The 72089-nt window shown below is 40.4% G+C and overlaps 1 protein-coding gene across 2 annotated transcripts; it reads left to right on the forward strand.

Moving 5' to 3' along the window:
* Positions 1-24047: 24047 nt before the first annotated feature.
* LOC104329172 (desmocollin-1) lies at positions 24048-51621 on the forward strand. 2 transcript variants are annotated; one of them, XM_075416258.1, is made up of 17 exons: positions 24048-24315; positions 26714-26798; positions 29412-29614; positions 30088-30213; positions 31506-31661; positions 32601-32745; positions 33900-34066; positions 35721-35855; positions 37168-37353; positions 38776-39035; positions 39830-39972; positions 41682-41897; positions 43500-43733; positions 45769-45890; positions 47664-47900; positions 48526-48571; positions 48656-48679. In XM_075416258.1, exons 1-16 carry the CDS (start codon positions 24277-24279, stop codon positions 48559-48561), a joined length of 2490 nt encoding a protein of 829 aa, XP_075272373.1. In that variant the 5' UTR covers positions 24048-24276; the 3' UTR covers positions 48562-48571; positions 48656-48679. The 2 variants fall into 2 exon arrangements, with proteins under 2 accessions (XP_075272373.1, XP_075272372.1); XM_075416257.1 differs by lacking the exon at positions 48526-48571 and having other exon boundaries at positions 48656-51621.
* The last annotated feature ends 20468 nt before the right edge of the window (positions 51622-72089 follow it).

Below are 72089 nucleotides of genomic sequence, written 5' to 3' on the forward strand. Positions count from 1 at the left end.
TTCAAGCCCTAGGGAGAGGATTGGGAGGAGAGAAAATGACGAAGGAGGCTGACTTGAACACTCTGTTGTCCTACAGGAAAAAAAATGCTACCTTTGCAAAGTCCGTAAACAGAGTTTGACTGACTCACTGTACTCCACACTGAGTAGGAACCTCTTTTCCTAGGATAATGAGAACCTCGGAGGGATGGTGGTTCCCTGAAGAATGAAAACATGAAAGAGGACTTCCCCAAAGCCATTGGGTGGAGCACAAAGGATGTGGAAAGACTGGAGGGCTGGAGAGTAAAGATGATGATAGATAAAGGCAAGGAATTCAAGCACTATGAATATCAACAATTGAATAAGATGACACCATAAACATTTTGGCTTCCATTGACCATCAGCCGGTGAGGCTGGTGGAGTCCACTGTTTTGTTTCTGCGAGTCTGAATAAGTCCAATGCTATGAATTTTATAATGAATGCCAGTTTCAAGGTATTTAATGACATTTTAAATTATTTGTTAATTAATTAAAGTGAGAGGTTAGAAAGAATTTCTACTCTTTTTAAAGGTACTGAAAATGAGATTTCAATTTCAGTATAGGTGCCTCAGCAGATTTTATTGAGGCTATTCTCATACAGAGTACATAAATCACTATCCAATAGCCAATCAAAACGTGTGTATTAGGAACACAGTTCATGTAAGCTCAACTGGAAAAAGGACTTTTTTATTTTTAAAGGTTTAACTGTTACAGGTGGATAAGTGATGAAATGTATTTCCTATACACTGTATAAAATACCTTAGTAATGCTGGCAAGTCGCTCAGGGATCTGTACTTGTATGTTTAAACACCACCATCTATGCCAATAATGTCTGACTTTTGCATTCATCAGTTTTCTTTCTTTTTCCCTTTTCTAATGCCAGTTGTTTGGGTGGTTTAATAAATCCAACTGGGTATTATTGATTACTCACCCATACTTTCTTTCTCTTCTTCCTCTCTGTGTTCTGACTAGCATATTTTCATTGCAGCTCCCTACAATGGAAAATTATGAAAAATGTGTCCCCCTGTAAGCCACTTTCTCATTTTATCATGAGAAAGAAACGTGTGACAGGATTGTACTCTTCTGCAACTGTCCTCATCTTTGTGTTTTTAGTTTTCTGAAAAGTGAGCACAAAGTCATAAAACAAGATCAAAGTCTAATTTGCATTTGCTTTGCAAAGATTTAAGTTTCTATAAAAAGCTCCAAGAGGCAGAGCTAGGCCCATAAGCAGGACTGTCACGACCATTTTTCTGGTTCTGAGTTGTACCAAAACTGATGTTTTATGATATAGCTTGAAATCTGAAGGACTAACCCTTTGTTCTAATGTATAGTTTAATTCTTCACACAAGAACTCAAGGTCAAGTTTCAAGGTGGTGGAAAACCCAGGAAGGTTTGTCCTGTCATGGATAGCTCATGCTGTCCATACGGTTGTGCACCCTCATAATGCAGGTCTCTGTCTGCTGGATTTGCATATGCCAATGAGAGATATATATGCTGGTAATATTATATACAGTATAAGATATTCTGATATAACGTAAAATCAGGTCTGCTTAATCTTTACATAACTAGCTAAAGCTCTGTTTTATGTGTTAGTCAATAATGCAATGATGTACCAAAGATAAAATCTTCTTAATGACATTTGCTCATAGCAACAAAATGAAGAAGAAAATTAAAATTTCTTACTTTTTAAGTAAGATGTTCATTCTTTTGAAAGTAGAGATCAAATAAGAGAGAGAAAAGAAAAGATACATAAACCAAACTGATTACAAGAAAGGGTATAAATTAAGTAGACTGAAAAGTATTTTGGTTTTGCAGCCATCTTCCTTTACAATCTCAAAAAACATCTAAACTAATAAATGTTAAACGTGTGCCGAAACTAACGTACGTGTATCAACTTGTCTATGCTTACAAATGGAATAATTTAAACAGAACATGGCAAGGGAATTAGAAAAATAAAGAAACAGCCACACCTCTCCTTGTAAAGCATGTAAAACTGAATAACATGAAAGAGCATGAGTGAGTGAAAGAAAATTGTATGTGCGTGTATATAAGCTACTTAAGGTGGTGATATTAAATGAATGCATCACTAACGCAGGGTGGATGAGGTGGACCTGGTCAGCTTCCTGTTCCCATGACAGAATAATATCTGGTCAACGCAACAATTAAACAAGCATTTCACCTATTAATTGCTCTGTTATTGTCAGAGTTTTAACTTGTGAATGCAAGTCATAATGCTGAGATTTTACAGGAAAAATCCTTATGGCATTAAACTGCTAAAATGACAAGATTTTAATGCGTGGTGCAGTGAGGACAAAGACATTCTAAATGAATAGTTCCAGGATTATAATTTTATCCAAAATGTACTCCATACATTGTCATAATCACAAAGAGTCATCTTTTGTGGATTTTGTAGCCACCAGACCAGAACATCATAACAAAATTCTATGGAACTTGAAACTGATCTCAGCAGGAACAGTGAGTCTTCATCAATGTAAAAACATCAGTTAGGAACTGAGATACCTAGCTACAAATTCAAAGTTTTACCCTAGTAGTGCAAGGCAATCTTCAATATTTTTTCAAGCTGTGCACATATTTGCAGATTTTTTTTGAGCATTAGAAAATAAATGAAAAAAAAACGACCAAATGTAAGCAATCTGGAAGCCATATGCAAAGTGAAGCACATGAGATTATTTAAAATATCCTTTTACTCTCTATCAATAAGTAAATACTTATTTTGTAATTTAAAACCAGCTTTTGCTAGTACAACAATTCTATATATATTCTAGCACATATAGTGAGACTTGGGAGTGCTCCAACATCAAGCAGACAACCCCAACCACGTGCAGATGGAAATCAAAATCATCTCACCTTCCTACCACCTCTTCTCCTCTGTGCCCTGATTTCCACTGGATGGGAACTTCTGCATATGGATAGCCCTTTGTATGTCAATATGCTACTAGGTATTCCTCTGTTTGGGTGAGCGCAGGACCAAGACTGCAGGAAGCACTGCAGACACCCAAGCTCACCAGTTAAATGCAGCCGTAAGAGTTATTGATGCCTGCAGAACTGCACGAGGAGTTGTACTCAACAACACCGAGAATGTGCTGTTGTATATTACTGAAATTATGCCAGGCATAAAAATGTTTCTTCTTTCTTCAACTACCATTAAAAATTTTGGTTGGGGTTAGTTTCTTTTCTGTCATATGGTATACAGAAAGTAACAGTCAAACTCCATTCAATATTCAGAGAACTTCAACAGAAAGAACTGTTACAGTATCTGATCTTTTGACTTTTTACATCATAGGCCAACTCCTCTACCAGTAGACCTGGTAATATGTGCTTGATTAACACTTAACATCCTTTTGGCCTTAACTGGTCTTGGTTTAAGATTTTCAGGAGCATGAGTCTCCAGCTGCCCACCTTTTTTGCTGAGCTTTAAAAATCTCTCATAGTGTAGAGTATCTACCAATTTTCATATAATGATTGCGGCTTTTTATTGGTTGCCTTGAAATTCTTTACCATAAGAATCAAGTACTTTATTCTAGTACTGTTCTCACCAGACTGGATACAGAAGTAAATCCTCTGTTTTTTTCCCAAATCTCTGTGTATCAGAGCGTCATATTAATCCTGCTTTTTTGACTCCTTGCATTGGAAACTTGTGTTTACTTGTTGCTTCTGGTATAATTCCTCCACTAGGACATGAAAAAGGCCAAGGTACTCAACATCTTCTTTGCTATTGTCTTTACTGATAAGACCTGTGTTCAGCAATCCCACATCCCTGAGATCAGAGAGAAAATCTGGAGACAGGAGGGCTTACCCTCAGTGGTGAAGTAGCAGGTCAGGGAACATTCAAACACACTGAACATACACAGATCTGTGGGACCAAGTGCTGAGGGAGCTAGCTGATGACATTTCAAAGTCACTCGATTATCTTTGAAAAGTTGTGGCTATTGCGGGAAGTTCCTGAGGCCTGGAAGAAAGCAAATGTCACTCTTATCTTCAAGAAAGCCAAGAAGGAGGATCCAGGGAACTACAGGCCGGTCAGACTCACCTCAGTCCCAGGAGAGATGATTGACCATGTAATCCTGGAGGCCATTTCCAAACGTACTAAGGATAAGAAGGTGATGGGGAGTAGTCAGCATAGATTTATGAAAGAGACATCCTGCCTGACCAACCTGATAGTCTTCTACGATGAAGTGACTAGCTCGCTGTTCAAGGAAAAAAAACAGTGGATGTTGTTGACTTTATTAAGGCTTTTGACACTGTTTCCTGTAACATCCTCTGACAAAATATTGAAGTATGGGTTAGATAAGTGGACAGTGAGGTGGACTGAAAACTCGCTCAGCTGCTGGGCGCAGAGGGTTGTAACCAGCTGCACAAAGTCCAGCTAGAGGCCAGGCACTACCAGAGTACCTCAGGGGTCAGCACTGAGTCTGATACTGTTAAACATCTTCATTACTGACACGGATGACAAGACAGAGTGAGTACCTGCAGAAAGTTTGTAGATGACACAAAACTGGGAGGAGCAGCCAATATACAACAGGGTCATGCCACTATCCAGAGGAACCTTGACAGGCTGGAGAAATGGGTCAAGGGGCAAAGAGTCCAGCAAAGGGCCACAAAGATGGCTGGGAGTATCTGTCATGAAATCAGGGTCTGAGAGCTGTGACTGTTGAGCCTGGAGAAGTCTCAGGTGGGATCTTATCAATGTGTGTAGATACCCGATGGCAGGAAGAAAGAAAGTGGAGCCAGGCTGTTCTCAAGGGGCAATGACAAACTGAAATATAGGAAATTTCATTTAAATGAAAGAAAAATCTTTTCTACTGTGAGAGTAGTTAAGCACTGGCACAGGTTGCCCAGAGAATTTGTGAAGTGTCCATCTTCAGAGACATTCAAAGTCCAACTGGACAGAGTCCTGAGCAACCTGCTCCAGCTGACCCTCCTCTGAGTAGAGAGGTTGGATAAGATGATCTCCAGAAGTTCCTTTCAAATTCATTTGTTCTGTGACTTTGTTGTTCTGCAAATCATCACTTGACAGGATATAGTATTACATAGCTAGGTGGAGCTTAGGCATGTTCTTTCAACAAATGGGCATTTTTTATTTTAATGTAATTTATTTTCTTATAATCAAGATATGGTACAAGTTGAAGAAAACTTTAAAAGCCTCCAGAAGTCACTTCCCTAGCCTTTATTAATTGTCAATTTCCTTCAGATGTCACAACCAATTTTATAATGGTATTCCAGCCCTGGAAGAAACTGCCACAGAAATGCACAAAGCAGTGCAAAAAGATCATATTAGGGCCACAACAAATAATAGGACAGAACTAAAGACAGAATTAGAAGCTTGAAAGAGCTTTAAAGCTGGGTACAAGAGGCTTCCATGTAAAGTAAGGGAAGGTAAGAGTGATAAGTTACTAAAAAGCAAAAATAGAAATCAAAATATCATTTTATGTACTGTTTTTTTTCCCCAAAATATGCAAAGACAGAATGGCCTGGTTTTATACCATCTAATATAGGACAATATGCCGAGACCCCCAGGCAAGGCCAGTAGTGACTGGGAGCAGAAAGGAGTATCTCCCAAAGGTGAATCCCTTCACCGCCAAATCTTTTTGCAGGGGACCCATCTCACCCTACAGAATAGTCACGGAACTTGGGAGGCTGTGTTCATGACTTAATGTGACTTTAGTATCTCAAGTGCAGAAGAAAGACTCTTGGCCAGTCTTTCAAACCATCATGCATCAGAGTTAAAATCTTCCAGTAACTTCAGGTGACTGGGAACAAAATGAATGATTCATAGTTCTACGAATGCTGTTTTGAGATAATGATTTATCTGAGTTATGGTAGGATAAAGACTAGGTATTAACATGTTTCAGGGCATGTATATCTCAAAACTAATCTCAGAACTGGCTTGAGGCACCCCAACAATGTAGGCAAAACTAGGTGGTGGCAAAGGGCATTTCAGATGTGAGCGGGTTAGGATAGGGGAAACTGGGAGTTTGGTCAGACACTGGAGATCTGGCAGGGTAGGCAGGCTCAGAGGGCTTCCAGAGACACCTGTGTGTGACGAGGTAGGGTTGAGATACATGGCTTACTCTGGGAGCTGCGTTGGAGGGAACAGGAAAAGCCTGTGTGGCTTTTGGGGTCTGGATGAGCTCAGCAACTTCCCAGGCTATCAAGCTGGAGAGAGGTCTGGGACAGGATGTAGAGGTGTCAGGAGGCTGCAGAAAGTGTCAGAGAGGTCCAGAAACTTCATTTTCTCTTCCCACTGTTGTCCTCAAAAAAATCTCTCTTTTACCAGCTGGTTGGATTCAAAAGTCTGGAACACCTGCCTCACAGAGAGTGGCCAACTCAACCTCCTGTATGGATTTACATTGGAGGGTTATACGTGTAATTCTCCCATACTGGGTGCTGCGATATTTGCAGGACGAGGCTGCTTCTGCCGTGGGAAAGAGGAAAGGGTGTAGCTGGGCTGGCAGAACTGGGCTGCTGACCTTTGAGCAAAGCCGAAGAGATGAGTGGAGCAAGACGCAACTGCTGTTACAAGAAGGAATCAACCCCAGCTGCTGACCACTGATGGCCTGGTTCTTTGCAGGCAACTGTGCAGCCATCAAGTTCAGTGTGAATACAGTCATCCGTTTCCTCGGCCTCTTACAAAGGCTGTTTTACACTGTCCCAGAAGTTTATGAGCCTATCTACCTGCTTATTTCGCTCTTTCCTAAAGCCAGCTGTGCAATGAGTATTAGTAAAACTTTGAAATAGAAGAAATTTAAAAAGAAAATCAGTTGAATAAGAAATATCCTACATCTCTTCCTGTGTGTAGTAAAATTTGGTAGGAGATCAATACGCCCTAAACACCAGTGAAGTCACCCATACAATTGCATGTATGTCAGGATATTACATGGCCTTCAATGTAAGATACACAACACAATACATCTTTACACACAACTCTAAGAATGTGTGCAGGTTTTAAGACTCCATTTGATCGACTCTGAATACCTACACCAGCAATGGTGTAGCTTCTGAATTATTTCTACATTTCCTTACATAATGTTTCAGAGACATGCAAGAGAACAAAGAATTTCAGATTTCAATAAAATTCAGCAGCTTTCATTTCCCCTGTCTTCCTGTGGGATGATTCTTTCATGGTCTTGATCAAGGTAATAGCTGGCCTTGCAGAATGGATGGTAAATAGATGGACTCCATCTTTTAGTTTCAGACTGCACCTGTTTTTGGAATAGCGTTGATCACATATATATGACTAGTATCAATTTGGGCAAACTCTACTTCTAACGCTGAAGCCAACTAAAGAGCCAGTTAAACATACAGAGAAATAATCTTCATGACTTGTCCTAGTTCCAAAAGTACAGATTTTATTGGCTACAACCAACATCAAACCGTTCAGGTCAAGATTAAGAACCCCAAACTGATATATTATCTCCTTGCTTTTCTTAAATTAACAATGCAAACAGCCTCTTTTCTTTGAAATGAAGTAATCTCTCTAAGTATTTTAATTGCTTTTATTCTTTACCAGCCACAGAAAGCTGAGAAGAATCCAAATGTAAACAAAGTAGGAAGTTTTCATTTAGAAACATCAGCTGATCAGGTATACAATTCTTGTGTATGTTGTGGATAGTGTCCTAGCCCTAGTGAGATCACAGAGAAAAGACTTTCTCTTAAAATGTTCATTTCAGAACACAGAATGAAACTCTACATAGTATAGATTAAAGAAAGTATTTTTTTTAACTTAATGAAATTAAATCTAGAAGGTATAAAAATAAGAACTCTCTGAAACACTTTCCTCTAAAACTTGTCACACTGATACATAAGAGTTTATTTGACCATGAATGTATACTTTTGAGCAGAAATGTTTTGAACTGAGATGAGAATGCTCATCTCAGTTAATATCTAATCAATACTCTAAGAAAGCCCTATTAATTTCATGCCATATTTACTGAAACAGTGGCTCTTTTGCAAACTTTTTCCATATTTTTTGGTAGCATTTCTAGATGTATACAGAATAGTCATAGTAAGACAGCCAAAGTACTGGCAGTATTTCAAGCTGCCACCTTTATTGGTACCATTTTGTCATTTAATTGTACTCATAAGAAGCCCCAGTTGCCACTTGATTAAAACAAACTGGCCAATGGCATTTCACCTACATTCTTACTTACACTAACTGAATTGGCCTAATAACATTAACACTAACACATTTACCGAAGTTCATATGAGCTAAAAGAAAAAATGGTTAGAAAGCAAGGAACATTTTGTAATATCTCAAAACTGTATTTGTGAAAGTTTTGCCTACGACTTTATTTTGGATTTGGCCTTCAAAATTTTCTTTTCCCTCCTTTTTCTTCTCCTCGAGCTCAATAGTTATCTGTTTCCTTACTCACCACAAATACTACTGCTCTTTCACAATTCCCAACCCTTTGCACACAGACCTTTCCAAATGTTGCACGTCTCAGAAATCCTTTGTATCTGCGTATGCTACTACTCCTTAGGGAAAAAAAGAGAAGTAAACCCTTGGGTTTTTTCCTCCCATTTTCCAATAGGAGGGCCTATTCAAGGACACTTTGGAGACACATCCTAGGAAACTGTTTTAAATGCAAATATTTATGTGAGAAGAAAATGAATAAGTATGTTAGAGTTGTACATATTTCCAAGTACCAACCAAGAGAAGCCATAGGAACCTTGGGACTTACTTCTTTTCTTCTAACAGAAGATTAAATGCTGTAAAACAATTCACTGCCAAAATCTTCATTTGCTACCTTCACTTACAGATGAGAAAGCAAGACTCAGCAATGAATGAGATAGAACTAAAATAGAATGAAAATTATGCACAGCTGCCAAAAGAAAGGCCGTTTTTGGTTACCAATGCAAATGACTATTTTTAGATTCTCAAAGCTAGCTTAATGCATGTCATTCGTTAGCTGAAGCATTACACTTCTGTAACACATTTTTCATTTTCTTCATACTATTTGCATACCTCTTTCTAAAACACCTATAGATACCTTTCTCTAGGAGATTTGTATCCAGTAGAGCAAGGAAACAGACTAGACATAGCAGTACAAGATGCAGTAATAGAATTACAAAACAATATAGCTACAAAACTAGTACCAGACGTAGTAATATTTTCAAAACCTGTTTAGCCATTCTACTTTCTTCCTTGTGTCTGTAATATTATTTCACTTTTCTGACATGCCACAGTATATCAACGCTGCCAAGTGACAATTTTCTCTACAGTATTAAATAGTTTTTCTTCTTGATTATAAGAAAAATAAGGTTTGAAGACACATTGCATTTGTTAAACTAACTCTGTGTTTTTGTTTAAATACTCAGATGACCTAAATAACCAATTTAAAGAGAAAAAGATAGAAGAGAAAAACATTCTTGGGAAGTTCTGTGTTTGCACATAGAATCCCAAATGGTTGTGACCCATTTTCGTTCTGGATTTTGTTCTCATTGGCAACTGCCGAATTTTTCATGATATTATTATGTATATAAAACACTGAAATTTCTCTTAGAGAGTTCTCCTTACAGGAAGATTCAGCTTCCAGAAAAGTTTTCAGCTGATGCTGTAGGAAAGAGAACAGGGTAACATGTCTACTGTTCAATGATATGCACATAGATTATAGCTGTCTCCCACAGAAACCAGTATGAAAGATAGACTAATGCACTAGGAACTTAGCCAAATCTTTTATCAGAAAAATACTAACATGCAACTTTGAACTAGAGTCCCTCATTTGCCTGAACAAATTGTGTTTGATTCATTAATTGTAGTTAAACAATTGTTGTTCTGGCAAGATTTCAATGTCGGACTGACACTTTTGCATTTTGCTGTGTTCCACCAAGGTTCTTTCATTACTTTTATAATAGCTGTCTCACATCTTCTGATCAGAGCTCTGTATCATTCAAATAGAAGTTTAGACTTAGTCCTTGATGTTAAATCCTCTTACCCTTTGTTCTACCCTGCCTACATCACAATATTGCTATTTTATTATCTACCTTTTATCGCTACTGCATCAGCTACTACATTGCTACATAGAGTATAATCAAAGCAAAAGCATTATAAAAAAAGTTTGTTAGTGAATCAATATTTCCTGTTTAAAATGATGCCCTTATATTTACTGCTATGCTTCAAGTGGAAATTATTATATGGTAACCCATATTCTAACACCATCCTTATTAACACACTGGTAATTACATATTCTGTGTCTAAATATTTGCCCAATATTTGCTGAGCTTAAAGGAAAATTTTAGTCTTCATATGCAGGTGTGCATGTAGATTACCTCCTAAAAAGTATTCTCAACTTTCTTTTTACAGAGCAGAGAATTAAAGAAAACTAATATCAGATTCTCTTCTTAAATGTCCTGAGTTTTCACCAGTGCAAAAATTAAGGTCTAGGAAACAACAGAAAGTCCAGGCTAAATGACAGAAGAATACAGCCCTTATTTTTCATATTGGGTAATTTAATGAAGTTTTAAGCAAAGTCCACAATACATTTAGTGCCACGAATGCAAGACAAATAAAAAATCATAGCTTATTGGTGAGCTGAGAGGATACACTGCCTGATTTGGTACCATCAGCACATCAACAAGAGTAAGAAGGCAAAAGGGAACAGCAGGGAGTCAGAGGGAAAGAGAGAACAGAAGGCAGGGGTAAGACTTCCTATAGAATATTTGTTGAGGACAATCAGCAGTTTCATTTCACAGAATAGCATAGCAATACTTCTATCACAGTGGTAGTATTACATTCACACTGTTACAGTCCCCTGTTTCAGTTATCTTCTAAACCTGTCCTGTTAGAGCTTGACTTTCTGTGGCTTTAGGAGCTAAGGAAACTCTGAGTTACTCCATCATATCACTGTGCTTTACCAAACAAATGCTACACTTAAAGTCCGGGAGTTAAATCCTGGGATTTTTGCCAACGACTTCCTCAGGGACAGGTTTTCATACCTGAAGCTATGCAGAGTCCTAACCACCGAGGCTTGCACCGCTGGACCTCAAAGTGCAGAGAGCTTAGGAAGCCATCCCTTCACATTGTGTCATTGGGCGCTACTGAAAAAAGCCTGTCTCTGTCTTCTTTGCACCTTCCCTTTAGGCATTTATATACATTGATGAGGGCCCCCCTTGAGCCTTCTCTTCTCCAGACTGAGCGGTCCCAGGTCTCTCAGCCTTGCCTCGTATGTGAAGTGTTCCAGTCCCTAAATCATCCTTGAGGACCTCTGTTGGACTCTATCCAGTATGTCCATGTCTCTCTTCTACTGTGGTGCCCAGCACTGGACACAGTGCTTCAGGTGTGGCCTCACCAGTTCTGAGTAGAAGGGAAGGATGACCTGCCTTGACCTGCTGGCAACATTCCTCCTAAGGCAGCCCAGGATGCCATTCACTTTTTTTGCAGCAATGGCACATTGCTGGCCCATGTTCAACCTGGTGTTCACCAAGACCCCCAGGTCCTTTTCTGTCAAGCTGCTTTCCAGCTGGGTGGTCCTCAGAATATATGAGTGCATGTTCTTTCCCAAGTGCAGGACTTTGCACTCCTTGTTGAACTTCATGAGGTTCCTGCCAGCCCATTTCTTCAGCCTGTCAAGATTCCGATCCTCTGGCATATCAGCCACTCCTCTGTGTGGGTGATGACATTTCCAAGACCCTGAAACTTCAACAATAAATAGAAACAGCTATCTACATATTACAGTGGAAAAATATAAATATCAGATGTATATGGATAAAATATTGTTACAATCATCTAACATACATAATACATACTTGTTCAACTCAACATGAAAGTAATCAAAATTATGCAAATTATCCCTTTGGTGTCCAAAGCCAAGCAGTATATTCTTCAAAGTTGTTTTGTTTTCTGTGTGTAACCCTTCAGACATTATTCACTTGCTTCTTCACAACTGAGAGAAGCAGCTGGTATCAGTGAAGACCTTTATTTTAATAGCAAGGTGGATTTCCTTGCTATCACTGTTCTCACTTGCTCAAAAATTTCAGTAACAGAAACCAGCAAGGTCAACATTTGCTGTTTGGTGGTTTTTTCTCTGCCCAGATGTGTTGTTTCCTTCCTCAATTGACCTTGTTTGAAAATTGCAGTACATTTATTTTGGTCTTTGTTCAGTTACCAAAGAGGAAATCAGGGGTTTCTTTTTATTGTGAATGAAAATGTAATTACATGTTCTTAGACACTGCCACAGCAAAAATTGCTTAGCAAGTACCTGGGCATTCCAAAATTACTTCTGCTAAAATTAACAGGACCTTTAAAAACAGTTTTCATGAGGAGGTTTGCAGTATAGCATTGCAGAGACTCATTTGTGTTGTAAAAGCTAGCTAGCTCTGCAGCATCACAGTGAACTGTATTACAGTTTGTAATCAATGTTAATTTGAGAAGAATCCATTAGAAACTGTAATTCATATACTCTTCCTTGCACATCCACTGGAGGACATCATAGACACTTCCTGACATTTGTTATAAACAGTTTAGCTTTTAAGTAAAAAGCTGTATCTCAGGGCATGTTCTCTCTACCTGGAGAGAGAAGAAATGTTGCTTCGGCCTCTGATACAAGAATGATTCAGAGAATGGAATATTCTTAAATTATCCAATCCAAAGAAATAAAATATCAGCCATTCTAGAATAATATGCAAAAATAAAGGAGGAATTCCAAAACAGGGGCTTATGATACTGGGATCTGAGGAGATCACGATACTAGCTCTGTGAATAGGGACCTGGCAGTGCTGGTGGATGACAGGTTAACCATGAGCCAGCAGTGGGCCCTTGCTTCCAAGAAGGCCAACGGTATCCTGGGGTGCATTAGGAGGAGTGTGGCCAGCAGGCTGAGGGAGGTTCTCCTCCCCCTCTGCCCTAGTGAGGCCCCATCTGGAGTACTCTGTCCAGTTCTGGGCTCCCCAATTCAAGAAAGATGAGGAACTACTGGAGAGAGTACAGCAGAGGGCTACGAGGATGATGAGGGGACTGGAGCATCTCTCCTACAAGGAAAGGCTGAGGGGGCTGGGCTTATTCAGCCTGGAGAAGAGAAGGCTGAGAGGGGACCTTATAAATGCCTAGAAATATCTTAAGCGTGGGTGACAGGAGGATGGGGCCAGACTGTTTTCAGTGGTGTCCAGCAACAAGACAAGGGTCGATGGTCACAAACTGAAGCATGGGAAGTTCCATCTGAACACAAGGAAGAACTGCTTCACTTTGAGGGTGCGAGAGCACTGGAACAGGCTGCCCAAAGGTGTTGTGGATTCTCCTTCTCTGGAGATATTCAAAAGCTGCCTGGACAAGGTCTTGCGCAGCCTGCTCTAGGTTACCCTGCTTCGGCAGGAGGGTTGGACTAGATGATCCCCAGAGGTCCCTTCCAACCCCGACCGTTCTGTGATTCTGTGTGATTCTTCAAAAACTACTTTCTGATCCTAAGTCTAACGACCGATGATATCTTATCCTTGACTGTTGCCAGTCTTTGATACCTTTCAAACTTCGAAGTAAGAGAAAAAAAATTCCCCTGGAACCTAAGCTGTGCGTCAAACCTTGTAAAAAATCCTTCCTGTCTCATGTACAAATTAAGTAAATCTGTGATCCATGGGATAAACTGAATTCAGTAAAAGACACTGCAACAAATATTGCCAGCATATTAAATGCAAGTATGAGTCTATAAAACACTTCATAAACTTCACGAGCATCGTACTTAAACAATGAATGTTTCTTGCCTGTTTTAGTTAATTTCAAAAGCACCTGCAGAATTTCACCCTTTCAATAGTTACAGCCCTTATATATTCAATGCCTTTTGTAAGACTCAAGAAATCTCTACAGCTCTGATGATTACCTGGATGAATTTTAAAGAATAATATCTCCCCTAAAACTTCTACTTTCATAGCTTAAATAGACCGCTAAACTTTCTAAAATACCTTTTCCTATTATTATGTTAGCCTTTCTCTATCTCTGTTCAAATTCATATTATTTTATAAGCATGGATGGTAAAAACTTGAAGTGACATTTTAAAGAACATGTTGCTAACACTATGCAATGCAACACTAAAATTCCCCAATCTTTACGGAATACTATTTTTGTAATCTTAAAATCACCCTCTGTCATTCTCGTCAGGATAGGTCTCCAGTAAATCCAGTTCCCTCTCCTAAAGTGCCAACTCCTGTTGATTAGCCTTCAATTTAGAGTAAAAATTCTGGATTTAGTCCCTATGTGCATTACTTTCTTATATGCTATTTTATCCTACTTCTGTAATTCCAGTTCACAATGTCTGGCCCACCTGTTCCTATCAACACTGCCAGGATTTTTCAAGTGTTGGATCATCCCTACCACGGATTACTAATCACAGAATCACAGAATGGCGGGGTTGGAAGGGACCTCTGTGGGTCATCTAGTCCAACCCTCCTGCCGAAGCAGGGTCACCTACAGCAGGCTGCACAGGACCTTGTCCAGGCGAGTCTTGAATATCTCCAGAGAAGGAGACTCCACAATCTCCCTGGGCAGCCTGTTCCAGGGCTCCGTCACCCTCAGAGGGAAGAAGTTCTTCCTCATGTTCAGACGGAACTTCCTGTGCCTCAGTTTGTGCCCATTGCCCCTTGTCCTGTCACTGGGCACCACTGAAAAGAGCTTGGCCCCATCCTCCTGACACTCACCCTTCAGACATTTGTAAGCATTTATAAGGTCCCCTCGCAGCCTTCTCTTCTCCAGGCTGAACAAGCCCAGCTCCCTCAACCTCTCCTCGTAGGGGAGATGTTCCAGTCCCCTCATCATCCTCGTAGCCCTCCGCTGGACTCTCGCCAGTAGCTCTTCATCTTTCTTGAACTGGGGAGCCCAGAACTGGACACAGTACTCCAGATGAGGCCTCACTAGGGCAGTGTAGAGGGGAAGGAGAACCTCCCTCGTCCTGCTGGCCACACTCCTCCTAATGTATCCCAAGATCCCATTAGCTTTCTTGGCAGCAAGGGCCCACTGCTGGCTCATGGTCAACCTGTCGTTCACCAGGACACCCAGGTCCCTCTCCGCAGAGCTGCTCTCCAGCAGGTCCACCCCAAGCCTGTACTGATACACGGGGTTGTTCCTCCCCAGATGCAGGACCCTGCATTTGCCTTTGTTGAACCTCATCAGGTTCCTCTCTGCCCAACTTTCCAGCCTGTCCAGGTCACGCTGAATGGCAGCACAGCCTTCTGGTGTATCTACCACTCCTCCCAGTTTGGTGTCATCAGCAAACTTGCTAAAGGTACATTCTAACTCTTCATCCAGGTCATTGATGAAGAAGTTAAACAAGATTGGGCCCAGTACTGACCCCTGGGGGTAACCACTAGTTACAGGCCTCCAACTAGACTCAGCGCTGCTGATGACAACCCTCTGAGTTCTGCCATTCAGCTAGTTCTCAATCCACTTCACTGACCACTCATCCAGCCCACACTTCCTGAGCTTCCCTAGGAGGACGTTATGGGAAACTGTGTCAAAATCCTTGCTGAAGTCGAGGTAGACAACATCCACAGCTCTCCCCTCATCTACCCAGCCAGTCATGCCATCGTAGAAAGCTATCAGATTGGTCAGGCATGATTTCCCCTTGGTAAATTCATGCTGACTACTCCTGATAACCTTCTTTTCCTCCACTTGCTTGATGATGACCTCCAGGATAAGCTGCTCCATCACTTTTCCTGGGATGGCGGTGAGGCTGACTGGCCTGTAGTTCCCTGGGTCCTCCTTCTTGCCCTTTTTGAAGATTGGAGCGACATTGGCCTTTCTCCAGTCCTCAGGCACCTCTTAGATTAATGCAAACATTAATCTAATTTTTTTAGAGCGTATCATGAATAACATTATTAAGCAGAAGTTGTTCCAAGACTGGTTTTTGGAAAATATAATTTCTAGCCTCTCTCCACCTGGACAACTCTCTTGTCAATGTATCTCATTGTAAACTTCCCTTCAGCTATCACATTAACCATTGCATAGTCCTTGTTTTAATTCCTGCTTTCATTTCCTTTGATATTCATTTTAAGTCCATTGAATAAATGCTCTACTTAAATCCAGATTATTAAATTGACTACACTGATCTCATCTAAAATATATCACACAAAGATACACTATAACATGACACAATCTACTTTTGCCAAAATCATATTGAAATTATCTTATTTAAACTCCACATTCTTGGTTACTCTTCCTTTCAAGATCTGTTCTAGCATATTGTGTTAAGGATAAACGAAGAACCCTTTTGGATATCCCACTTCTCCTTCTCATATACATCTATCACACTTACTGTTCTCTAATGGGAATAAATAAAGTACCACTCCCAAAATTTCAAGTTGTTTTAAAATCACTGCTACCGGACATTATCCAGACAGTTAAGATTTCACACAATACATGCTTATTTCTGTATCCTCCACAGACATGATCAATTTCATTTCCTATCCTTATTGGATAATGTTTCCTTAATCGCATATATAATTTCTTCTATTAAACCTGGGGCAAAATATTAAGATCTGTGACATCTGATGTCCCCTAGTCTCCACCTGATCCTCAGGATATGGCCCCACTTGTCCCCTTCATGTTATCTCTATAGTACTGTGGTTAGAAGCCTTCTTATGATTTCCTTTAGTTTCTCTGAAGGATCTAGCTCAGATAGATATTTTGCCATTTTCATTGTATTTTTGTACTTTCTGACCTATAGATAGATGACCTTCTTATTCCAGTAAACTCCCTGATTACCTACAATGTCCTGTGTTAGGTGCTTAGTGGTCCAGGTAGATCCACAGTTCTTTGCTACCTACATACCTCTGCTTGAAAATCAAGCCCAGACTGCTGAAATTTTATCTTCATACGATTCCATGTCTCTTTCACATTTCAGTCCATGGGTGCCTCTTAGTTACTTTACAGCCTCGAAATTTGGTCTCCTGAAATCTGAAGCTTTAATTATTACCAACCTGTTTGTCTACCCTGCACTTGAACCTATTGTGGTAGTTTTGAATTTATCTGTGCTCACTCTTTCCAAGTTTACTTTCTCAAACAACTTTGCTCACTGCTCAGTCTCTGCTCTTAAATTAGGATTCATGGCTTATGAAGTACATGAAACGTCAGTATTTATAGTCCAGTGACACCATAGTAAAGAAATCTGGCCAGTATTGTCTTCAAGAATACTTGAGCTGCTATCATGGTATGATTGATTACTACTGTAGTCTGTTAGCATTTTTTTGTCAAAACTGTGTCCAGGAAATCTAAAATTTACCATAACTCAGACTGCTATGTATTTTTCTCATAATTTCAAAGAGTTTTCTAACCCATATCCAGCTCTGTTTTGCAGATTATAAAAACTCCAATGTGTTAGGGGACTGCTCTTGTTCTTTTCAAAATAACCTGTTCTTTGAGTGATTTCTACCTAATTGATCTTACATGCAAGGAATATGGATATAACAGGTTTCAGTTTTGATACATGATGTGAGTAAAAAGGAGTCACAGGATTAGTAAAGATAGTACATGAAAAAAAACTTGATGAATAATACTCAGGCAAATCCCATATCAGCCCCTCCTATGCAATTTTATTATGCAGCTTTGACATAAGACAAAATAAAGCTGTGCAGAACAAATACTTCCTGTTAAAAAATATTCAACAAGCTATTTTCATTCTGTTATATTTTTTTTCCATTTAGATATACTACTTTATTAAATATTTTTCTTAATGTGTAACTAGGAAAAATAGAGAAGAAAGCATGATCCAGAACTAAATCCAGGCTTTAAATGTGCTCTATGAGCTTTTTAGAAAGCAAGAAATCACGTTTGTCTCATATAATTTAACACCCTCACGTCTGCCAGATCTCTAGGAAAATTCAATAGACAGACTTTATGAGAGGAGAATAAAATTAAACTGCTTTACCACATCCTGTTTAAGGTCCATTAAATTCATCCTATCTCTCACGGCACATAGCAACTGATGTTTGTGGGGGAAAGTATAAGAAGCAAAGCATGTGTGTCATGGTCTTTTCGCTACCTACTCTAACTCTGGCCATCAGTATTTTGCGACTTCCAAAGCCAAGGGTTCGGACCCGCGTCTCTAGCAACCACTGACGAGCACACCCTGTGTTATTTTTTTATTATCCTTTTTCTGACGTATTTATGCTTTCTGTCCTCCAGCCCCGCATGGAACCATTTGATTATTTATTGTATAAACAGAAGCGCCTGCTTTTATTTGTTTTATCTCTATTGCCTGATCATTTCCTTTGATACCTCCCAAATTCTCAGCTTGCAAGTAACTGACTCAACATTCCGTATTTTCCTCTACGTGTCACTTATTACAATGCAAGTCTCTGCCATAGTCCTTTTCCTCTCACATCTGATCTTTCACCCACTGTCTTCCATTGCTGATGCTACACTTAGTTTTATTATATGAAAACCACTCATTTTTATTTCCATCCATGATACCTTCTCTGTCTCCCGTAGGTGTTTGCTGAGATGACTGGACCATCATGCAGTATTCAAAGTGTAAATCCATGGATTAATACAGTGGCATAATTGTGTTTTCTATTTTGCATCTTCACTTCCTTTCCTAATAACTTTTAACATTCCACTTCTTTTTCAAATGCCAAGATCTTCTGAGAAACAACAGTAACCTTTACTGTGAGGGGTTTGTGCCCTGGAAGATGTTTATGCTTTTTCCTGTAATTCAGGACCGAGTGTGTACAATTCTAGAACACAAATACTTATACTTTGGTAATAGTGAAGATTAGTTGGTTATAAACACCATTAGTTCTTATCATAGCTACCACGTGACTGTCTAGATCACATCACCTCTGGTAGATCTTTCTCTGCCATTTCTTATGTCAAAAGAAAAGAGGAAGAAGCAGTATTTAGAGGAACTTGTTAAACACACAAAAAAGCTGCACTGAATTCCTTATTTACAAGATATATGTTAACTCCTACTGCTGAATGTTGTGCATCAGGTTTATGACACTTCATCACCAACCACCTCCTTTTTAATTCATTTGGTTTGGACCAAGTTTTTGATCTAATTTTGAAGAAGCTACTTCTAACGCAAGTTCTTTTGCTTCCTTTGTTCGTGGTTTTTGCCTAAACATAGGAAGAAAAACTTTAATATATCCTTCATTGTCACTTAGAGGTAGAATATTCCGGTTCCTCACTTCCAAATAAACTGACCAAACAAACTGACACGGCAGCCACTATTTTCCTGGCATTTCACCTGAAGAGACTTTTTTTTATTCGAGTGTTAAATATGCCCATGCAATTTTAAATAAATTATTTCAGTTTAATTTAAACATTGATCATCTGCATTTAAACTGATTTCATTACAAAGAAACTGTTTAATAAAATGTATCAATTTCTAAAAAGTTCTTTTATATAAAGATCTGGAGGTATATATATATTTAAATTGTAAAGAAATTATCCAGCATTTGTTTGAAATACCACAAAGAAATATATGATAATTTCCCAGTTCCAAAAAAGCACATGAAAATTAAGATCTGCTGTGACAATGGATACACTCAAATAACGAGAAGTGCACCTTTTGTTAGGCAAATAGTGGTTTTCATATAAGAATAATACTGAGAATTGCTAAGCACAAACAAGAAAAGCTAGCTTAAGTACAGAAGGTGCATTTTACTACTCTGAGACATAAAACTGATGTAACTTGAAATTTAGACAAACATTTAAATGAAAGCAATTTCAAAATACGAGATTTCATCTTAAATTTCAGAGTATGCTTGCATTTTATTATGAGAAAAAGAGAAATGAAATAAGGCTCCAGAGTCTTATTCAATCTAGCCCTCTTGTGGGAATGAGTAATGTGTAAAGCTTCAGACCACTGATAATGATTGTTCTCCAAATTAAAGATGAGCTTTATTCCATCTTCTTTGATGATTAAGAAAAACATTTTCAAAGCTAATTAGTTTCTCAGTTAGGGTCATTGCTGTTTATTGTTCCGGCACTCTCAAGGTAATCAGTATACCTGACCCAAACTAAGAACATCTAGCACATTTTATTAACAATGCACAGCAACAGAAACCCCTGACCAAAATATTTGCTGGCCCTCTGCCTTCTGAGGTGGCCTACCAAGGAAGCAGATTTCACGTCCAAGGATGCTTCTGACATAAACATCTGGCTGCAGGTTCTCGGTTACTCAACTAGCAAAGGTTGCAGCATCCTGCTGCACAGGGAAAAGTGGCTTCTATGTTTTCCCAATCCTTTGTCAGTCTCATATCGCTCCATGTGTTGTGAGGAGTTGAGCACAGCCAGCCAGGAAAGTACTGGCTGTGAACTACCTAAGAAAGCAAAAGGAACTGGTTTGGTCTTCCAGCTCAATAGTCTGCTGCACTCAGCAGTAGAAAATAGCTGATCTTTAAAGAGTAGAAATCAGAAAATATTTAAAGTTCCTTCATGTCATATACCCTCCCAACTTCCAACAATAAGCATTTTACTACTTTCTGAACCAAAGGTGGCCGTACTTTTAATATCTGTGGTCTAATTATTCTGGTACTTGGCCTATGAGAAACAGTAAGCACTCATTCCCAACTCATCTGCTCTGTATCATTACCAATTGTGTAGACTTCTACCGTACCACACCCACTTCTTTCTTTCAGACTCAAGAATCCTGCTCCGCTTAGTCTTCATAACCACAATCTTTTCTTGTTGCTTTTTTGTACCGTTTTTACTTCTACTGCTCCTTTTACGAAATAGGTTAATAGAATTGCAAACTGTTTTTAATATATGAAAGTACCTGTGGTTACAGGGAATATATGAAATTAAAGAGGTTTATGTTGTTTCTTTCCAAATAATTACTGCTGGTTTATTTCCCTTTTATTTCCCTTTGATTGATGTTGGTCACAGAGCTTACGGTATTCCCAAAGAATTATCCCAAATCTATTCCCAGCAAGGTAAAGGCAAGGCTAGGGCCTCTCATTCTGTTCTTACCACTTATTGCATTAATTTTAAATGTCAGTTATCAATTTATCACCTGTTCACTCAATACGGTAATATTCTTGCGTAACTTCAGGTAGTCAGCCTTAGATTTGGCTGTCATGAATACGTCATTCTCCACTGTTACAGTGTTACTATTAATCTCCTTTCCCACATCTTTTATGAATATATGGACAGGTTCCAGCTGTCAACCTTCCCTACAGCAGAGCTTCTGTAATTCTTCTTTTCCTCATTGTAAACCACCTATTATCACAGTAAAACCTCCCCTCCTATTGGAATTTTCATTAGGATTGTTTTTGTGATGGGCTTTATCAAGCTTTTTGAACTCTTCTGCACTGATCAGGTGAAACCTAGCAATATGCTTATTGAGCCCAGCATTACATTGCAGTTGATCTGAGAGATACAACTTCCCTCTACAAAAGTCACGCTAATTCTTCTCCAATATTTCCTATCTATTCATGTGCTCACTGAGCCTACACTTTAATAATCACATATACTAACTGGGCTCCAAGCTAACAAAATTACAAGCAACTTTTTTTTTTTAATTTTATTTTTCCAAATCCATGATGCATAATGCTATCAAAGTTTCACTTAACACTGTTGGAGGGTTCATTCTGCGACAACGTGACTCCTGTGGACGTCTGTAGGGTCTCTGTGCCCAAAGTGCCCTGCAACAAAGGATTGCTTTTCCCCTCACTTTCTGCTTGACTCTAGCCCTAAGAATGCACTCACGGGAACTTTAAATACAAGCATATCCACACACACCCATGGTCAAAAGCACTGTAAAGGAAGAAAGTTAAATCAGAGCTCCAGCTATGAGAGATTCCTCATGTTCAAACAAAAGCCCTGAAATGTGTCCATAAGCCCATGGACACGTAACAAACAGGGCAGGGATTTACTGCAGTTACACAACACAACTCTCCCGATGGGCAGGCCAGCCCAGTTTCAAATACCTCTCTACTGCACAAACGCTTCCTGGTGATGCAGGCGGTGTGAATGACTCTAAAAAGTGCTGCGACGAGAACGCATTTTCTCACTCGGGTGGAATTTCCAACTGGATTTTTGAACAGCAGAGCAACTTTGACATTACTGACACTAAGGGAAGCTCCAGATTTTCTGGGAGAAGCTCACAGAAGCACAGGAGTGCATGAGCAACTGACCACGTTGTGTCAGACTCAGCGGCCTATCCAGCCCGGTATTCTTTCTCCAGCTGTGGCCATAAGCCAATGCCCAGGAAAACTAACAGCAAGGCTGCCAGCTATGACATTTCCAACCACCTTGGGCTGAGGGTACCACGACCCCATCCCATTGCTAGTCCTGCCTGTATCTCTCCTGCCAGCGTTTACCCAGTCTCTGGTTGAACTCCTGCAGATTTCTTGCAACCACAGGAGGAGCTCCACGTCCAGCGCAGGGGTCCAGTGTGTTACTGCAAGCACTGAACGGCATGTAGGAGGAGGAAAACATGAGTAGTATGAAGCCAGGTTGAGTTTTGAGGTTGTTTATTAGGGTTTTGGAATAGACAGTCTGGGTGAACCGACTCTAGGCACCTATTCTGACAGACGTGGGTTTGTCCCACGCTGACATTAAACGAAGAATTAAAAAGCTCAAAAAAAAGAAGTTCTGACCACAAGGACAGTATTCTGGGTTATTACGTCTGGAAATTATTGCAGGTCCAGACAAATTCATTACCTTCGTATGTCCACAATTAGTTGAAGGGAGCATAATGAATTAAAATATTTAGAAATTAGGCCCTGTGCTCCCCGCCTAGCTGTGAAACCCACTGCGGCAGAGTGAAGGGTTGGGTACAGCTGCGGGGGGCTGCGGGCTCCAGCTGCGTGCTTACGTGAACGCAAGGCGAAGCCAGCTGAAGGCCAGGGGGTACCATGCCGCTTCTTAAGACAAACCAGGCTGTACCAGTTCAAAGAAAAAAAAGAAAACGCTGCAGGCATTGTTTCCTCAGCTCCCGCCGACTCCGTATGACAGACCCTGCCGCCATGTTGTGTGTTTACCGTCAGCAGAGCCGGCCCGCAACACCCACACGCCACGGGATGCTGCAGCACACAGCCGAGGAGGTCACCACAGGCAGCTGTGAATGTCACCGTGGGCTGCCGTGGGTCACCGCAGGCTGTCACAGTGCCCTGCAACCGAGGGACTCGTTTTCCCGGCCCAGGACGCATCCATTTGTAAGCAGTCCATGGGGCGCGGACCCCTACGGGCGGCCCACAGGACCGGAGCAGGACACGGCCATGGTCTCGGCCACTCCAGCATTTCTCGTGCCCACGCAAACGTGGGAGCGTCCCGCCGCGACGGACGGCCCGACGCTCGCACCTCTCCCCGCCCACGACACCGGTGACCTCCGAGGCGAATGCCTCATGCTTCCAGGCGCAGCCAGGCCACTGATCCTCCTCACTGGCTTGAAGCAGTGAGAAACTGGAAGGTTTTGGGGGTATTTTTAGACTTACTGCTTCTTAATCGTGCATTTGAATGTAACCAAAATATCGAACTGAATCCACCAACCCACGCGGCCTCCCTTCCCACGCGCTTTACCAGTGGCAGATGAAAAATGTTACAAATCGGTAACAATGGCTTCTGAAGCCAGGCGTGAAGCGGAACGCCCCAGCCGCCATTCCCGGTCCTCGCCGGGGCGGACGGGGCGTCCCCTCGGGAAGCCCACCACCCGCGCGTGCAGCCGCGGGCCTGGGTTTATTCGTCCCGCCCCGACACCGAGGGGGCACCGGTGAGACCGCGGGGCCTGAAGCAAAGCAGAGCCCCCCCCCAGTCCCACCCCCGCAGAAGAAACCCGGCCCCGGAGCCGGTAACCGCTCCCGCTAACGACCCGCGCGGCGCCGACCGGCCCCCGCCCCGCCCGCGTGGGGCTGAGCCTCCCCGGGCGCGTCCCCGCGCACTGCCGGCGCCGCGGCGGGGCGGGGCGGGGCGGGGCGGGGCGAGGCGAGGCGAGGCGGGGCGGGGCGGGGCGGGGCGGGGAGGTGGCGATGGCGGCGGCGGCCAGCGCCTCGCCGCGGAGGTGGGCGGGCAGGGCCGGGCCGGGCAGAGAAGGGCAGGGCCGGGCGGGCGGGGTGTCCCAGCGCCGTGCCCGGGACAGGCATTACTCAAACAGGAGGGGGGAGGGGAAAAAAAAAAAAAGCAGTAATTAAAGTCGCCGCCGCTGCGCGCGGTCCCACCCTCCCCACCGGCCGGCTCCTCTGGTAGACGGGAGGGGACAGAGGGAGACGGCCGGCCGCGGAGTACGCGACACCTCCGCCTCCTCCTCCTCCTCCTCCTCCGCCGCCTGCTCGCTCCCCCGCCAGCCGCGGCAGCCCCGACGGCGGCGGCTCCCCGCGCACCATGGCCCCCGCAGCGCCCCGCCTCGTCCTCGGCCTCCTGGTGAGTGGGGGAGCGGGGTGGGGGGGAGCGGCGGAGCGGGCCGGCGGGCTGCGCCTTCCCTCACCGCGGGTGCGCAGCGCAGGGGGAGAAACTTGCGAGGGGTCGGTCTCCGGCTGCTTGTTCCCGATGAGCTCTCCTGGGGGATAGGGGGGCGGGGGGGTGTGTTTGTGGGGGACACTGCGCATCTCGGGGTGCCGCCGAGTTTCGGGCCGGTGGTCGGGCGGCTTTTGGAGCGTGCCGTGGGGTGACGCGGGTGGTTAATGCCGCTGCTGGCCGTTCGTGGGATGAGTTAAGCCGCGATTTCGTTTTACTTAATTCTACCCCCGTCTGCCGCCCCCCCGACGGTTGTCCCTTTGCCCCGTGTGGCGCGGAGCGTGTGGAGCTGCTCGGGGAGAGTTCGCTGTGCACAGAGCGCTGTTAGGGGTCTCCTTTACCTTCGGCTTGGTGTGTGTGTCCCTAATTACCGGCTGCGGAAAGGCTGTTGTCGGGGAGAGCAGGGGAGTCCTCGCTTTTTTTTCCTTTAGTCTAGAGGATGGAAGCGATTTGTCTTTTGTTTCTTTGCCCCTTTCCTTGCTGCTGTCGTTGCGCTCACAAAAAGAGGGCAGATGATCGTTTGAGCCCGAAAGAAAAGTAGTCGGTAGTGTTGAAGCACTGAATTTATTTTTCTTACATTAATTGTATATGTACATTTTAATGAAAGTGTTACCATTCCAGACGCTATGCATGCCTGCCTTTGCTAGGATATTAATAATAAAACCCAAAGAAACCCAAGCGAGTCTATTCATACATCTAATTAAAAAAAAAACCCTGAAAGAAATTCCCCTGTCAAGTAGGAAAAAAACAACACCCAAACCCAAAAAACTGCTGAAGTGTCGTCTTTTGTAAGGTGAAAGAACATCACAGCTTTTTTTTACCTGGTGTTTCCTTATATCTTGATATGAACAAATAACTACCATTTACGTTTGTTGAACTCCTCAGTAGTTCTTCGTGCTGACGCCAGACTATCTTGGCATTACTATTTCAAAATGTCATTGATTCTTGAAATGTCTTAGAAGGATATAATAAGACGGTGTGTTTTTCATAACAATACCACGTATATCAGGAGAGAGTGTTTTATGAAGTGTGTGTTAATAAGTGCCTAGTAGTACCTAAGCAGGGATGTTGAAATTGTCTCACATACACGTTTTTATATGTGTGAGTATAGTGAGGAACGGTATGAAAAGCTTTTGTGATGCAGACACAGCATTTAAATTGCTTTAATGCAATGATTAAATTCTATATTTCAGCTTCAGTTTTTTTAGCTGATCTTGGTTTTTCTAAAGATTCCTAATGTCATGAAGATTTTGAAGTATTTTTATTTAAATATTTTCTTAATAAGAATCACAAGTCATTTTCAGAATTTCCATTAGCTATTTGCTTATTTATACCTTTAATCCTAAAGATATGTGCAAAAATAAAAATCACTTTCCTTTTTGCTAGACTTTCATCCTGAAAGAATAAACATACTTAAAAGGGTGAATACATTTAGTTACATTGCTCTATTTCTTTTTTTTAATTGGCTGCGGGATTTTTGGCTTACAATTTTAAACATCTGGATAGAAACTGGGCAAGAAATATATATATACACATATATATAAATAATCTGAGGTCAGGACTAAATTGCTGTGTGCTGAGGAAAACCTTTGTACCTCCATATGATTATTCTTATGAAAAGGTCTGGTTATCTACTACTCATTTGAATTTTGAGGAGGACCCCGCTTTGTAACTGGTTATATGGGAGTGGACTGCTGTGATACACAACGCTTTATTTATGTCATATCTAATTGCTGAAGCTAGATTTAATTAGTTTGTTGAGAATGTACTTTGAAGATGCAAAGCGATATGTAAGTGCAAGTGTTGTCATGTGGTTTTAATAAGAAACTTGTCCCTTTAGTGTTAAGTATCACTGCAGTTCTACCAAACTGAATTTTGACGGGTTGAATCTTGATACTGAGAGACCTTGGATCTAAAATGGCCAAGAACGCTGTTGGAGGAAGTGCACTGTGAAGCTGTGTTTTGTCTTTCTAATAATAAAATAATAGTGCAGTTGAAATCTTCTAGTCAAAGAAAGCTCTTGCTGTTGGATGTCAGTGCTGCTGTGATTTTTAGAAAAAAAACCACAACACACAAGCCATGGAGAGATCCAGGAGCAGTAGTCAGATCTTGTTTCCAGTTTGAAACTTTACGTGCTGTGCTGCATGGTACCTGTATTTTTAGCCGAAGAATGCTTTCTGTGCTGTTTCGCTGGCTTGTCTTCAAAAACGTAGAAACCAAAGGCATCTTCACTGTCTGTAGTTATTATTCAAAATACCATGTAATTATCTTTTTTTTCTTCCCGATTTCTTAATTTGTTTTCTAGGTACTGAGTTTGTCCTGTGAAGCTTGCGAGAAAGTAATTTTTCGTGTTCCTTCTGAACTAGAGGCTGACACGTTAGTTGGCAGAGGTGAGAAACTATGGGATGCCCATCTTAACAATACAACATTACACCTTTGCTGGAGATGCTGGTAACAGTGAAAGAGACTTTTTTTTTTTTTAAATGGAATGAATGGATGACTGGACAGCCAGTTAAACAGCTGCATCAGCCTTTTTATGAAGGATACGCCCTATGTTTGTTACGGATTTGAACGCTGGCTCCGTGCATCCGTTTGACTTTTGCCTAAACAGCTATTGTCAGCTTTCAGTATTTATTTTAAAACCAGAATGGCAGAGTTTAATGGTTTCAAAATTTGGAGTCTAGGGCTTAGTATTTAAATAAGTGGCTTAGTATTCCAAAGTGCACCTATAACCCGCAGAGTCTTACGAAGGAGTCGGTAAGCCATTTGGATAATGGAAAAGGAAAAAAAGAAGACAAAATGCACACGACTGAGCACCCAGAAGCTGCTGCTCCATCAATCACGACTGTGACTGCTCAGCAGTGCTGGGGCTTTCAGGGCACACAAGGAGAGGAGTTGCAAAGGTGTCCTGCGCGCACGTTTGGTTGGGAGAGCCTTGAGCCTTCCTGCCTGTCTGGACGGTCTGTCTTGGGTTAGGGCAGTATGCAGGTCACTCGGAGGTATAGGGCAGACCAGAAAACGCCTAGCCCCTTTTTTTCAGACCAGTCTTTGAAAAGCAGCTTTCAAAGGTGTGGCATAGGAGCTGCTACAGGGTTCTGTGCTGTTTGAGACCGAATTTGATAATTTGGAGGTGCCTTGCGTCAGTCCTTGGACAACAGAGGAATACGTTCCAAATCTGCAATCCTAATCCACATTCCTACAGAAGGAAGAAAGAAAGTGGTTTGGTAGTGCATCACAATACAAGTGCTCAGAAAAATCTAGCTTTAAAAATTAAAGTTCATTAACCTTACTGTTAAATTTTAAAATGAAATGTTGCTAAGGCTGTTTAGGTATTTAGCACATTCTCAGAGACTTCAGCATTTCTCTGTGTAAGTAAACTTGATTTATATAAAAACAAGAACTCATGTTATTACAGTGTTTTGAAATAAATTGCATAACATTGAACTTAAACTTTTTTTTCCAAACATTTAACAAAACCTTTATAGTTTGAATCACATCACTTGAACATTTATTGAGAAAGTGTAATATATTTTGCATTGATACAAGGGCTGTCCCTTGACAATAAAATGAGTCAGGATTTTCCTGGTTGTTGTGAGGTTTTTTTATGTGCACATATACAAGAGGATGTAAAGAAAAAAAATCCCACAAAGCTAGGGCTAACTGAGCGTAATGTTGACTCCCATCAGAAACAAAATCTCCAGTCTGATATTTTTGGAAATGCAGTGCTGTAATATTTGGCAGTATGAAACACCTTTCGGTGAGGCAGTGATATTCTCTTCAATACTAAGTTTTCATTGTACAGATTGACAAGGGAGAGGAGTCACTGCTGCAGTACTATGGAAAGTCGAGAAAATGTTTAATTGAGCAGTTAAAAGAAAGATTTAAGAAGAGGAAGGAAGAAATCACTTCATATTTAAAATTATGCTTCCCATCTGTTCTTGCATTCTTGAAAGAGAAATGAAATCTAATTTATTGAAAATATCATCTACATATATGGGGTGAAATTCTGAATCTACTCTACTCTGGGAATTTTGCAATCAGCTTTCATAGAGCAAGGCCCCATCCCCTATGTTACCATTGAAGGACAAATGAAAAGTTGTGATTTTGAGAGCATGACGCTGACACCTCTTGTACTGTGGAAGGCTCATTTGTCCAGAGTTTAGGTCATCTTTTCCAGGCTGCCAAATAGTTCTTGCTTAGTGCTGTGGTCCTACTGCACATTATGATTATCCCTGTTTTGCTTTTTCTCCAGCTGTAGTGCTGAATTACTTCCTGATGAACCAAGTTAGGTGAAGTGCATTGAAGTTTGTTTTAGCTGCAAGTGATAGCAGATGCAGTAAAATAATACCTCAGTTCTGTAAGCTGAACTTACCTGGTACTTCTATAAACTGCATGGAATTCTATCACGTACATATTAAAAAATTGTCAATCATTTGTTCTAGAGTTAGTCTTTATCTCTTCCATCTGTCTGCCTCATAATTTAAAGGCCTTTGTCCTCCCAAGACTATTAAATCATATAGTACCAGTCACTGCTTTCCTCCTGAGGGCAAAATTCCAAGATGTAGCATCTCCATTGGGCATTTGCATTAATTCATCATCTTCACTCATTCTGTGGGGCATGGAGCACAAGGCAAATGTAATAGCTACTGATCTGATAATAAGCATGTCTACAATGTTTTTTTGCATATAAATATATTAGTTCATCTCTGGTGCTCCACTAATTTTACCAGTGTAATAATGTCTTGAAAGATAACCCTGAAGCACCCCTGTCCTTTAGGAAACACGAATACGAGAGTGGCGATTTGTGTAGACTTGATCAAATCTAAGTGCATGAAGGAGTTCTAGAATCTGTATTTGTGATGCTTAAATACTGCATGACCAAATTTTTGAAGACTCCTTGTGTCAGTAAATACTATTTTTACTTAGGGAATGTTTTTTGTTTCATGAGGAATGCTGTTATTTCACTGTTTGAATAGTGGTCTGAATATATTTTTTTTTTATAGTTGATTGGAAAGAATGCCTTCAGTCTGCAGAGTTTATCACTTCCAGTGATGGGAAGTTCAAAATCCTAGAGGATGGTTCTGTATACACAACATCTGCTGTTTCTTTGTCTGATGAGAAAAAAACTTTTACCATATTACTTAAAGACATTCAAGAACAAGTACAAAAGAAAATACATGTTAGCTTGGTGAAAGAAGAAAAAAAGGTGAGCTTCTAATTCCAAGATACCTTGATTATTTGGAATACTATTTTAGAGAGTACAGCTTTGTGCTGGGTAACTGTAGTTGAATTTTGGAATTCATGTAATCAGGCAAAGGGCTCTGGTGTAGAGTGTATTTTTATTTAGCAGTTGTTTACTGTATTGCTTAAGTCAGCAGTCTTCCCTTCTGCAATGGGAGATGCTATCAAGGAGCTTAATCAGGGATGTCAAGAATCTTAAAAGCCGTGTTTGAGGAATCAAAGCAGACTTTATTCGTGGGACGTATTACAATGAATGAAAAAAACTCTTGGAATACTATTACAGGTATAATCAGAAGTGAAGACCTTCGAGAAAAATATGGGCAGTGGGAAGACTGGAGCAGAGCGGAAAAAAGGTGGAAGTGCAGGACAGTAGTTAAGCAAAAATATATACAGTTAAGAATATATGGATATATTCTTGCCTGCCTTTCTATCTTCTAGACTCAGACACAGAAGACCAGGCATGCTAGAGATACAGTTCTCAAGCGAACCAAAAGAAGGTGGGGCCCTATTCCTTCCGTTATGATAGAGAACTCACTGGGACCTTTTCCACTACAAATTCAGCAGGTATATTTTATACTGATCCTAATTTTATGACACAAGCTAGTTCTGTATGTAACTTTTGTGATAAAAGAAGAACAAAAGTGAGCGCTGTCGTAGTTCCTACTGATGCCATTCCTGCTATTATTCCTCTGCTTTGCTCTGTCTCGTTCACTGTGTATCTTGTGATCTTGAAATATCTTGTGATCATAGTTGTTGGGGTGAGCTGGAAATGTGCAAAAGTTGTAAGGAGGAGAGAGGTATGCTATCAAAAGAGAGCTCTTTGGCCTGGAAATCAGTGAAATGTGTAACCAAAAAACCCAACAAACCCCCCCCCCCCCCCCCCCCCCCAAAACAAACAAACAAACAAACAAAAACACAACATGTTGCCTGGAAAAAGGTTTTGTAGACACAGAGTGGAGGAAATCTTACTTGCATGTCTACATCCTTTCTGGAGCTTGAGGTGTATACTTGTAGCGTTGAAGACTGAGTATGGCCTATATTATAAGGAAAAGTACGTACTTGTAAGAAAACAAGTAGGCGTGAAGGAGAAATGAAAGAACTAAAGTTATCTTAGATCCATCTAGCCTGCACTAGATTACAGAGTGGCTGGTAGCAGATGTGTAGAGACAAGTGTAATAACAGTGTCTGTGCAGAGCAGTCATTCTTCTGCTGATCTTATGTTCCTAACTTCTGGTGTTCAGTAGGTAAGGAAAGTATCCTGGGAGGAGAGTGTTTATAAATAAATGACTGCTAATGTTACCTCCTTGGTGCTTGTAATAAGATGCAGAGAGGCTGTCTGAATTGACCTGTCTCTGGGCTGTACTCTAGGTGGGCTTCTGCCTGGGCTTCTGCCTTGGCTGCGTCTTCTCTAGTTGCAAACCACATTCTCAGTGAGTACACTACAACCAACATCTCTTGAACAGAGACAGAAATAATAAGCTATCTGTATCTGAATCTTCCTTGTGCAGATAGAATACTATGTGCAGTATTCTAGAGAGAATAGATTTCAAAGTAATTTTTTTTTGTGCACAGTCATTTCTTTTCATTCTTCAATAGTCCTAAAAATTTCTGAGTTTGAGTTAACTATCCCTTCTTATAATGTACACAAATTATAAAGGAAGGCAGTTACATGGTGAGCTGTTCTTCTGTTCTGTGAAGTTTAAGCTGCTAAAGAAGTAGAAGTAAATCAAGTTTTGTTTTTGGTTTTTTTTTTTTTAAGAGTTCCTGCTTGTGCTAAACATGATCATGAAAAGGGGGAAAATGTATTGGAACGATGCTGCTGTTTTTCCTTGGGCTTAAAAACACATTCTTTATAGGTCCAGTCAGACACGGCTCAGAACTACACCATTTATTATTCTGCAAGTGGACCGGGAATTGATCAAGATCCAAAGGGTTTGTTTTACATAGAAAGAGAAACTGGAAATATCTTTGCTACTCGTGCAGTAGACCGTGAACAATATCCAAGCTTTCAGGTACAGGCGTAAATTGTGTAGATATAATTGAATCTTTTGTTTTTTTTTTTGGTCATGTATATATTTGAAAGCTGAATTACAGAGTAAAGCGGGAGCCAGTGAGATCTAGAATCAGCTGTCTGTTCTGAGTAGTATCTTTGGTGTTGTAGAGATGAAATCAGTGAGAAAGAAATAGCTGGTCATCTAGATCTTGAGAATAGTTTTGCTTTTCACTGCTTAGATTCTAGTTACAGTGTAAATGTAGCGAGCATGTAAATGTTGCATCACTGTTGGGAAAAGTTTTAAGCTATCCCAGCGTTTTTCAGGGAAGGTTGAAAAGATCTGCATAAAAACAAAATCATGAGAAGCTCTAGACGGCTGTTGCTTTTTGCACCTTTCTCAAGCTGTTCAGTTTTGATATTAAGTAGGTACACTGCTCTCTCTGCTGGTTGAGAAGTGTAAGAAGGCAGTTAGTAGAAACAAACGGCTTCCAAATGGTTAGGCAATTTGCAGTACCTATTACTGCATTTTATTAGATTATGTTGTAATGGGCAAACAGTTTTGCTATTGTTCTTGATTTGGTTCTAAATAGAAATGTTTACATCTAAATTTTTGGTAAGGCTGAGATTGCCTGTAGACACCTGGAAAAAAATGTGTTCAAGAGACTTGAAAAGTGTTTGACAGAGTTGGGGTGGGAAAAAAGAAAGTGATTCAAATACTTGTAGTGTGAGGAACGGGGAGTGGAGGGGGGAAAGACTGGAAAGCATTTAAAGGTTTTGTGTTGCTGTTATCATGAGATACCAGTCACTTCCCCTTCTCTGTGACTGAAGAGCCTGGTCTTGAGAAGGGTATGCCTGGCACTATGTATTTCATATTATTGACTCCTCCATTGAATTACAAGTGTAATAATATCTCATGTTGCTTAAGCATGAAGCAAATTACTGATTTTCTGTCTTGCAGATCATTTGCTTTGCAACCACTCCAGATGGTTACTCACCAGAGGTACCGCTTGTGCATACAATCAGGATAGAGGATGATAATGATAATGCTCCATATTTTACACAGGATGTTTTTGAGTTTTGTGTCCCTGAAAATTCAAAACCTGGTAAGAATTATTTGAATCGGCAAACACAGTTACCACTATTCATGTCAGTTACGTACTGGTATGACTAATGTAATGACTAGTGTCATCCTACCGTATAATCAATTTCAGTAGGATTTCCTAAGAAGCATTTCTTTACAGAAAGGTCGAATTTGCAAAGAGCAGCTCAAGATTTGTTAATGATTAGAAATTCCAAAAAGCCATCTCAATCATAGTGAAAAGTATTGTTTAAAAAAGTTTTTAAAAACTGCGATGATTCAGTGTTCCTAAAATGGTGTAAGAATTTCAGAACATTATTCTTTTAATTTTATCAAAAATCACCTGTTTTCATAAAATGTTTTGATTGAGAGAACAGCAATTTTTAACAGATTAGTTTCCTAATCAACTATATCAGTGGTGCCCTAAGGTGTAAAATGCCTTTGATTAAGCTTACAGTGTTTGTCCGAGCTGATAAGCTAAGGTGGGACTTTTCCTGGGAGAGGATGGGTGCAGGAGAAAGTCTTGCTTCTGCCCATACCTGTAAAAGGTAGGGATTTGCCCATTACTGACTTCATGTGCCTGTGTAACAGAGGACAAAAGCAGGGAGAAAGGTGAACTCCAGAGAATAAGGGATGCAAAAGCCATGGTTTGCTGTTCCTCACTCATCTCCTAGGCTTGGGGTAGAGAGTAGGGAAAGTCTAACTTGCTTCACAAAAACTGATTTAGTATGAATTTCCAAAACACTCAGGCAATAGGGATGAAGTACAGCAGCGCTCCTCGCGAGGCAGTACTGCAGTCTGAACCATGTCAGAAAGCACCCAGCCTCCCTCTCCATCCCCCCAGCAACTCCTCTGCAGCTGTGTTTGGGATGCTCAGTCAGAGGTCACTGACAAAAACACTTGCTGAAATCTAAACTTTTAGTATCTCTTTTTGATTATTCTTTCTGACAGCTGCAATAATTTTAGCTTTGTCTAAGAAGGAAAAAAAAATAGAGGATTCAAATAGACAATTTTACACTATTACTGTATTTTTACTACGGTACTGTGTCTTTAATATTATTTTCATTTAGAGCTAAATGACCAAATAGCAATATTTATGTATCTAAAGTAGAAATACCTGTTCAAATAGCTTATTTACAGATTTTTCTGGAACTAAAAATTGCTGTGTTGTGCTCACAGGTGTAGTTGTTGGAAAACTGACTGCAGAGGACAGAGATGAGCCTGATACTCTGCATACTACGTTGAAATACCGCATTGTGTCACAAAATCCACCACTACCCCCAGGATTTTCTTTACATGGTGACACAGGTGTCATTACTGTATCGTCACCACAGCTGGACAGAGAGGTGATCTTTCCTGAAGCATCTTTACCTGTCATCTGGTGCACACAGATAGCTTCTTAACTCTGAATTGCTGACACAGGAATCACCAGATAAATAATTTCTGTTATCCGTTTTTTGGTTTCGCTCTCTAAGGAGCTTCCAGAGCTTTCCAGACACTTGTAATTGGTCCAAAGAGTTTCTGCATAGATCTACCATATTCTAGCTAATCTTGGCAGGGGACATCCTGCTGGTCTCGTGTTTGACCTATGCATCAAAAATCCTATGGATTTTTAATCTTTCTCTGTTCATGAATCCCATGAGCCACTGTTTCCTCCTAATCAAGCTCCATTTGAGGTGCTTTTTGCTTCTTCACAGGGAAGATGAACCAACTTTTCTGGAAGTAGTCATCATATACTCAACAGAAATATCTCCAGTGTCTGAAACCTGAACAGTAATATAACATTTCATAAACTTAAACTGCACAGAGTTTATTCTTAGCACCTAGCTTTCAAGGAAATAAGATACAGGAGGTTTTAGTTTTTATTTTGTTGGGGGAAGGGATTGATAAAATGTTGTGTGAGAGATTGTTTATTCTAGAAAAACTGACAGACATGTGTAATTCAGAATAATATTTCTAGCACAAGAGAGTCATTCTTGAAAAAAAACAGTGCTATGGGCACATCTTTTAAGGATGAAGAGAATCGTATTCTGGCGTATGTATGTTGCTTCATGGCTGAAAATCCGTGTTAGGAGTGTGTTGCAAAATTATACACTTGCAGGTACACTGCTCAACTTCTTTAGCAAGAGACAAATGCAGCGACTGTGAGCATCACCATAACTACTAAGAAAACAATCATAGCGACTACTGAGGGAAGGAAAGCTTGTAAAATGAGTCCGCTGCATGTCTGCTAAAGATAAGCTTACTAAGTGGAACAAGAGATTTCTTTCCTCCACCTGAGAAACCTAATGCTACTTCCAGGCATTCGGAACTGGAGCTACTGCATTGATGTACAAACTCCCTCCTTCTGTTCCAGTCCCCCATGGTTCTCCTTCCCTGGGTTGTTCAGGTGTTAATAAGGCTAAAAAAATGCCTTTTGTTGTTGTGGCTCAAGTCAGGGATTTAAGTGGGCTGCTTATCAGTGATTCCCTTGGAACTGAGAAGGGCACTGACTTGTGTGCCAGACCATGCCAAATGGCAGGCATTGCCTTGTCATATATAGCCCAAAAAAGGGTGACTGCAGCACCATTTCTTGTTATGCTCACTGAAGTAAGAGACATGCACTGAAATGCTTTACCAACTGGAAACCTGAGGGGAATAGTCTGCCGCTCCAAAGGGGAGACGTAGACAGCAAATAGAAGTGCATAATTTGTGTCTTCTAAAACTTCAGGTACTAGAAAATAAAGCTGACATTGTGAAAAGCTTAATTTCATACAGGAAATAGCATACACATTGCTAACAGATGCTGAACTCGGTGCTGGTTAGCTACTGAAAAATATTTTACTTGTTTCCTCTTGGAACTGTAGCAAAAAGCTAATTGCCTCATTTTGTAGGGGAACACTGGATTTAGAGCAGAGTTGGGGAATGGAAGTAAAACATTTAGTTCTACTCTTGTGTGTAACTAGGTAATTAAAAAAATGAGTACGTCAAACTTCTGTGTGCTTTTATTGATCTTTTCAGCTGGTATCCCGTTACACTGTATTAGTTGAAGTGAGGGATATGGCAGGTCAGCCTTTTGGTTTGTGCACTACAGGAACAGCTGTCATTAAAATCGAGGATACAAATGACAACGCACCATCCTTTAAACAGATACACGTAAGTCTTCATGAATGAAATGTCTGTAAAAAGGTAAAAAAAAAAAAGACTGTTTTTATCCTCTTTCTAATTTCCTGGTGGGCAGTCCCTCAAATACAAAGCCTAATGCCTCGAGACAGTTACTGCTGATGTAGACATTTGAGAAAGCCTTGTTGGTGGTTGTGCTGTTTGTTAATTAGACCTACTGGTATATTAGTTGTTTTGAGTCATTTGCCTTATGTCCATTGGGAGAAAGCTGGCATGACTCATTCATTCACTTCTGCTGCAATGCATAGCTTAGAAATAATTAAACCATTTTCAAGGAGGGGACAGATCCACTCCTAAGCATTGTCATGATCTCGTTACCATGTGACCAGATTTTGGCTACTTCGGTGCTGCAAACGAAAATGTTAATGTCAGTTAAGTCAGTGCAGGGGTTCTCACTGAGATTTTCTATGCTTCTCCAACTTTTTTTTTCTTCTACAGAAGTATTATTTAAACCACTTCTTGTTCACCAATAGCTATAACTCAGCCTTAAGTCTTTGCTTTATTGCAGCCATCTGAATTATTCAGGACGGAGAGTATGTTTCAATAACCATGTATACAGCTCAAATAGCACAGGAGGTTTTGTAATACAAAATTTATGAAAATAATTCATTATCCATGAGAAATACACATACTTTATTCTATCTACTCACCACCGTGGAACATCATCAGTAATATTAATTCAGAATCACTCTTACCTGTCTTTCTTGAGCTTGTACAGAATAATACAGCTCTTTAAAAAGATTAAAAAAAAAAGAATAATTCTTTCATCCTTTACATCCAAGTAGAAACGTATTTCAGCCTTCATGGCTTTTCTTCAAGTTCTTGTGATTCTGTTTGTATGTAGTTTTTTTAATTCACCCGAATGCCTTTTCTGATGCTCAACTTGACCATGTTGTACGCAAATTATCATCTATAGCTGATGTAGTTGAGGGGAACTGTGCTAATTTACCTTACCTGGAAGGACAATTCCAGACTTCATTATGTCAGTGGTAGTTTGAGTGTGTGAAGGAGCCGAGATTTCAACTGTGCTGGCAGGAAAGGCTTACGGTTTCACTTAGGCTGTGAGGGAGGAGTGAGAGAACTGAGCTAATCATAGAATCATTAAGGTTGGAAAAGACCTCTAAGATCAAGTCCGACCATCAACTCAAGACACCGTAAATCGTTACAGCAGCTTGGTGAATTGACTCCTTGGATTTAAGTAGGCTTATTTAAATACAGTGTTCTTCAGTCCTACATTGTGGACCAGCATTCTCTGATTTAATTTTTTTTTTTTTGATACTCCAAGTATGAAACACGAGTGGAGGAAAACAGAGTGAATGTAGAAGTACTGAGAGTCTCTGTTACTGATCTTGATGAACCTGGTTCGCCTAGCTCAGGAGCAGTGTATGAAATTATAAGAGGAAATGATGATCGGTCCTTTGAAATTACAACAGACAAAAACACAAATGAAGGAATACTGTGTGTTGTTAAGGTAAGTAAAAACAGAACTGCTAGAGGAAAAATTGTGTGTCTTCAGGTGTTGCTTTTAAAACCAATAATCTAGAACTCATTTTCATTCAAAGAATATCTGTAACTACCAGGCAGATTGTGCTTTCTTCCTGATCTAAACTCTCTTCTAGAGCAGTTTGCATGATGCACTGCAAATGAGGCTCGTGTGTAGTACATAACCTACAAAACTCATCTCCCAGACTACTCTTCATTTTTGTGTGTGTGAATTCCAGGCATTCCCTTTAGTTTGTCATTCCAGAAGAGCTTGGTGCTTTTGCCTAGTTCCACGATTAGAGTTGTTTAGACTTAGGGATGTAACTGAGGACTGCTTCATGGCTGGGTTTTTAGCAGAAATGGGAGTGTGGCAAAGGAGGGGGGGGATGAGCAGTTTCTCCTGTCTTGTTCTCTCTGGGAGTTGATTAAATTTACTAACTCAGCATAAAACTCCAGGTTTTATTTTGCAGGGTATTGACCTTCAGGTTTACTTTTTTGGGGTCTGAGGGAGTGTGCATACACGTAAGACTATGTGTTAGTTCAGTTAGTTGTTATACCCAGTACTTTACAGATGTGAGGTAAAGTACCAGCATGTCCCTTTGCCTCTTCACACCTCTTTTTCGTTATCTGTTAAAAGTGCAAGAACAGGTAACTTCTAAGGAGCAGAGAATATTAATATTAAAATTTGAAGATGCAAATTGTAAAGGTGGAAATTCCAGTTAAATTTGGGGGTTTTCTTTATTATTTTTTTGTTGCTGGTAATCATTAGAGCTTTTTCTAAAGCTATGTCCCTGGTATGTGAACCCAGTTGAGATTTCTTACATTTAGTGTAATGCTGTAGTAGACTAGAGAGTATTATGACTTTAGGATACAAATAGCTCTATTAGAGGCATACGATGACCTTGGAGAAGGTGTCTGAAGAATAAATGATAGATGCTTACTAATCAACCCCACAAGTTCATATCTATTTGCAATGGGTGAAGTCTTACTAGGAAATAAATGTAGGTGCTAGCAAGAAGTGTGATTGGCTTGGGCTGGAAATGAAATGTATGTAAGCTAAAATAATGGCCAGCTAGATACAGGAGGAGAAAATCCCTCACCACATTTAGTTCTTTCCTCGGTTCTACTAAAAATTGACTATCAGAGTATTCATCTAAAATTTTACAGTGGTGCCACTTACCTTATTAGGGGTAATTCCTCAGATGCGTTTCTTTGACTGACTTAGAACTTAACACTTTTTTTAAATCATGTCCCTTTACTGTGTCTCAAGCTGGATGTTCCAGGAAGATAGCTACTTCTTTTGTAAATAAATGTGGTACCGTTTTATCTATTTAATAATTGGGCAGTGAAAACAGTACCAAGTTTTGTATTGGTTTGAGAGAAAGAACCCAACACCCAACCTTTGTTACAGGGACTGGACTATGAAAGCGCCAAGCAAAGAATCCTGGTGATTGCAGTCAACAATGAGGCACCCTACATGCTGGCACCACATTCACAACAACTTTCCCAGAGCACCTGCTCCGTTACAGTGCATATCCTGGATGTGGATGAGGGGCCGGTGTTTAAACCCTGTTTCTTACGCCTAGAGGTTAAAGAATGTGAGGAGATTGGGACAAATATTGGGAGATACGTAGCAGAAGATCCAGAAACTGGAAATAGTGAAGGCATATGGTATGTATCATGGTTTAACCCCAGCCGGCAGCTAAGCCCCCACAGCTGCTTGCTCACTCTCCACTGGTGGGATGGGGGAGAGAATCAGAAGGGTAAAAGTGAGAAAACTCATGGGTTGAGATAAAGACAGTTTAATAGGTGAAGCAAGAGCTGCACATGCAAACAAAGCAAGGAATTCATCCACCACTTCCATTGGCAGGCAGGTGTTCAGCCACGTTCAGGAAAGCAGGGTTCTGTCCCGCATAATAGTTACTTGGGAGGACAAACTGCCATCACTCGGAATGTCCCCCCCCTTCTTCTTTATCCCCCTGCTTTGTATGCTGAGCATGACATCATATGGTATGGAATATCCCTTTGGTCAGTTGGGATCAGCTGTCCCAGCTGTGTCCCCTCCCAGCTCCTTGCGTACCCTCACTCTGCTCCCTGGTGGGGTGGTGTGAGAAGCAGAAAAGACCTTGACTCTGTGTAAGCAGTGCTCAGCAATAACAAAAACATCCCTGTATTATCAACACTGTTTTCAGCGCAAATCCGAAACATAACCACATACCAGCTACTGTGGAGAAAATTAAATCTATCGCAGTCAAAACCAGCACAGTATGAAACAGTATTATCTAATAGTTTATTTGAAGTACAGCATGGGTGGGATACAGGAAGGGGGAAATTGTTGTTGATGCTGTACATATATGTGTGTGTGCATGCACATGAGTGTATATAAATACGTGTATCCATATGTATGTACATATATACATGTGTATTTGAGATCTTTAACTAAACAAAGAAATTATTCTTGATAGCTACCGGATACCACCTGGCCAATGTAATTGGATCAGCATAGATGAAAAATCGGGTGAAGTCAGAACCGTTAAAGTCTTGGACCGAGATGTGGGAGAAATGAGACGAGGGCAGTGCAATATCACAGTCCTTGCAATAGACAGAAGTGAGTACTAACTGTTGTCAGCATTCTTTGTGGTCTGTAACAGATGTTTACGTGCAAAGTTAGTGTGGGGACAGCTGTACTGGTTCAGACCAGAGGCCCACCTAGTCCGTTGTCTTGCATTTAGGATACCTTTATCAAATACTTAAGAAAGACTGTACAGCAGGGAAAGCATTTTAAGACATCGGGCAAATTCTCAATGTTTTCAGAAGTTACCTGCTCCCATTTAAAATCCTGCTATTTCTTGACTGTTTTTTAAGTGCTAGCACTTGGCAGCTGTGCGGCTGACCACAAAGAAAGTAGAGAAAGAACTTTTCGTAAAAAAAGTTGGTGACCTTGCAACTCTTACTGTTTCCTTCTCTGTTTGACTTCTTGGTGTCTTCCTTTTGGAAACCCTTAATTTAAAAGGACCCCTAAGAACAGCTGTGTTCATTGCTGTATGTTACTGTGTGCTTACTCTTTATTCTCGGTCATCTAGGTTTTGTAACAGTGTTCACATTATGTGTTGCTCAGGTGACAAGCTCTTACAAATTACTCTGATTGTAAAGGAGAGGTTGTACACTCAGATTCTCATTCTAAAACAGGTTTTAGTTCTGATTTAATGTGAGTGATCATCTGTTCTTTCTGATTAATCTGGGTATATGCATTTATTGTAGGAAAAGATACAGTTCTGCTGCAACATCACCTAGCAAAGAAGATTAAATTCACCTTTTACTTCTCAAATACTAAATGTAGCACAAAGAAAAATGTTAGGCTTATAGGTCACTCTTTTAATTCTACAATATGTATCTTGCATTAAAAAGTAAAAATGGAGTGCCCTTATAAATCCAATGGCAGGGTTTAGTCTGAGCACTTATGTGCTTAAACATCAGTGGGAATAAAGAGCAGATCTTTGGAAGTTGCTTTACAGTTAAAAATTCTTACTCTGTCCAAAGCTTGCATATTAAAATTAAATGTAAATAATATGAATTTAAATTGTTTGGAACTTCTGTTGCATGTAAAATAAACATGATATATGCATCTGCACTCAGATATCTCTATAGAGAAAGTTTTAAGAAGTAGACTTGATGTGATTTCACTGGAATGCATATACAAGCACTGACCATTCCTGTATTGGAAAAAAATGTAATTAGGAGAGAGAGCTCATTGACTTCCTGTATGCAGACTTTGGTGACATAACATGTGGCATTACTGAATCCTGCTACCACACAGTGACTTGGAGGGAAAAGGACAGAAAGGAGCCCACTGTTTCTGCAAGTGTTTGTGTAGCCAGGGAAAGTGAGGGTAGGGAAACTGTAATTTATTTTCTCCTTCCAGAAATAAAAAGGCTGGAGACCTTCACTTTGTGCTTTTAACTCTGTTTGGCTTAGCATCCTTTACCCCTGATTTATAGTCTCTCTTTCCTCTCATCCTGCTGTTAGAACAGTATCTGTCCTCACACAGATACACATCCTCCAGAAAATACATTGTCTGCACCTATCGAATATGGAGCTTTAGGAGCTGCAGATCCATTGACAACCAGCCAAGCAAAGAGAAGCAGCCAAGAGAGACCTGTGAAAAGTCCCTCTCTCTCTTTGGATAAATCAGCAGCTGCTTTCCACCCTACTTCTAAATTTGGATATTATGATTGATGATATTTCATTGTAAAAGTCTGGACTTTAGATAAATATGTGAATGTTAGAAGTGCTAAAAGTAGTTATTTTTTCTCATAGATGGCAAAACAGGCACTGGAACAATTCAGGTTGTCATCCTGCCTGGGAACAAGAATTACCCACGAATCATTAAAACCAGGTATATAATGTGCACAGACAGAAAACCGATCTGCCTTACTGCACAGGATGGTGATGAGTCTCCTTACAGCATGCCCTTTGTATTTCGCATAACTGAGCGTAGCTTGGCTTCCTCGTGGAAGATAACTGGACACAACGGTACGTTAAGACTTCCTCCTCCTCCTCCTCACTTAACTGTAGGTTGCCAGAGGAGGCTTTGCTACCTCTGCCTTAGGTGAACTGTAAGGATAGATTGGATGAATGTATGTTGGGAATTGGTGTAGTCAGCAGGGCTAGCAAGGTAGCCTTGATGATCTCTAGGGGTTCCTCACTTTCGTTTGCTGTACAGGAGAACAAGAGTATGCCAAGAATAAAGGGGAACAGCTAAAGTATTCTTTATCTGAACTGTCCTGGGTTTGAAACAGTTTGTAGAAGTTGAGGAGGTAGCACTGTTGGCGTCACAAAGGCAAGAAGAAGAATATTGTATTGTGCCTCTTAAAGTGTAGACAAGAATCTGTCCCTAGCATCCTTGGATCAGCAATCAGCTGCTGTCTGAAATTATGACCTAAAAAGATTAGGTGGGAGAACATTGCATCAACACCTCTGGAAAAGCAAGTATACATTCATAATTCATACGTAATTTAAGAATGAAATGTCTCATACTCCAGAAATACAGCTTTTCTTAGGCTGCTGTTATCGTGAAAGACTAGAAAACTGAAACTTTACCTAAAATTGATTAGAGACTGAATAAAAAAAACAGGTTTTTTTCTTAGTACTGCTATCAGCCAGCACATTTTTGGTAAAGCTGAGCTGATTGAAAGAAAATATTACTGTCTCCCTTAATATATTTATGTCAATTTTTATGATTTTGGTAGAAGTAAATAAACAATTTATTACAGAATGAATCACTGTTTCATAAAATTTTCTAATAGAAAAAGTTATAGCTGAAGGTGATTTCCTGGTGGGCGCTAGATGATGGCAACAAGAGCAGCACATACATTAGCTGCTGTGTTGTCATGAATTAGCCTGAAAAGGCTCTGATTCTGAAGTGTTACGTCAAACATTCACTAATGAAAGGCAAAAACCAGCAAAGTCTGAGAGCAAAGACATCAAGGTTTATATCGGGCAACTTGAAATAACTATTTTACAAGGTACATGTAGTTTCATATACCTCATATTAAAGCAATCATTAGGTACATCAGTGTCTATCTTGTATATACTTTTTACAAATTATGTATTTTGCCCTTTGAAAGACGTGGTCACTAATCATTGCCACTAAGCAGGGCAGCAAACTAAATGGATTTTACTTCCCACTGAATATAGCTAAAGGATGAAAGAGGTATAAATTAACTTTACGATTTATTATTCCAATCACACTACCGTAAGTCCTCTTAATAAATATCAGTTCAGTTGATGGTCTTTACTAGTAAGCCCAAATAGTGTCGTTTACTGTAATGAACTGAATGAACTTCAGAGTTTCGAATCGTACATTGTCAGAAGTATGTATAAGGTTTGCTTTTGCAATTCTAACATATAAAAGGTGCTGAAAGTATAAATCCTTTAAAGATGTAGTTTTGTGTGAACATGTTTAAGCTAGCTTTAAACTAGCTAATGTGGATCTGGTAGCAGTGTAACTGCAACAGAAGGGAAGATTGTGATTACAGTCCTATTTGTGACAACAGTGTTTCAGGTATTGTTAACGCTGGATCTGTTTTTTTTTATGTTTTTGTGGATTTTGTTTGTTTTTTTTTTTTTTTACAGAAAATTCTGCGTATCTTTCACCAAGGGGTGATATTCCATTTGGAACATACACTATTCCTGTAAGTGTGACTGATAATGGAGGAAGGGTAGGAGAGAATTACATAGAAGTCCAGTACTGTGAGTGCGTCACTCCAACTGAATGCAGAAGCTCCACAAGAGTACGTGAGGGCGGAAATGTTACTCTTGGAGTATGGGCCATCCTTGCAATGATCTTAGGATCATTATTACTGCTGTGTAAGTACACTTCTTTTTTTTTTTTTTTTTTTTTTTAACACGAAGGGCAAACCACTTTTAAAATTAGCTGAGAGAACTTGATTCAAACTTGATTCAAACATTTGTGTTTTTTATTTAGGCATTCGTATAGCCCTCATCACTGACTTAATGTACCTGTTCTACTTGTGTTGGTATCAGTGGCTTCTTGTTCTCATCTTGTCCTCTAGTTACTCTGTGTGGATTTTTGTTTATTCTTTTAAGTACTACTTATGTAAGACATTCTGTGTGTTCATGTTAGCAAGGCCCAAAAAACCTGCATTCAGCACTTGAACCAAAAGAGGATGGGGTTGTAGTGCTTATCAGATCCTGTCTTGAAGCCAGTATAGTGAAGTTTGTTCTTGAATGTAGTGCTGATTGTGGGATGCACATTTCTATTTTGTAAGAATGTTGAAATCATTTTCCTAGGGCTTTTTGTGACCTTTCTTGTATCATGGATTAAAGCATGAAGTATCTAAGACATTGGATTTCACACGGGATTTTACAAGAGCCAGCATAATGTTGAAGGACAAGTTGGATACTTGCACAACAAACCAAACCCTTGAATAGATGTTGTGTTACTGGAGTTGCCCAAAGACTAACAGATTCTTAGCAGGTCAATATTGCTGTTAACCAGTGAGGTGGTGACTGTGGTATCTAATAGCAAAGCCAGGTCACTTTTTTACCAGAATCAGACATAGTCTGACTAAGAACATCTTTAGAAATCACTGGAGTGCTATGGCAACAAATACTTCAGAGTTTGGGTTTTTTTCTTTCTTTTCTTCTTTCTTTTCCATTTTTTCCTGGTAACGATCAACCTATCTTGCCCCTGTTCAGTCTCAGCTAAGTATTCTTGATACAACACTGGGACCTGCACATGGTTTGAAGGTTAGATAGATCCATATTTTATTTAAACAGGGGAAGTACCCAAATTTGTGGTATAGCCCGGAGGTGGAACTTTCAGATGTGGGGGATGCTCAGAAAGGGGGACCGTATGAAATATTAGCTAGCATTTTGTCACTACCCCTTGACTGCATCCCTCCCAGATAGACCTGTTATTTTATTGTGGCTAGGTTTTACTATGTGTATCCTCCACTCAGTGCTGTCATGGATGTCTTCTTCCCAGCTGTCAGCATCAGGAGGCAACCTGCTGGAACCACTGGTGCAGATATCACTGACGACTGATAGCTGCAGAAGCTAAATGAGCTTGGAAGTGGCTCTTGGCCAATTTCCACAGAAGTTTATATGTTCAGAGATCAGCTTGCTCAGTGGGCAGTTAGGCAGAACTGCTCTGTTTCTCATGGGCTTCTTTATTTTTAAGCTATCGACTTGAAAAGAGAAGGAGAGAGTGGTTCTTTGAATGAAATGTTTAGTCCTTTGTTTAAGAGAGCTATTAGGTGCTCATGATTCTTTTACACAAAATAATTTCTGGCTGAGTCTCCATGACAACACAAAGTATTATCATAGGAGAAATAAGCTGAATACAAGGAATTAAAGAAGGTTGTTCTGTAATGTAATGCTTGAAGTCCTCCAGGGTTCTGGTGACCATTTCTGTGAAGCAGAAGTTTCTGATATTGGGACCTTTAGCTTGCATATTAGTTTCTTAGGACGTAAGTTGACATCTGTGTATTCATACATGAAAAATGTCTTATGTACAACCTTGCTGTAGTTGTAAGACAGGATTTTTCACCTGGTTTTGGTTTTAAATTTTTAATACTGTGAAATTTAGCAGTTACAGTGTTTCCGTAAGGGATACTTGCATTTTTTTGGGGGAAACCAAGATGCTCTTTAGAAGAAAGAAATAGTTCAGCAGTATAGTGAACACTATATACTGTTCTAAAAATGTATCTATGTACATTTTTGAGTATGGGCATTTTTGGAAATAAATATTTTTTTTAAACCATACTTGATATTTAGGTATTTAAAAAGGCAAATACAACAAAATTCATTATCAAATGGAAGTAGATACTGTTACGAGGTGAAGTTCATAGCATCTTCCTCATTTATTTCCTTTGCATAGTAATCCTGATCACAATTTGTGGCTGCTGTGGCTCTGGGGTAATGCACAGGCAAGTGGCTGATGATTGTGCCAATCACAACTTAATAATTTCAAATACAGAAGCTCCAGGAGAAGAAGTGATGGTAAGCTGTCTATTTACTTCGATGCAGAAACATGTAGTTACGATATCCATAGAATTTGAGTTTGAGAACAGGACCTCGAGCAAGTAAGTGATTTACTAAAAGAAGTAAACAATAAACACAGGGATCATTAGATGTGCTTTGCTATTTAATAAGAATTTGAAAACTCTTACTTTAGGCAGAGTTGGTAGTACCAATTTGGTAGTACGTATTTCAACATATCCTGTGGTTGTTAGCGTGGCTGCTTATAATTCTTCTAGACCTGAACTGTTTGGCTGGAACTTTCAGGTGAACATTTTAATCACTTCAGTCATTTTGAACAATGAGATTAGATGGAAATTTACTATTTTGCCTATGTTGAATGTGTGTTTATAGAACACACAGGAAGGACATTGAGTTGCTGGAGCGTGTCCAAAGAAGAGCAGCAAGACTGGTGAAGGGTCTAGAGAACAGGTCTTATGAGGAGCAGCTGAGGGAACTGGGGTTGTTTAGTCTGGAGAAGAGGAGGCTGGGGGCAGATCTTATCGCTCTCTACAACTGCCTGAAAGGAGGTTGTAGTGAGGTGGGTGTTGGTCTCTTCTCCCAAATAACTGGTGATAGGACAAGAGGAAATGGCCTCAGGTTGCGCCAGGGGAGATTTAGATTGGATATTAGGAAAAATTTCTTTACTGAAAGAGTGGTCAGACATTGGAACAGGCTGCCCAAGGGAGCGGTGGAGTCCCCATCCCTGAAGGTGTTAAAAAAAAAATGTGTAGATGTGGCTCTTCAGAACATGGTTTAGTAGACATAGTGGTGTTGGGGTGACGGTTGGACTTGATGATCTTAGAGGCCTTTTCCAACCTTAATGGTTCTATGATTTATGGCAAAACATTATTGCTTATCCTTGGAGAAGGATTCTTAAATTCAGCAGATAGTCGTTATAGATCACAGGTGCAATTTCTGCCCTTCCCCTGAAAAATGGCCCTAAATACAGTTGATTTTTGAGCCAGTGGAAAAAATATAATTGAACAGTCCATGTTCATGAAATATGTTATTCCTTTTGGCATCTAAACTTTTTAAAGATTGTCTGCCATGAACATAATCCAGCCCAGGACTGCGTTCATACACAAGGAGTTAGTTCTTCAGACTCTTCCCCTTCTCCACTGTCCCTCACCCCCTGATGTTGCCCTCCTCAAGAAAAGGGGTTTACTTTAAGAACCATTGAGTTTACTTCACGTTGAAAACCAAGAAATCCTAATGTTGACAAGTGTCAAATTTCTTGTTGCCTATGAAGTATAATGTAGTGCCATTATAAACTAATAATGTAGTTTTTAATTTGTGATGCCATACTAGTTTTTTCATATTTCTATCAGTGGACAGACTTCATGTGTGAAGAAACAGAATGAAACTTATGCGTATGACTGTATATCTGGCTTAATGGATTACAGGTTGTTGACTTTGAAAACTAAATGTTATTTTTACATGGTAATTTAAGAAACTAGCATATGGATTGTAGTACAGTTTTCATTGGGATAAAGATTCAGTTTTTGGATCTCATGTCATATTTAGATGCAGATTTATTTTCTCCCATTGTCATAGTATCCTTTCCAAAGAAGACTTACTGATCTTTGTAAGTACTAAGGATAACTGTCTGTTCAAAGGATCATAATGCAAAGCCGGAGACTTTTCAGTTTTCAGTATTGATGGTTCCTGATTGCTGTTTCATCTTTTGAATTTAAAAAAAAATCAAAAAAAAAAGGAAGTAAAGGTATCCCCACTGCTGTATCTTTTTTTTAGGATCACAATGTGATTCATCTACAAAATACAAGTGATCAAGGAGGATATGGAATAAAAACGGGAGATCAACAAACATTTGAAATGGTAAAAGGGAGAGGGCATACCTTGGAATCCGTCAAGGGAGGCGGACATCAGACTATGGGATCAGTCAAAGAAGGAGGAGGACAGACTGTGATGGATACGTGTAGATACTCCTACTCAGAATGGCATAATTTCACACATCCTCGTTTAGGTGAAGTAAGTATTCTGAAATTGGTTTTACTAGAGTGTAGGTTATGATCAATATATGCAGACTTTTCAAGGAAGACATGTATTTGTGCTAGAAAGGTGGCTTTCTGGTTTTGGTTTTGTTTTGTTTTTCCTCTCCTTTCCTCCCCTGCCTCCCCTATGGAATACAGCACTTTAAAAAAGTCATCCTTTACATATTTTAGACATAAGTGTAAATGACTTTCTTTTCTTGGCTTAAACTATGGTCAGTATGCTATTTTTCATTTAGAATGTTTACTCATTTAGAATAATTACTCAAGCTTTTCTGACAATCTTTGTTTGCTTTTATTCTAGCTGCTTACTTTGTACTAATTTAAGCCTGATACTTAGCAATGGTGCAAAAATGAATGTACAGCATTAGAAATGCAGTTGCTCCATGCTTTGGAGATGAAAAACTCTCACTACTTGCCTAACTAGTTACGTGTAAATCAGCCCTTTGATTTCGAGTGGATTTTAGTTACTTAACAGGCTGTTTAAACAGGTTCTTCCTCTTCTGTTGTTACGTATATAATTAGTAGAAATGATTTCTTTTGTAAATACTTATATTTTGTAGTCTTAATGATATAGACCAATCATGTGCATTTTTTGTATGTAGGAATCCATTAGAGGAGACACTCTGATTAAAAATTAATCAATGAAAGGTAAATCAAAAGAAATTATTTTTATGCAATATGTTTAGGATAACAATTTAAGAAAATAATAAGGTGTGTTCTCTTCCTATGCAGAAGGTGCACCTATGCAGACAGGATGAAGAACAGAAGCATTCTGAAGATTATCTCCTTTCATATAACTATGAAGGAAAAGGATCCTTGGCTGGCTCTGTAGGCTGCTGCAGTGATCAGCATGAAGAAGAGGCACTTGACTTCTTAGATCAGCTGGAACCCAAATTTAGGACATTAGCAGAAACATGCGTAAAAAGATAAATGTGCCTTTCACAGTGCTGAAAAGAAACTGTAAATAAATGGCTATCATACTTTTGTGATATTAGGTATTTTGGAAATGAGGGGGAAGAGGTTTATCAAAATTAGTATAGACTGGTGAGAGCCTAAGTAACTCTAACTTTACAACAAATTTTTTTAATCTCTGCTGGACAAATTCCATCAAAAAGAAGGGATTCAAAATATTTTTTCTTTAGACTATATTAATATAGTAATGCTAGTTTCTACTTAGATTACATTTGCTATTCTCTGTGATTACTTAAAATGCAAAACTTACTGTTGTCCTTTTAAATAATTACTCAGCTTCAAAATTATACTGTACTTGGCTTTGGAGAAGGAAAGCTTTTTATCTCACTGTTTCTTTGTTTTCTTTTAATTCTGTAGAAATAAAACAAAAAACATTACTGGTGAATATCAAATACCTTGTTAATTTTTAGCTTAAACTGAGATACAAAATACTTTTTCATTTTTCACATAAGAAATACTGATGAATACATTAGAAAACTTTATATTCTGACTGAAAATGAAATATATATATTGTATATATGTAAAATAATATTCAAAAATATATTTTTCTCCTAATGGGTTACCACCCATCAAACTTGCTATCCTAAGGGATTTATGGCATCATCACATAGGGTATCGGCATTGTATGCGAGTACATATATTTTTCTTTTAAGGAAATAAAAGTTTTAAAAAAAATAATCAGGAAATAAGGGTAACTATTGTACTTCAAACGAATGCAAGACAAATCGTATGTTTACTTGACATAAGTTTGTACCTCAGTTTCTTGTGAGTTTTAACGTAGTATCATTGCAGAAATGATGACAATTGCCAAGAGTGTTGTCCAGCATAGCTACCACTACCTTTTTTACTTGCTGCCGTATGGACTTCATTAAACTGTTTCTTTCTGTAAGTAGAACTTGACAGAAGATACAGCTCAAATAGGTTGAGCATACACTGCATTAATAACGTATTTTAAAGATAGCTTTACTTGAGATGCAAAATTACACTGGATAAATGGCCTATTTTGAGTGTATTATGTGGTGGTTGTAGAGGTATGCATTTACACACATCTCTGGCAGAAATAATCTGAATCCCATTTGTTATTTTACTAGGTTAAGCATACATATACTATATATATGTATATATATACATGTATACACACAGAAGCCTGAAATACCTTTGGCAGATGACAGTAGTGAGACCTGAATGCTGCCATAAGCTATTTCTGGAATTCAGCCTCTACTTCCCAGGTTTTAGATGTTTTTCATGTTTGCACTGCTGGTTAAGTAATCTGTCCTCTGCACTCCGGGAATTCGCTCGTGCCTTAAAAGAGCATCTTCCTGCCTATGAGAAAGAGAAACTTGTGCAATGAGTTACTTCTGTTGCTGTATTTCTGCTTTTAGGATTTGCTCTGTAAACATATGCCTTAGGGAGATACTTTTTAAAGTTTACTATAGCTAATGATCTGGAAAAAGAATTATTAATAACAACAAAGAGTCATGCTGCTTTAAATTTCAGTGTGCAGCTGCTGCTGACTTCCAGTGGTTGCAGTTCATTACACACAAATTATGGTCAGTGAAAGCCCAAAACAGTATAAAAACTTACCCAAGTTATAAAATAGTACTTTTAAAACCTTCCGTTTTACACTGTAAATGGGCTTCAGGATATTTCTGATAAGAACTAGCTGTGGTTAACAACTTCATAGACCAATATTAAATGTATTTTAGTCTATCATTTGAAAGTGGTGATAAATTCATCCTGAACTAGATACACTGCCAGTGGTAAGAGTGAGTCACCAGCAGCAAGATACTGTATGTGAACCAAGGTGTTACAAACTTACTTTATTTTAAAAAATGCATTGTAACACCACTATTCTGAACACTACTCTACTTTATCACTAACGTAAATTAGTTTTGCTGTACATGGATAGACAGACCTGAGGCTGATATAAAGCAGGATAGCTCTGCTGATGTCAGTGGAGCTCTGCTGAGTTTATGCCAGCTGAAGATCTGTCCCCTAGTGATCTACTTGCTTCTTTGTGTCTTGCATCTTTTATCTTTAGTTACTGGCTATACGCTTTTTAAGCTAATGTTAATGTATTCCCCCCCCCCCCCCGACCTTTTTAATGTTTGGTGTTTGTTTTTGTTGTTTTTTTTTTTTTTTAAATTATATACAAATCCTATAATTCAGAAGGACTTAGGATAAGTCCTAATAAGTCCTCTTTTCGGAAATTACTTGGGAGGTGGCATAGAGAAACCTCTTAAAGTATAGTTTCTTTCCTTGTGAAGTGTAATAGTACTACTGTCCTAAAAGAACGGATCAAATTTGTAAGAGCTTTAGTTGAATTGGCATTGGCTATTTAAGTAGATGGTTGCCAACTTTCCATCTGGAGTTAAAATAATAACTTATTGAAATGAAAGTAATGTTTTCTTGTCTAATTAATCTTAAAAAATGTTTTCATTTTTTTCTTTCACATTTCAACAAACATAGATAATTAGTTACTTGCATTTTTTGTCCATTTTCAAACAAAGCACAAATGTGGAATCACTTCAACTTGTTTGTCTCTCTTAAAAATGAAAGTTCTGAACTGAACCAGCTATTTCTGTAAAACCAAGAGTAGAGGTAATTGCTTTAAAAAATGAACTGTAAACGTTTTTTTCATTGTATCTTCTGATCATGTGAATGGAAACTTTGTATAAAGCATTAAGGTTTACAAATACTAAGTACCGAATAACATTTGTTTAAAGCTTACAAATGAAATACTTCAAAATGTATAATTCACTTGTTGTTACTGTCTTGAATCACCTTAAAAATTGTGAAGATTTGTTTTCTTCATCTAGGTAATTTGCGAATTATCTAGTTGTGTCAACATCATCTTAACATCATGTTTTAGGTATATTTTGTACAACAGTGAGAAATTTTTTGCAAAATAAAAGGAACTTCTACAAAAACTGTTCATTTCTTGTACATGAACTAGTTTATGAAGATAAGCATGCCTATTTTGGAAGGGGATTGGATTTTCAAATTTTAATTGAGATGTTTTAATGATGTTATACTACCCTAACACTAGAAGTGCTTGTACTTGCAGCATGAACAGTGGTGAGTTCTAGCTGAAGTTTTATAGCACAAGCTGGCCAGTTGTCTGTCAGGATCTTAATAGTACAAAGTGTTACTCTGTCATCTCACTGATAAATTGCAAAAAAACCACGGTGCCTTTTTTCAGAACCTCTTAAGGAAAACCAGTCACAGCAGGTAACCCAGACTTTCACATTTGGCAGTCATAATGCTGCAAGGATATTAGTATTGTAGGGATTGTACGATCCCTATGACACTATGATTGAAGGACCAGTGGAATATCAGTTTTGGTTATCTGGCTTCAAGGGAGGAGGTAGATTCACTGAACAGCTGAGGTTGGAAGGGACCTCTGGAGGTCAGCTGGTCCAACCTTCCTGCTCAAGCAGGGTCAACTACAGCTGGTTGTCCAGGACCAAATGGCTTTTGAGTATCTCTAAGGATGGAGCCACTACACCGTCTCTGGGAAACCTGTTCTGGACCTCAGTCACCTTCACAGTAAAAACATGTTCCCTGGTCTTCAGATGGTGCTTCCTGTGATTCAGTTTGTGCCCATTGCCTTTTGACCTGTAAGTGGCACCACTGAAAAGAGGCTGGCTCTGTCCTCCATCCACTCTCCCTGCAGGTATTTGTATGTATTCGTAAGATCCCCCTGAACCTTCTCTTCTCCATGCTGAACAGTTGCGTATGCCTCAGCTTCTCTTCACAGGAAAGATGCTTCAATCCCTTCATCATTTTTGTGGCCCTTGATTGGACTATCTCTAGCCTGTCAATGTCCCTCTGGATGGCAGCATGGCCCTCTGCCATATCAGTTACTTGTCCTGTTTCTGTGTCATCAGCAGACTTGCTGAGGGTACACTCTAGCCCATCATCTGGATCACTAATGAAATGTTAAACAGAACTGGACCAAATGTTGACCCCTGGTATATACCACTAGTTCCTGGCCTCCAACCAGACTATGCACTGCTGATCACTGCCCTCTGAGCCTAGCCTTTCAGCCAGTTTTTGATCCACCTCACTGTTTACTCATCCAGCCTGTACATCAACAGCTTCTCTATGAGGATCTTATGGGAGGCAGTGTCAGAGGCCTTACTGAAGTCCAGGCAGGCAATATCCACTGCTCTCTCCTCACCTACCAGGCCAGTTATTTTGTTGTAGAAGTTTATTGGGTTGGTCAAGTATGATTTCACCTTGGTGAAGCCATGCTTGACTACTCCTGATGATTTTCTTGTTGTTCGTATACATGAAGAACGGTTTATATGATTATCTGCTCCACCACCTTCCCAAGGATCAAGGTGACACTGACCAGCCTGGTTCCTCCTTCTTGCCTTGCCTGAAGATAGGAGTGGCCTTTGGTTTCCTCCAGTCCTTTGGCACTTTGCCCAGTCACCATGATTGATGAAAGATTGTTGAGAGTGTCCTGCCAATGACATCTGCCAGCTCCTCCAGCTTGTGCTGCATCTCATCAGGGCCCATTGGACTTATGTGTGTCTGGTTTGCTTAAGTATTCCCTGACCTGGTCATCTTTCACCAAGGGTACATCTTCCTTACTCCAGCCTTTCCCCCTGGTTTCTGGGACCTGGGATTCCTGAAGGCCAATCTTACTAGTAAAGACTGAGGCAAAGGAGGCATTCAGTACTGCAGGCTTTTCCGTGTCCTGTGTAACCAGGTCTGCCATCTTGTTGAGCAATAGATCCACATTTTCCTTAGTCTTCTTTTTGTTACATATGTACTTATAGAAACCCTTCTTGTCTTTGACATCCCTGGCCAGATTCAGTTCCATTTGGGTTTTAGCTTTCTTGACTGCTTCCCTGGATACACTGTACAGGTACAGTGTTTCTGTATTCCTCCCACATCACCTGTCCTTGCTTGCACCTTCCGTGTGCTTTCTGTGTTTGATTTTTTCCCCAGGAGCCTTTTGTTCATCCATGCAGGCTGCCTGGCAGTTTTGCCTAGCTTCGTATTTATTAGGAAGGAGCTCTCTTGAGCTTGGAGGAGGTGATCTTCGAATGTGATCCAGCTTTCTTGCACTCCTCGTCTCTCCAGGGCCTTATCCCATGGGACTCCACTGAGCAGGTGTTTGAAGAGGCAAAAGTCTGCTCTCCTGAAGTCCAGCATTGTGATCTTGCTTTTTGCACTGCTCCGTCCACTCAGGAACCTGAGCTCCACTGTTTTATGGTCACTGCTGCCAAGGCTGCCTTTGACCTTCACATCCCTAACAGTCCCCTCCTTGCTGGTCAGTATGCGGCCCAGCAGATCACCTCCCTCTCTCCTCTACCACTTGTTTCAGGAAGTTGTCATTGATGCTCTCCAGGGACCACCTGGGTTTCTAATGCCCTTCTCTGTTGCTCCTCCAGCAGGTATCAGGTGTGTGAACAGAAGGCTACTTCTAGCTGTCCATAGAAGGCCTCATCCACTTTTCTTCCTGGTCAGGGGGCCCATAGCAGATGCTCACTACCTTGTCACCCATATCGATCTGCTCTTTAATCCTCACCCATACGCTCTCGGGTGGCAAGCAGCAAACTTCTCTAGACAGCAGGCCAACATCCATCCCTTGCAGCAGTGAGTCTCGCCCTCTGTCACTTGCTGCTTCCTCCTGGTGCTTCTGCGTGGTTCAGACTCGGTCAGCCCAAACGCTTCTTGTGACAGAACTCCTGGGTCCTCCTCAGTTTTGAGGGCAGTGAACCTGCCTCAGTATTCCACCGCCATCAACATCCAGGCAGCTGATGTGTTTTTGCTGTAGCTTGTGCCATGGGTGCCAATTCTTCCAGCCCTGCGCTCTCTGATGCCCTGGGGCCCGCAAGGTGAGGAGGAGTGTGGGCACGCAGGCAGCGTGGTGTGCCAGGGCAAGCAGACCTGCTCTCGTTATTGTTGTTATTTATCCTGGGTCTCATTGGGTGATGGGTGCCAGGAGGCTAAGCTCAGCATGTGCATGCTGGCCTCATCCATGGGATGTAGGGTGGTTACATCCACAGTGCTGAGTGCTGGGGCAACTGAGCTGGGAAGAAGCTGGCGGGAGGGGAGAGAAATACGGCCTGTAAATGAGTTGAGTCACCTCAACCTCAGTCAACCTCAAGCTGAGGCTATACTTAAGCACCGTGACGAGAATGGGATTTGAAGTCTTCCTCTGATGTTGCTTTTTTTCCTGGTTTTAATTATTCTGTCAGGGGGAGGGTAAGGGGGCAGAGCATTCTTTTATCAGAAGGCTGTTACACAAGGTGCTGTTCTTGCTCTTTTAATCCCACTCAGTGCCTTCTGCATACATCTAAGGCAAGCTTTTTACATTAAAAGGACTGCATTACTAGAGCAGAAATGCACCTGAAATGAGAAGGGTACCAACCTGTCTTATAGAGTTACTTATAGTGGAAATAGACTACCATGAAATCTATCATCGTTTGCCATGGATTTTGTTTTTGCCTTATGACATTAGTGCATTTATTTTTCTTAGAGGACAGTCTGTGTTTTCACATGAAGTATTGTTGATTTACACCCAAATACTCATTGATTATTACCCTTCAGTGTGTATCTGCTTCAAGTGCAACAATACAAATATTCATTCAAACTTCTATGATGTCTTCAGGTAAATCTGTTACATTAAAAAATCCATTATGTATAAAAATCATATTTGCAAGATTAAAAGTTGCCCTAGTTATACTGATGATCATCAAACCTAAGCAAGGAGATCTACAAAAGTGACGCATTGTTTTGCACAGTTTTCAAACATCTAGAGTCTTGTTTTGTCAGGAGCACACTGAAAACTCTATGCAGTGCTTTCCATCAGCAGGTACCTTGGAGAAATCTGCAACCCCTGACTTCATATGGTTTGCAGGATGCCAGGGTACCAACATTGCTTATGTTCAAGCAACTCCCAATGCAATTTGTTCTGTTGTCTGAGGCCAGCCTCCTCACACTACTTCAGGACTTGTCTGCTTTAACTCCAGCCTCCAGACTCCTCTCTTACCCTAGTTCTGTCTTCCCCTTGGCTTTCTTTGTTCTCAGCCCTGACCCTGGGACATATCTCTGTGTAAATACTGGTATCACCTCTTAGCTCCCAAAAGGTCTATTGTTTTTTCGTATGTCAAACATCTTCATTTAAATTTATCTTCTCTTCTTCCACCTCACCTCCTGTGTCATATACATCTGAGTGGGCTATCTGCACACCAGGACAGACAGTACAGGGTATGTGAGGAAAAAGCAAACAACTTAGCATAAGCATCTAAAAATGTAAACATCTACAAATGAGGTAATCATCCTGCGGTGAATTTATAGTTAGCAGAGATTTAAACAATGGAGTTTTGGATCATGATTCATTTAATATGAAGATAAATGCCTCTATTTGGTCAAATGAATCTCACTTGGGTGTCTAATTTCAGTTACGAGGCCCATGGTTACTGTGACAACTGAGAGGAAAGCCTTGGTTTTCCTCAAAGCTTCTTAGATGAAACACACTTCACAAAGGTTGTCCTTTACATATGAGCCAACAGACACTAAGGAGTTATCTGCAAAGTGCAAACCAGACTCACCATTTGATCAAGTGTGACAGGCATGTCCATATTTTTCCCAACAATACCAATACACATATACCTGCCAGTAGAGTAATCCCTGGGAAACAGTCAAGATTTTGTTTAAAAAGCTAGAGACATCGGAAATTATGAACAGGTAGGGGATGTGTGGTTTTTATTTTATTTTTTTCACTTTCTAAGAAAGCATTGAATTTTTGAGCTAAAGATAAATATGCTGTCGAGAAAAAAAAATCAGCCCCCACCTGATCCCCAACAGCCTTAATTTTCAATGCAAACTATCTTGATCTGTTGAAATCATTATGAGTGACTGAAAGTAGTCTTGGGCAAACAAGGAAGCATTGTGCAACTCTTTAAATACAGGTAGCTTTTCTGGATAAACCTACAATTAAGCCACCCCATAGCTACAACCAAACCACTACAGACTTATCACTTAAATGTTTAAACAGATCAAATGGGCTCATAAAGACCCATCTCTTTCCTCCCACTTTATGGAGGCTATAATTTGACCAGATCAAAGAGCGTATGACGAGATTTTATGCTCCACCTGTGCTTTAAAACACAAAAGCAGTTGGCACCTTTTCCTTGCCACCCTAACACACGGTTTTAAGATCAGCTTATAACTTGTGTTTTGTTTGGTACACAGCTCAAGCAGTCACTACATCAGTAGTAAAACTAAAGGGAAGAACTTCAACATAGAACACTAACTTAAAGTAACTACAGGAAGCCTTTAGGTAATAATCGAAGGATACACGAGTTTCTCATGCTACTGCTGAACTCTGTAGCAACACAAAAAAGCCTTTGCTGGCAAGCAATGGCTGTATATGTTACTGAAAGTAAAATTCTAGTTGTTTCCTCACAAATTGAATTAACCAGATGGTAGCCAGAACTTCAGATTCACAGTGCTTTCAACAGCCAGCCAGCTTTTACACAACATATAATCTTTTACATTTAAAAACTATGAAGGAAATAACAATCTCAAAATGAAAATTCAAAGATCATACCATTATGTGAGGTATCACTATAGAGAATCATAAACCCTGCGGTGTTAAATTTATTAGTTTTTATCTATCTTACAGAAATTGTAAGGGAGAAAAAAATGGTCGACAAAATATTAAGCCTAGTGTGCGGTACAGATTCAGGACAAAAAAACCTAAAACTTTTCCTCTAACTGGTGATGTTTCAGACAATGAGATTTTTTCCTAGGATAGCTGTCTCGTTTGTGTACTGGTGATGATATAGCATGGATCACACTGGTCTGTAATATGTTTATCAGGAAAAAATAAGCCTTTTTCACTCTTACCAGAAAAACGGTGACACGAAAATGTTAGAAATATTTGTGTCCTCTTTGCTCACTGCAAGGCTCACAGATCTCTGAATGAAGCCAGATGTAAACACTGACTGGTGAAAGTCTATTGTCTCCCTCACCATTCTTATTAAAATTATTACATGTTGCCAAAGTCTATTCTGATTTCTGTTATATGTTTTCATTGACATCCTCTTTTGGTACTGCATTTTCATGTATCAGAAGAAGGTGCAATACATGGTGTGAAAAATCTCTGAGCCACTGCTTTTTGAAGAATATGTATTTCTTTCTAAGTATGCCACTTAAAGTGACTTCTGCTCTCAGTACTCCTTTTGTACTATTCACCCTTTCAAATTGGAAGCGTGTGAGAGGACAGGCCAGATGAAACTCTTACTCAAGTACAATGGCAGGAATGAGAGATTCTAGTAGCAGTATCTGCCTGATTTCTTGCATCCTTCTCTGTAGCAAGGGTGCATGTCTCTACACCGTTCTCAGCTCTGCGCCCTGGCAAGGCAGCCCTTGCTGCTGAGCCATGGACAGCCACTGCGAGAGTTTCCAAGCCCAGGAAAGTGCACCAGGCCTGCTCTGTTCAGCATCGTGTTTCTGGAAATGGGTTTGCAGGGAAGAGGAGAGTCCATCCAGTGATGCAATACATGCCTGCCAGAGAAGCAGCACTAAAATTTTCTGAAATTTGGTACAGTTACAGAAAGGCTGGAACTCACACCTGCATACTATTTTCTAGACTTTTAAATGCTTTCTATCTTTTTTTGGGTTAGATATACATGCATACAATAATATGTATGTAAAAGAAGAGGAAAATGTGTAGATAGGATGAAGAATCTGTTTGATGCAGTTGTAATAGGGAGGATGCACCTTGCAGTCCATTGGACAGTTAAGCTGTTCCAATACAGTTGCTTCTGCTTGAACGATAAGAGACAGTTTAATCAGTCAAAGCAGGCTAGATGTTGTAATACAATAAACTACAGTTTGATTAGTTGTTATTGCAGCTGAAAAGCATGGTTTGATTTAAGCAGGAGATGGCCTGGGTAATCAGTTGATCCTGGAAGCAGCGGTTATGTTGTTGACTGCAGACTGGTAGCAAGGTGTCAGACAGTGGCTATCAGTTTCACGTACATTTATGTACATAAAAATCTGTGAGTACGGAGATTGACAGACCTGACTGACAGAATACTCTCTTCTCTGCCGTTTGTGCATGAAGCTATTAGTTCTGCACTGTTACTGTTAACAAGGACCACAGCTACGACTGAAAGTTGGTTTCATTAATGATAGGAACACAGGTAGGGTAGAAACAGAAACTGCAAAAGACAGTCAATAAGAATGAGAAAACAACATTATTTGGCTAGTGGTATAATGATAGAGTATAAATGTACCATGATACATGTAAATTCAGGTAAAAAATTAAAGTATTAATTGACTCTTTTTGACATCAGAATAACAGACCGATGGCACATCCATCCCAGGCTATGCAGAGTATGTGTTTCCTGTCTATGGCCTGTGCTGTGATGGACATTGCAACAAAAAATAGGCAAATAATTCATCATCATTTATGCCTTAATAAGGATCTACATGCAACCTGTTTTAGAGGGAAAGAGTTAGAGATAACATTGATCAGTAAATATCATGAGAACAGACGTAACTTTGAAGTCATGGTTTACTTTTCTACTGAAAGTAAACAGAAACATTTTTGCATGAGTAAAATTTGGAACAAGTTAACTACTTCTAGACAAGAGTGAAGTGGAGCAAAAACGAGTTTGGAAATGATTTGTTGTCTGCATAGATCTGTTTGGTTACTAGGGAGCAATCACTCCCTTTTTAAATATCATTTAAAATCCAGCAGCTGGGCCATTGCAAGATAGTGCTAGAAATTGGTAGCATGAGGTGGGTTTTCCAGAACCTCCCTGCACACTCCACAAAAGGGCGACCAGAACCACAGAGGCTGACCCTGCAGGGGCTGTAGGAGTCTTGGGCTACTTTTACGTTAGCAAGCAATCTGATACACCAACACTGGATCAGTAGGTTAAAGCGCTTGGTGCCGAGGCCTCTGCTTGTACACTGAAGGTGGTCAGGGCAATTTCAAGTGGCTTCAGTCGAGATTTAAACTGGTTCACTCAGCTGAATGTCCCCTTCCTGTGATTAGAGACTATTCAAAGTGCTGTTCACTGGCTGAAGCTTTACGTCTTTGTTAGGGGTGGTGAGTGCATTTGATGAACACACAGAACAGAGCTTTTGATTGAGGTTCCTCCTAAACAAACCCAGCTTGCTGGTACCAAAACTGGTCTGAGAACTGCACTGGCATGCAGTAAGTGGGGATGACTGGGACATTCACTTCAAAATGCTTTAGAGCAAAATGTCAGCATAGACACTGCTCTGATGACTGGGGCACTGTTGCGCAATGCAGGGATTGTATGACCCAGTAGCTTGTCAAAGGAATGTGAGACCTGGGATCTGCTATAAACCTCTCTTATCTCTGACACAGTAAGAAGCCATCCCTAAATTAATATTTCATAAGGTTCTTCACAGACTTCTTACCAAATTTCGCAAAATTTAGAGATATAGTGTGATATAATATTTTTCTAGTGGCCTTCAGCAACAGCTACCGTATTTATCTGTGGCATTCCATGTGGAAAGACAGGTTCATTGCAATAAAAGCAGAAAGAAAACATGTTTGATACTACAAAAACATCAAGTGAAAAATTTGTTGATATAATTTAAGTTGAGGTCGTATGCATCCCAGGCTGTGAAACTCAAATGCACAAGGAAAACAGAATTTGTTTGTCTGGATCAGCTAGTAAGTTTATAGCTGCGCAGGAACTGGTGAATATCTTGCTAGTGAAGCACAGAAAACTGTTGATGACATAGTAGGCGCAGAATCTGGGACAACTGATAGCATCATACTAAGAATGAAGAGAATATTAAAAGTAGTTAAGATCAAGGCAGAAGGCATACATCAGAACTAGTTAGCTTAAATGGAGATAATTGCTGTGTGAATATGAGTTGTTCAAAACAATTTTCATGCCAAGTTTCAGAAAAAAAAATGTTGAAGTATTGCACCAACTACATCTTTGAGCTTATATAAAAAAATCATTACAATTTTAATGCACTGAGAAAGTAATTCTTCACATTTACAGAAGGAACACCATCTTCACCTCCTGGTGTTCTGAAATGAACATTTTCCGTTTCTCAAAATGGTATTTATGATTTGTTTGTCTCTGAGATTTGCATCAAATACTCCTTTCCTTTCCAGGCAAACACAGGAAGGATAAAGGCTATGGGAGTAAATGAGCAGAGACAACATGTATTCCAGCAACACCTTCAAAATGCTAAAATTCCTACTTGCTCATTGAATAAAATTTCTGAAGAGAAGAGAAGAGAAGAGAAGAGAAGAGAAGAGAAGAGAAGAGAAGAGAAGAGAAGAGAAGAGAAGAGAAGAGAAGAGAAGAGAAGAGAAGAGAAGAGAAGAGAAGAGAAGAGAAGAGAAGAGAAGAGAAGAGAAGAGAAGAGAAGAGAAGAGAGAAAAAAGTATTTCTTCCACCTATGCATCCATCAGCAGATGTACAAATATCTGATTTACATTGACTTGCTTCTTAATCTCTATTTTGGTCATGCAAGCTGCTTTAAAAAGCACGGTGAAATTCATATACCTGTTCATGAGGTTTTCTACTTGATGTGATTTGATACTGAGTATTGTTCTGCTTCTACAAGGCAGCCTCCTCTTACTGTCCAAACATGTCTTACCAACATGATTTAATTGGCTCTCAACAAAATGACTATGATAATAAAAATTCTCAAAGAACAACGATTGCAAAATTTCCCTCAACAATGACTCAGTCATGGACAAGATTAAACATAAATGCAATAGAAGAAGAGAGATGTTGAGCAACTAGCAGTGACTCCTGCCACATGAGACACTCAGTAAAGCTAATTTGCCAAAAGACATAAGACTCTTTAATTTACTCTCCTGGAAAGTAACATTAAAATACAATGCCCTGTGAGGCAACCAGGCCAACACAACTGTCAGAAAATCGTGTTTGAAAGGAAGATTATAAGGAAGATTAAACTCTTCAATGTGAATAACCTATTCCAGAACACCAAACTGCAAATGTGATCATTGAACGCCTGGAAGCAGGAGTTCAGCTGGGGGGTGGATCTTTATTTTAGCTTGCCTAGGTACATGTCATTGACATAATCTCTATTTCTTGCTTGTGAAAGTTCTTTGTTCTTCCATTGTATCTTCTTTTTCATTGTTCTGTTTTTGGCCCTGTCATGGTTTCAGCTGTTATGGAGTTAATTTTCTTCAAAGTAGCTTCTGTGTTTTGGATTTAGTATGAGAAGAATGTTGATAATATATAATAATGTTTTAGTTGTTGCTAAGTAATCAAGGACGTTTCAGCTTCTTATGCTGGCCTGTCAGGTGCCTGGGAAGTTGGAAGGGGACACAGCTGGGACAGCTGCCCAGACTGGCCAGAGAGATACTTGGTAACATATGATGTCTTGCTCAGCATGTAAAGGTGGCAGGAAGAAGAAGGAAAGGGGGACATTTGGAGTGGTGGCATTTGTCTTCCTGAGTAACTGTTACCTGTGACAGAGCCCTGCTTTCCTGGAGATGGCTCCACACCTGCCTGCTGATGGGAAGTAGTGAATTAATCCCTTATTTTGCTTTGCTTGTGTGCACTGCTTTTGGTTTACTTATTAAACTGCCTTTATCTCAACCCGCCAGTTTTACTTTTTGTCCATTCTCCTTCTCATCACACAGGAGAGAGGGTGGGGTGAGCAAGTGGCTGTCCGGTGCTTAGTTACTGGCTGCTGGATTAAACCACGATAGGGTCTCGCCTTGAAGATTGAAACATACAAGAACACCCAGGAACACACAGCCCATGCGATCAGAACAGCCACAGCTGAGTATAAATCCCCCTGAAACTTGTGCAATGTGAACACTTGTCCCCTCTGTCAGACGGTTTTCTCTAGAGCTCTGTTCCTATTCATCTTCAGTGTGCTACGTAGATAGAACAGAATCACACAGAATCACAGAATGTTAGGGGTTGGAAGGGACCTCTGTGGGTCATCTAGTTCAACCCCCCTGTCAAAGCAGGGTCACCTACAGCAGGCTGCACAGGACCTTGTCCAGGCGGGTCTTGAATATCTCCAGAGAAGGAGACTCCACAACCTCCCTGGGCAGCCTGTTCCAGTGCTCCGTCACCCTTAGAGGGAAGAAGTTCTTCCTCATCTTCAGACGGAACCTCCTGTGCCTCAGTTTGTGCCCATTGCCCCTTGTCCTGTCACTGGGCACCACTGACAAGAGTTTGGTCCCATCCTCCTGACACCCACCCTTAAGATATTTATAGGCAGCTATATCACTTTTTTGTTCCACTGCAGTTCCTATCAAGTGCATACCCAAATGCTTTATGACGTTCATATGTAAAATAATAATACTGTAGTACAGTAGCTATCAGAGAAAATGCAGACTAGAAGCAAAAGAAACAGTGGCAAAAATGCCTTTGGGGAAAAGTAACAACCCTTGAGGTTCACAGGAAAAGAGAACCAGGGTGGAGTGCACAGGCTTCACTGTTGTCTAAGATACAAATGCAGGGAAGAGCAAGTTGGCAGTACTTTTTGTGCGCTTTCAGACTTGCAGCATTCATCTCTTGAACTGATTCCCAATGAATCTGCATCAGTAAGAACAGCTGCAACACCAGGAGCTGCTGCACTGGATGCAGAGCACATATCACATATTATTCACCAAGGGGAAATCATGCCTGACCAATCTAATAGCTTTCTACGATGACATGACTGGCTGGGTAGACGAAGGGAGAGCCGTGGATGTTGTCTACCTCGACTTCAGCAAGGATTTTGACACAGTCTCCCATGATATCCTCCTAGGGAAGCTCAGGAAGTATGGGCTGGATGAGTGATCGGTGAAGTGGATCGAGAACTGGCTGAATGGCAGAACTCAGAGTGTTGTCATCAGCGGCGCTGAGTCTAGTTGGAGGCTGGTAACTAGTGATGTCCCTCAGGGGTCAGTACTGGGCCCAGTCTTGTTTAACTTCTTCATCAACGACCTGGATGAAGAGTTAGAATGTACCCTCAGCGAGTTTGCTGATGACACCAAACTGGGAGGAGTGGTAGGCACACCGGAAGGCTGTGCTGCCATTCAGCGTGACCTGGATAGGCTGGAAAGCTGGGCAGAGAGGAACCTGATGAGGTTCAACAAAGGCAAATGCAGGGTCCTGCACCTGGGGAGGAACAACCCCATGCACCAGTACAGGCTTGGGGTGGACCTGCTGGAGAGCAGCTCTGTGGAGAGGGACCTGGGTGTCCTAGTGGACGACAGGTTAACCATGAGCCAGCAGTGTGCCCTGGCTGCCAAGAAAGCCAATGGAATCCTGGGGTGCATCAAGAAGAGTGTGGCCAGCAGGACGAGGGAGGTTCTCCTTCCCCTCTACACTGCCCTAGTGAGGCCTCATCTGGAGTACTGTGTCCAGTTCTGGGCTCCCCTGTTGAAGAAAGATGAAGAGCTACTGGAGAGAGTCCAGCGGAGGGCTACAAGGATGGTGAGGGGACTGGAACATCTCCCCTACGAGGAGAGGCTGAGGGAGCTGGGCTTGTTCAGCCTGAAGAAGAGAAGGCTGAGAGGGGACCTAATAAATGCTTATAAATATCTGAAGGGTGAGTGTCAGGAGGATGGGGCCAAGCTCTTTTCAGTGGTACCCGGTGACAGGACAAGGGGCAATGGGCACAAACTGAGGCACAGGAAGTTCCGTCTGAACATGAGGAGGAACTTCTTCCCTCTGAGGGTGATGGAGCACTAGAACAGGCTGCCCAGGGATGTTGTGGAGTCTCCTTTTCTGAAGATATTCAAGACCCGCCTGGACAAGGTCCTGTGCAGCCTGCTGTAGGTGACCCTGCTTGGGCAGGAGGATTGGACTAGATGACCCACAGAGGTCCCTTCCGACCCCTGCCATTCTGTGATTCTGTGATTCTGTGATTCTGTGATCCTGTCACCGATCAGGCAGCTATCAGTTCTGTTCTTGGCCATGGGTGAAGACCTTTTTTCATGGACAAAACAATATGGGCTGTTTTACGCTAGAGTTGCTGGAATGTCACCTGCTTCATGGATTTAATGGTCAGTGATGTTCAGTTTTACAGCAGCCAGTCACCTTTTCACAGACACGTGCCCATCTTAAATAGCAAAACCACATATGGCTGCACAGTATGGGCACATAAAAAACGTGTTTCAGGAGCAGATTTTTTACTGGGGTATGAACAGTTAAACATTTTTTAAGGAGGAAATGGAAACACTTTGCAAAGGCACAAAAAACATTTACACTGTGGAAAGCGAGCGAGATTTTAGCTAAAACCAAAGACAGCTTTGTGTTGGATGTCATGTCAGCCCAGTGCACTGAATGTCTCAACACAAATCAGAATTAGTGTTGTAAATAGGAGTGCTATTATAGTAATGCGGAATATACACGTGCTACACAGGTGTCATTGAAAGAGTTGCACTGCAAGACATATCAGGTTCTCTATCTCCATTGATACCCTCAATATTGATATTCTCATTTCATTCTCAGGGATAAACCAGTTGGTAGCTTTTCTGTCCAGACAGAAACTTACATGGAGAGAAACTCAGGGATTTACAGTGGAGAAGCACTGTCATCGTCATCATAGTATAATCAGACCGTAGTACCTCTGGGCAGATTATTCTCCTCGGATGCTTTGGGATTTTGTAGTTCATTTCTTATAATAATTTCGGTAACTGTTACATCTTGCTCCTTGCTTTTAAACCCATTTTCTTAGTTGGCAACAAATGCTGATTTAGTTATATATTCCTTCAGCCACCTAAGTTGCTTACCTTTAGCTGAATATGTGGCTGGTAACACAGTGAAGTACTTTAAGACAGGAAACCTTTGTCCAATTCTCTATTTTAATATCGTGTAACTTTTCCACAATCTATTAAATCACTGGATTTTTTTTTTTTTTTCTAGCTAGGACAACCCCTCTTACCAAGGTCTTAGTCTAAACTATTAGAGTTGCATGAAAAACATTAGGAAAGGAACTCACACCACTGAAATGAAGGTTGGGAGTAAAAGTGTATAATGGTGCTATGTGCTGGAGAAAGAGCGTTCATGCTCTTTAGATTGCAGCGGATATTTTTCTTTACCTCAAAGCTTTATTCCTGTAAAAGGGCTGGTACCAGCCGTGCAGCCAATAACGTCAGTGTCTTAAGTTACTCCAGTTAACAGTAAGACTCATAGGTCAGAGATTCAGTGTGCCTAACCTGTACAAGCAGAGAGCAAACGAGAAGAGCCTACACTATAGAGTGTATGTTGTAAAGAAGTTTCACTGGTTTCGGCTGGGGTATAGTAGCTTGTGTGGTGCTATGGTTAAGATTAGTGCTGAAAACAGTGTTGATAATACAGGGATGTTTTCGTTATTGCTGAGCAGTGCTTACACAGTGTCAAGGCCTTTTCTCCTTCTCACCCCACCCCACCAGTGAGCAGGCAGGGGGTGCACAATAAGCTGGGAGGGGACACAGCCGAGACAGCTGACCCCAGGTGACCAAGGTTATATTCCATACCATGTGATGTCATGCTCAGCATATAAAGCAGGAGGATGAAGGAGGAAGGAAGGTCATTTGGAGTGATAGCATTTGTCTACCCTACTAACCGTTACCCAACTAACCGTTACGCGTGACAGAGCCCTGCTTTCCTGGAGATGGCTGAACACCTGCCTGATGATGGGAAGTGGTGAATGAATTCCTTGCTTTGCTTGTGTGTGCAGCTTTTGCTTTCCCTGTTAAGCTGTCTTTATCTCAATCCATGAGTTTTTGCACTTTCACTCTTCTGATCTGCTCCCCCATCCTGCTGCAGGGGAGTGAGCAAGCAGCTGCATTAGCTGCCTACTGGGGTTAAATCATGACAGAAGTGAACCAAAGAAGTGTGTGACTGAAAGGTCAAAGACAGCATTATCAGATGTGCAACATTGCCTTACACATTTGGCTGCTTCTCCAGTCAACAGATGTAGCAGTACTGCGGTATTCCACCTGACTTTTATCACACGGGGCTTTTTTTAATACTGTTTCTCTTGTGTACTCATAGGGCTATATGTATTTGCATTCATCTTATGATGGAAAACATGACTTTTTTTTTTCCCAAATTGATAATTATACTGTTTGTAAAACATTTACTTATTCACAAATGTCATATTTCTTAATTTATTTCACATTGCTGTAAAGGAACGGAATTTTTCTATGTTTCAGTTGAGTTAATCTGTACTTCTCTTTTCTTTATATTGATATATGATAACCGAGCGTCTTCATGATTTTCATAATTACACAAGTTTCAACAAGATATTAATATTTTAATTATAATATTTGCACAAATCAGTTAAAAGCTGTTTTTCTCCAAGCTCACTGTTCAATTGATTACCTTCTGTAGGGAAGAATTTGATCAAATCACAAATTTTCTTTAAAGAAAAAAAAATTGTTAATGCAAATCTAGCTGCAAGTACTTACAGACATAAAAAAGACTCATACCAATTCATGCTTAAAGAGGATGTAGTATTTCCAGAACTGACTTCCACTGGATCTAGTCCTTCATGTTTCCCCAAAGAAACCCCTGCATAAAAACATTAGAATTCCATTAATGTATTTGTGTTTGTGGAAGTGCTGAAAAGGGCATCTGGCTACAGGCTGTATGTATTCTTGTTTTAACTTAGAATCACAGCATAAAGATTCTGAATCAGTTTTACAGCTCAGTGTACTCCACAACAGTAAGCACAGAGAGATTGGAAGCTTGCTTTCTCCTGTCCCACAACTTCCTGCTCCTACATTTCCCCTCTCTCCAGCTGCCAAATCCCTAGGAAGAAGTTTAGCTGAGCTTTTTCAGTGTTTCTTGTAGATCCTGACAGCAGCTGTTTCAGATTGATTAAAAGAGAGCCTGGGAAGCTTAGATCTTCTTGTAGAAAGTGGATGTCCTGAATCTCCATCCTGTGCTTCTTGTCAGTAAAGCTCCATTCTGAATACATCCGCTGATCTTAAATATTACAGTACGCCACATGAAGACAGGCTATTTCTTATGCAAGTAGTTCTAAAGCATTTAATGTTGTACACAAAGAAGAAAACACTGCAGTTACACCAGGGAGAACAGCAGAGACAACAGCTAAAGCTATCGTGTTTCAGACTATAAGACCAACACTAGTTGAAAACAAACAATTTCATTGCTGATGAAGGAGTTTTATGCTTCAGCATTTAAAAATGTTTGCAGCCAATTTTAGAAACAGAGTTTAGGACTACATTAACTACTAGTCCAGTCTATAACATGACTTGGTTGACATTTTGACTCCCATTCTGCCTGTCGGGCCAAAGCAGAGGATCTCCCTGGCACACAGGAATCCATGGTTCAACAGAGGAGCAAATCTCATCTTACACCCAATCACAGAATCACAGAATCACAGAATCACAGAATCACAGAATAGTAGGGGTTGGAAGGGACCTCTGTGGGTCATCTAGTCCAACCCCCCTGCCGAAGCAGGGTCACTAACAGCAAAATCATTCACCTGTGATGCCATGATGAGTTGTAATAGAAACTTGTCTACCCAGAGTAATGCTAATTGCCTTCCTTGAGAAACAGAGGAAAAAAAAGAGACAAGAATGAGTACCTAGATAAACATTTCCATGAAAAAGATGTGATAAAATAGGTTCAGCACTCTCCATGACTCAAACAATGAAACAAGGTGAGGAAGATCTTGCATGTGGATTCACAAAGGAAAGAACCTACAAAGGTTCTTACTAGTTCAGTTAAGTATTTAAGCTTTTTTGAGCAACCATAAAAATATATCTTCCCAGTTTCCCTCCCTTCATATTTCATTGCTTAACTCTAATATTATACTTAATTTCATTTTTTTTTCTTGTGACAAAAACATACATTAGAAATAGCATGCAGCTATGAAGATAACAAACTCATCCCTCGAATACTAGGACAACTTTCAGGACTCAAATATAACAGGTTGTAGGTAATACACCACTTATAGACAGATAGTCTATGATCCACAAAAGGCAAAGAATAATTCTATAAGGCAGAATGATATGCATCTAGTGAAGGAGTACAACAAATTTTACTTCAGTTGTAAAAATAATAATTAATTAGCACAGTTTCAAACCAAAAAGATAAACCAAAAGTGCAATAAAACTTATGTGCTTATTAAAAATGAAATTTAATTTACCTAATTGGAATGAAAATAAAAAATTATCTCGAGCTGTCTATGAAATTTTAATATTTTCAGATAGATTCAAATGGTGATCTGGACTTGTATTTCACTAAGCAGTGAAGCACAGCATTTGTGCAGTCCGGGCCAGCCAGCACAGTTTGAGATGCTCTGCAAGCATTGGCCTCAGGATGGCAGCATATGATGGCAATAAAGCAGGGGTTTCAAATACCTGTTCCAATCCAAAACTGCATTCTGAGCTACAGCAAACAAGCGAAATGCAGACTAAATACTGCAGTAACTCTTAAACAGAAAAAATCTTCCACAAATAATTCTAGGATGAAATAGAATTAGAAGGCATCACTATCCCATATCCAGATAAAGTGAATTAGCTGGTTTTGTTTCTAGAGTGCTGTTTCAGTTTGTAAGCATTATAGTTTTCATACTTTCATTTACTGTGTGTTTGTCTACTATGTACTTCTTAACCATCAACAGATGAAAAAATAGCAAAAAAGTCAGCTGGTCAGGATTAAGCTTGGGCAGAAAGGAAGCCAAAAAAACCAAAAGGGATGTTAAAAAGACGACAAAGAAGGGCACCTTGCTCAACTTTCAAACTCATCCCTTCTCCATCACAGGTCTCAAATCTGCCTTCAGTCAGGTAGCAAAATTTTCCTTCCTGTGGTTCATTTTGCTTTTCCTTTTGAAACCTGAAAGTTCTGAAGTGGTGCCAGAGACAGCTGTATGTGGAAAGCAAAGATTTCTGCTAGAACCAGTCTCTGCCTCCAAGCATGCTCTGCCCTGCTAAGCCATAACCTTAAGCTTGTGTGGGTGGAACAGGTCCCAGAGTGCAGCAAGCGCATCTTGAGCTGAAGGAATTACCGCTTAAAGAAAGCACAGAAAATCTGGAGCCGTGGGAAAGTAAAAGAAGGTCATGGAGATGATAACTCCTTATAATTCTACGCAGAAATACCTATAAAATCTCCACAAAAGCATGAGTACTGGAAAAGTGCTCTCCATAGACATGAGCAGTGCACAGGAAAAGCTCAGGTTTGCACTTTGCAGCAGGTTGTGTTCAGAGATACTGTGCTCCTCAGAAGCATTTGTAAGACAGGAGATTCAACATTAGTTTATGTTCTCTGTTTGTCTTGTTTACTGTGTACAGCAACTCCTTCGCATTTTGCAGCCTGTGCTGCCATCATGCGACATGTCAGGTGTTCATTCACCGAAACATTAAAAGAAAAAAAATAATCTGTTTTCCACCATTTCTTTCTTGCCCTTCCATTTGCTGCTGGCCTGGTACTGCCGGTCAGGAGAGAGATTGAAGACTTGAATCTCCTGTTGTGCCTTGGAGTTTTCTTCAGATTCTCTCCTGTTTTTTTCTTTTGCTTGCAAAAGCAGCAGAAAATCCAGCCTGTTATGCTGGTCAGTGCTTGCCAACCAATAAAAGTCACAGAAGCTGCTGAGCCTTTGATATCGGGGGTCATTCTCAGCTTCACTGGAAAGTCTTACATAGTACTGACCAGAAGGTAATGGAAAGGAAGTTTAAGTCTTCCACTAATCATGTCCTTTTCACGTATGATGAAGGAAATTTCTATCTTTATTTTGTAGTAGAGTTTCACATTCTACCTGAGTTTACACAAATAATATATCCTTTTCACTGTTACCATGGGAGAAATTGAAGAAAAGTCCTCTCTTGACCCCCAAACCACAAAAGAGAATTGCCTATGGTGTTTTGTATCATGTCTCAGTAGTAAAATGACAGAACTTCATAGCGGTAGAAAAATAGCCACCTAAGAAACCCATTTCTAGAGGATTTTAGCAATTCATTCCAACTACGACCACATAAACTAATGCATCTCCAGTATCTGTTTTCTATCCTACCGTGTTCTATGCATATTACTAAGCACAAAATTTAATGCAAATCCTACTAAATGCAGTGAGAAGATCATATATATTACAGTAAGCTTTGGATCATATCTCCTGTGGTCAAGCAGTTTATTTGCTTGTTAGAAAACAGTAGTTGCTAAAATTAATTTCTCAAGTGGAAAAGAATAAAACCCAAACCATACATGCTGCATGGGCTGTGATTGAAATGCCAAAAGTCACGTAAGCAGCTTTTGCTTTTCTATTAAAGCAATAATTAAATAACCAAGCACTTTTCATTAACTCCCCCGAATTTCTAAGCAGCAATGAGAAGCCAAATGCAGAATGAAACTCTGATATATTTTGTACAGTTTTATCAATAAGATGACATATGATTCCACTTTACATCTAGAGCCTGCAGAGCCTTCCAAGTGCTCAGTGAACTGGCTCTTCTGGGAGTCTGGTTAGAAGTCTGTAATATTTTCACTCACACATTTCCCTTTCAAAGAATCACAGAATAGTAGGGGTTGGAAGGGACCTCTGTGGGTCATCTAGTCCAACCCTCCTGCTGAAGCAGGGTCACCTACAGCAGGCTGCACAGGACCTTGTCCAGGCGGGTCTTGAATATCTCCAGAGAAGGAGACTCCACAGCCTCCCTGGGCAGCCTGTTCCAGTGCTCCCTCACCCTCAGAGGGAAGAAGTTCTTCCTCATGTTCAGACGGAACTTCCTGTGCCTCAGTTTGTGCCCATTGCCCCTTGTCCTGTCACTGGGCACCACTGACAAGAGTTTGGCCCCATCCTCCTGACACTCACCCTTCAGACATTTATAAGCATTTATTAGGTCCCCTCTCAGCCTTCTCTTCTTCAGGCTGAACAAGCCCAGCTCCCTCAGCCTCTCCTCGTAGGGGAGATGTTCCAGTCCCCTCATCATCCTTGTGGCCCTCCGCTGGACTCTCTCCAGTAGCTCTTTATCTTTCTTGAACTGGGGACCCCAGAACTAGACACAGTACTCCAGATGGGGCCTCACCAGGGCAGTGTAGAGGGGAAGGAGAACCTCCCTCGTCCTGCTGGCCACACTCTTCTTGATGCACCCCAGGATTCCATTGGCTTTCTTGGCAGCCAGGGCACACTGCTGGCTCATGGTTAACCTGTCGTCCACCAGGACACCCAGGTCCCTCTCCACAGAGCTGCACTCCAGCAGGTCCGTCCCAAGCCTGTAGTGATGCATGAG

The sequence above is a fragment of the Opisthocomus hoazin genome, chromosome 3 (assembly GCF_030867145.1).
Source record: "Opisthocomus hoazin isolate bOpiHoa1 chromosome 3, bOpiHoa1.hap1, whole genome shotgun sequence".
In the NCBI taxonomy this organism is placed as follows: domain Eukaryota; kingdom Metazoa; phylum Chordata; class Aves; order Opisthocomiformes; family Opisthocomidae; genus Opisthocomus; species Opisthocomus hoazin.

What these genes read in the sequence shown, in the direction of transcription:
- LOC104329172 (XM_075416257.1), top strand. Translation starts at nt 24,277, where the DNA reads ATGGCCCCCGCAGCGCCCCGCCTCGTCCTCGGCCTCCTG. An exon ending in GCCTCGTCCTCGGCCTCCTG is followed by an intron (nt 24,316 to 26,713) that starts GTGAGTGGGGGA and finishes TTTGTTTTCTAG; the next exon opens with GTACTGAGTTTGTCCTGTGA. An exon ending in TGACACGTTAGTTGGCAGAG is followed by an intron (nt 26,799 to 29,411) that starts GTGAGAAACTAT and finishes TTTTTTTTATAG; the next exon opens with TTGATTGGAAAGAATGCCTT.